Source organism: Nicotiana sylvestris, chromosome 6 (genome assembly GCF_000393655.2).
Source record: "Nicotiana sylvestris chromosome 6, ASM39365v2, whole genome shotgun sequence".
Lineage (NCBI taxonomy): Eukaryota > Viridiplantae > Streptophyta > Magnoliopsida > Solanales > Solanaceae > Nicotiana > Nicotiana sylvestris.
This window is the reverse complement of record NC_091062.1, coordinates 101967398-102039486: the sequence shown is the minus strand read 5'-3', so window position 1 is coordinate 102039486 and position 72089 is coordinate 101967398. Positions and strand designations below refer to the sequence as shown.

The 72089-nt window shown below is 37.4% G+C and overlaps 3 protein-coding genes across 3 annotated transcripts; 1 reads left to right on the top strand and 2 right to left on the bottom strand.

Annotated features, from left to right (window-relative positions):
* Nucleotides 1–8258: 8258 nt before the first annotated feature.
* Nucleotides 8259–8666, bottom strand: LOC138871033 (uncharacterized). Its single transcript, XM_070148884.1, has one exon. It carries the CDS (start codon nucleotides 8664–8666, stop codon nucleotides 8259–8261), a length of 408 nt encoding a protein of 135 aa, XP_070004985.1.
* Nucleotides 8667–36666: 28000 nt separating this feature from the next.
* On the bottom strand, nucleotides 36667–45922 carry LOC104212111 (uncharacterized). Its single transcript, XM_070147472.1, has 5 exons — nucleotides 45119–45922; nucleotides 44852–45031; nucleotides 44418–44751; nucleotides 37834–37956; nucleotides 36667–37159 (listed from the first exon to the last, which is right to left on the bottom strand). Exons 1-5 carry the CDS (start codon nucleotides 45551–45553, stop codon nucleotides 37038–37040), a joined length of 1194 nt encoding a protein of 397 aa, XP_070003573.1. The 5' UTR covers nucleotides 45554–45922; the 3' UTR covers nucleotides 36667–37037.
* Nucleotides 45923–61669: 15747 nt separating this feature from the next.
* Nucleotides 61670–62716, top strand: LOC138871032 (uncharacterized). The gene is made up of 2 exons (XM_070148883.1): nucleotides 61670–61991; nucleotides 62088–62716. Exons 1-2 carry the CDS (start codon nucleotides 61670–61672, stop codon nucleotides 62714–62716), a joined length of 951 nt encoding a protein of 316 aa, XP_070004984.1.
* Nucleotides 62717–72089: the final 9373 nt, after the last annotated feature.

Here is a 72089-nt window from a genome sequence, read left to right as displayed (position 1 = left end):
CCTCATAACGTGGCCTGGATAACACAAGTATAACAAACACCTAACCCCATACGGCACTGCCCGATATGCTCCTTACTACATTGAGTACATCGTGGCAAGAGTGCCCTCATCTGATTTGACTCACCCCTATACTGAGAACCTGAGGCCCTGAAATTCTGACCAGACCCTGAATATATAGAACGATCAAATCTCTTACTGCCAAACTGAGGGGGGCGCTAGTCGAGGGCTGGGATGTATACCTCAAGTTCTACTGCCTCTAACCACCTCGAAACTCACTAGAAGGACCCGAAGACCTCGCTATATTATTCTAGGCCCTATCATGCTCACGATCGGCCCTCTATTTCTGTTTAAGCTCCTCAACACCCTGAGCGTATGACTGAATACGAGAAATATCCATGTCTGGCTGAAGTGAGACCGATATACAATCGTTAAGAAATTGAGGCTCTAATCCCATCACGAACCGGTGAACCTGATCCTCCATCATAAATACAATAGTGGGAGCATACCTAGCCAACAAATCAAACTGAAGACTGTACTCTCGAACACTCATGTTACCCTGTCGAAGGGTCAAGAACTTATCAACTCTGGCCCGTCTAAGCTCTGGTGGAAGATAATGACGAAGAAAAGCTTTTATAAACTCCTGCCATACCGCTAGAGGGGAATCCTCACCTCTGGACAATTCCCAAGACTCGTACCAATTAACTGCAACATCTCGGAGTCTATAGGAAGCTAGCTCAACTAACTCAGTCGCAGTGGCCTTCATTACCTGTAACGTCCTCTGCACTCTATCAATAAATACCTAAGGGTCCTCATTTGGATCTACTCTAGTGAATACTGGAGGGTCTAAATTAATAAAGTCACGAACCCTCGCACTAAAAGACCTATCTGCATGACCAATACCTACTTCTTGACGTCGAGCCTGTGCGACTACTAATCAGGTCAATAACTGAATAGCATCTCTCATCTCCTAACTCGGTGCATCTAGCTGAGGAGCTGGACGTACAGGGGCGGGTGCTGGAGCTGGTTCCCATCGGAGCTCTTCTAGAAAGGGTGGGGTATGTGTGTCACGACCCAACTTTCCCTTTGTTTTGGTATTGTGATGGCACCTAGTCTTAAGAACTAGGTAAGCCTAACAATTGCGGAATAACAACAATACATAAAAACATCTAAAATTCTTTTGAAATAAATCCTTTACACAATGAACATCTTCCCAAAACCCGGTAGTACAAGTCATAAGCTCTAGAGAGTTTTTTCTACAACTTCTAAACACAATTATATGGAAATAGGTATAACAGTGTGAAAATAACATAAGAAGGTGACATTGAAGCCTGCAAACGTAGCAGCAAGTTTACCTTGAGTCTCCTAGGTAAGAATCCGCACAGCTACTAGCGAACAATACCTGGATCCATTCGAATTATCTGAAGAACCCACCAAGAATCGCTCAAAACCGAGGTCTACAAGTCAAAATATGATAAAAATGGTGAAACCCTCGATTTTGGAATATATTCTGTCTGCCCAGACATTTGTGCATTGCGAACACGAAGAGAGGACCATGTTCGCGAAGAAGAAAATTTAAGGCTGCCCAGGTTTCTCATCGGGAACGTGATGATGAGCTCGCTAACGCGGAGAAGAAGGGCAGGAACCTACGCGAACGCGTAGGGAAGGACGCGAATGCGAAGAAGGAAAATGCAGGGCTTCGCTAACGCGAAGTGTTGGATGCGAACAAGAAGAAGGATTTAGAGGTGGTCAGTAACAAGGCATCGCGAACGTGAAAGGTTGTTCATGATCGCGAAGGAGGATACCTGAAGCAAAAAACAGTAGTTCCAAAAATGGGAAAAATGACTAGTGGCCCACCCGGAACACACCCGAGGCCCCCGGGACCCCATCTAAACACATAAACAAGTCACATAACCTAACACGGACTTTCTCAAGGTTACGAATCACATTAAACAATGCCGAAACAATGAATCAAACCATAAATCGAACTTATGAACTTTCAAATCTTCAAATTTCTAAACTAGAGCCGAGACCTATCAAATCAATCCAGAATGAAGCCAAATTTTGCAGACAAGTCCAAAATGACATAACGAAGCTGTTCCAACTCTCAGAATTACATTCCGACCCTGATATCCTAAAAGTCAACTATGGGTCAAACTTCTCCATTTTCCAAACTTTAACTGTTCAACTTTCGCCGAAATGCCTCAATTTACCCTATGGACCTTCAAATCTGAATCCGAATGCGTGCCTAAGTCCAAAATCACCATACAAAGCTATTGGAATTATCAAAAATTCATTCCAGGGCTGTTTACTCCAAAGTCCAATTCCAGTCAAATTCTCACCGCTTAAACTCCCAAAACTAGATTCCTTCTTCCAATTTGACTCTGAATCATCCGTTAACTAAATTCAACCATGCACGCAAGTCGATACTCATATTATGAAGCTGTTCCAGACCTTATGCCATTGTACGGAGCTTAAATTCTCAAAATAACTGGCTGGGTCGTTATATCCCCCCTCTTAAAACCAACGTTTGTCCTCGAATGTGCTAAGTTTCGCCTCGAGGTCCTCAAATCACTGAATGCACACTTCCAACATACACTCGCAGGTGATCCCACGTCACCCCAATCCACATAAACCTGACGACACCATCTCAACTGAAATTTAGCCTTTTCTACTAATACAAATAAGTCGTAGAGCCAAAATTCTCGCCTTCCATTCACTTCCAAGAGACCTGATTTCTAAATCCATATCCGGTACTAGTCTCGACCAGATACATCAACTCGTGCCAACACCCATAGGGTATAACCATACAACATGACACATCACACATAGGCCCACAATAACATTTCTGATAACAATATCGCCCGAAATCAAATTCAGCACCGCCATAAGCCTCATATTCAATAGGAACCCGTTCAAACCTCCATAATACTAGCGATGATACAATAACCACGAAAGCCACATAACTAAACACCCAAATCACCAAATCTTAGCTAATACCAATTAGCACACACCCCACAGGCTAAAACTCAAGAAGCACAGAACAAAAATGACTGAATATGGAAAGGGAAACACATAAGGGAACTATCAAACAAGCCTGATAAGCACAAATTTTTCAATCAATACTAATCTACAAAAATAATCTAACAAGAAAGAATTAAAGCATATAAAAGAATCACAAGGATCTCATACTGATATAACTCTTACCGCGGTACACAGCCCGGTCTCAACACATCGAATCACATGAAATCACGAGGGCCCCGCCCTCCACTCTGAATCACAAGTAGGTTGTACATCAAACCAGCTGAAACCTTTCACTAGATCAGTTCGCCAACAAAAGTACAACACGTACTGGCTCCCACATCGGTAGAGCATTAAAAATCACAATTCATAGCCAAAAATACTCAGAAATCACATCAAACCTACCGAAATAGACAACGGGAATTTACTATTAGTCTCATAACTCCCGAAATGACTAGAAACAGATGATAGACATGGCTATCACTCATAGAACCTCCTAATAGGGTATTACATAAACATAGTGCAAATCATGAAACGCACCCATAAGTGGAGCAACAAATAGGGGAACTCACCCCGATAAGCAAAACTATATGAACTACGAATGGTGCTCCTCTATAACACATCAAAATCATACCTAAATGACATCATCTGGCGCAACGTCCTTAAGACTACTATATGAAACACATCAACGGGCTTGGCCTCTCCCCCTCTTGGGCACCCTCTACTCACCTGAATACCTTGCTATGACACATATGTACGAAATCTGAGGAAATCTCTCACCATGTGGCTAGCAACTCCACACTCAAAGCAACCCTTCTACTGACTTGGCTATGAGAACTATGCGGTATGGGTACTCCGAGACCCATGAACACCTGAATCACTGTGAAGCCTGAAGTGCAAACTGAACTGGCTGACCCACGAAACCTCCACCATATCGCACCCTGCCTCCAGAATAAGGGCCAGCAGATCTCTTCGGTCTATGAGGCCTCCTCGCCTCCTTGTACTCTCTCTCTCCTGATCTCATCTATCCTCTCACCGGTCCCACATGCCCTCTAACCGGTAAACGATCCCTACCACCTGCTGGAAAAAAACATCTAACTCCAATTCTTGAGCCATGCTGAACCAAATATCATGGTTGAGCCCCTCAATGAATCCACGAACTCGCTCTCTAACTGTAGCGACCAAGGCAGGTGCATGTTTGGCTAAATCGCTAAATCTGACAACATAATCTATTACTAACATGGTGCCCTGACGCGGCTGCTCAAACTCTGCGTGCCATGCATCCCGAAGTGAATGAGGTACAAACTCTCTCAAAACATCTCTGGAAGTTGAACCCATGTAAGTGAAGCTGCATCGGCTGGCTATTCAACTCATACGTTTGCCACCACTGATAAGCCGCTCCATCAAGCTAGAACATAGTAAAAGCAAGCCCACTCGTCTCTACAATGCCCATAGTGTTGACAATGCGATGGCACTCCTCTATAAAACCCATTGTGCTCTCTTAAGCCAACCCGCTGAATGTAGGAGGGTCACATTTTCTTGAACCTTGCAAATCTAAGTTGTTCTCCCTTGGATGCTACTGCCCTGAATATGGGCTGAACTGGAACCACAAATTGTGCCGCCATGACACCTGGGACCTGACTAATGGAAGCTCGCTGCTCTAAGTATAGTCTAGTTGTGGCACATACTCCTCATCGGGCTATGCCTCTACCTTTAGCAACACCTGCTCCGGGAGCAGCACTGTCGATAACTGCAGCTCATGTCCTCACCGTCAGTAAGAGAATGGAAAGATAAAAGTTCAAACTCTGGGATCAATAAGCTCGCACGATAGGAATGAAAGAAGTGAGATTGTCCTATTAATTCCATAGCCTCCCGAAGATAAGTACAGACGTGTTCATACCGATCCGAAAGACTTTACTAAACTCGCTTATGACTTGTAGCACCTATGAACCTAGAGCTCTAATACCAACTTGTCACGACCCAACTTTTCCTCCGTTTGGGTATCGTGATGGAACCTAGTCTTAAGAACTAGGTAAGCCTAACAATTGCGGAATAATAACAATACAAAATAACATCTAAAATTATTCTGAAATAATCCTTTATACAATGAACATCTTCCCAAAACCCGGTAGTACAAGTCATAAGCTCTATAGAGTTTTTGTCACGCCCCAAAAACCGAGGGGCGCAACCGGTGCTCGACCGGGTAGCCCCCAGCCAAGCGGACCTGGGTGCCTTTCCTATTCCACGTGATACCTTGTGTTTCCAATACCCATTAACCAAGTGAAATAGCCATTTATAAATTTAAACACATTCTTATGAGATTTACATAATATACATAGTTACTTAGCATGGTTTACAAGTTATACTGCCCAAAATACATAAGTACATAACCCACATTTCCTGTCTACAAAGCCTCTAGAGATACAGAAGAGTGTTACAATACTTGCCGGTAACAAGGCTCTGGTTACACCTTACGCAAATACCAAAATACAATTTTCGGGAGGATAAGCGGCATGAGCCACGCAGGGCCCCGAGAGGAAAGGGGCTCACCAATTCAGCTGACGGGAGGTGAAGGAGTGCTACTGTCGGTGGGCTGGAGTACCTGTTATGGAACCACCTACAATTATAACACGAATGTAGCGCCCCCGGCAAAAGGGACGTCAGTACATTTGAATTGTACTGGTATGTATGAACAAACTTTACCCCAAGTAAAATTAAGAAATACACAGATAAAAAATAGTAATAGAATCAACAATCAAATGCACATGAAAGGAACAACCAAAGCCAAACAAACTCCAAAATCTCTCATTTTCCCCTTTCAACATTATTTCATCACATCAATGATTTCACAACTTTCACATATTTTTATTTCAATAGTGATTTCGATCACTTTTCCACCCTTATTACCTCGGCCACCCTTATCACCACAACCCACACCTTATTACTTCGTATTGCGGTGCGCAACCCGATCCCACCGGACAATCATATTTCACACCACAACAACAACAACAATTCACAAAGAGTGTTCATAAACATCAATACCAATTCTAACATATACAATAACCCGTACACAATTCAAGTCACAACGATAATTGCCCACAACAAGTCACGTATGATATTACCACAGTTGTTTCAATTGTATCAATTACAATTTCTTTCCATCGTTTGTTCCACAGCTCTTACCACGTAACACATTCATACCCACACGCACTTGTGTTATTGCCATTTTACTCAAACCACTATAACGGAAAACTTAACCAACAACGTTCAAGGCACATTAATCACAAGAATTTCACAAATAGTCCATATAAGTAACACATACCAATTACTCGTAAACCAACATGGTGACTTTACAAAGGTTAAAGTTAGCCATACATACCTGGAGTCGAATTCCCTTTTTAACTTCTACTTTCAATTCACCAACAGCCTAGTACCGTCAATCTAGTTCACAAGTTAACACATATAACTTAGAATTGAAGTTCACAAACTCAACCCGAATTTACTTAGGTTATCAACCCCTCTTTTGTAAATCTTTAGTTCTACCCAATTTCTCTTACTAGATTCTAGGTTTTAAAGGACATGCATGTGTATCTCAACTTCCATTTTCAAGAATAAACGCATGAGAATCCCCCTTTTTGTTTTAATCTGAAAACAATGGAAAAGGGTTGGGTATTTTACCTGCAAGTTGGAGATGAAGACAATTACTTGAAATTTTCCGGCCTGGATGACTTTGAAAAATCAAATTGATGGAGATAAGACTTTCTCTCTCAAGAATTCTATCTTCCCTCTCTCTAGTTTTGTTCAGAAAATAGGTTAAAATGAGGGGTTGGGGTGTTTTATTGAAGAAGGGGTCGGGTTTAAAATTTAGAAAAATAGGAGCCCGAGTTAGGTATGCGATCACACTTTTCAAGCGCAGAGTGGAAATGGGGTCCGCAGAATGAACCGCAAAAGTGCTCCCAAAATCTGAACACACTACCTGGGTATGCGGCAGAAATGCGGTCTGCATACCCGTTCTGCGGTCGCATAATGCATCGCAGAACTGCCCCTCTCAAAAATCTCAAGGGAAATATGTGACGACTATGCGGTCCGCATATCGGTTATGCGATCGCATATCGGACCGCATATTTAACCTCAAATTCGACCAACACACTGACTCACTTTGCGGCGATTATGCGGTTCGTATACCTGATATGTGACCGCATTCTCGACCGCAGAATCACATTTTTGGAAAACAATATTTCTTGACTTTTTATAGCATAGATCAGTACAAAAGATCCGAACTGCAGCTCGCTTAATTTTACACATTCCTAACATATATTCGGCACTTGGCACCACGAGCTACCAGGTTTTGAGTACAAGTATTCACGGGGCCTTATATCCTGCCCCACTTAAAATCATTCGTCCTCGAATGAGGATTCTGGAAATCGGTTGGTTTTGAAAACATGATATGCAAACTCCCAATTTTTGAAGAAAATTTTTTTTTGCCAGAGTTCCCTTTGTAATTAGACTTATCTACCTGTCAGAGAGCCCCCAAAACATTATTTCCAAGCACTATTACGCTATCCCTATTATCCCTACAACTGGTATACAATTCATTACCTCAACACCTGCACATAATTTGGCCACTTCAATGAGTCCCATACAGTTCAACCACTTCAATACACTATACGCATTTCAATTAATCATTACCAATCTACACTACCTTTAATCATTCATTTATCACATGAGTTCTTACAAAACTTTCATTTACCGAAAAGGGGCTTGCGCATGACTCAAATAATCACAACACATACAATTCTTGCACAACTTGAGGAGTTACAATAGTAAAGCATTTAGGAAAAATATGGGGTGTCTTTGCACTAGATTGAACACAACATCAGTTTACTTAGAGATAAGAGTTCGCACGATCACTACTAGACTTGTTCAAACAGATGGGGACATTTTTCTCTCATTTCACTTTCCGCTTCCCACGTGGGTTCCTCGACTTGTTGACTTTGCCATAGCACTTTAACTGAAGCAACTTCCTTGTTTCTCAATTTGCGGACTTGCCTATCAAGAATAGCGACCGGAATTTCTTCATATGATAACTCTTCATTGACCTCGATACCCTCGATTGGCACGATGGTGGATGGGTCTCTAACCACTTTCTTTAACATAGGCACATGGAACACCGGGTGCACTAATGACATTTTAGGGGGCAATTCCAGTCTATAGGTCACTTGTCCTATCCCTTGAGTGACCTAATACGGCCCGACATATCTAGGACTCAACTTCCCTTTCTTCCCAAATCGCATGACTCCCTTTGGAGATACCCTCAAGAACACCCAATCATCTACTTGGAATTCCAATTTTCTTCGACGAATGTCCGCATAAGATTTCTGGCGACTCTGAGCAGCTTTCAGCCTTTCCTGAATGATTTTAACTTTTTCCATAGCCTGGTGCATGAGATCTGGCCCTAACAATTCTTCTTCACCCACTTCTAAGCATCCAATCGGAGACCTACATCTCCTCCCGTACAATGCCTCAAATGGGGACATCTGAATGCTAACATGAAAGCTGTTATTGTAAGCAAATTCTATAAGTGGCAAGTGATCATCCCAATTACCTTTGAAATCCAAGACACAAGCCCGTAACATATCTTCAAGCATCTAAATAGTCCACTCCGCTTGACCATCAGTCTGTGGATGGAAAGCCGTGCTGAGATTCACCTGAGTACCTAAACCTTGCTGAAATTTCTTCCAAAAATTAGCTGTGAACTGGGCCCCTCGATCTGAGATAATAGAAAGTGAAGTTCCATGAAGCCTTACTATTTCCTTGATACACAATTGAGCATATTGTTCTGCAGTATCCGTGGACTTGACTGGCAAGAAGTGAGCTGATTTGGTGAGTCGATCCACTATTACCCAAATTGAGTCGAACTTGCGCTGAGTGAGAGGTAACCCTACCACGAAATCCATGTTGATCATCTCCCATTTCCACATTGGTATTTCCATAGGCTAAGTTAACCCATCGGGCCGCTGGTGCTCAGCTTTTACTCGCTGACAATTCGGACATTTAGATACAAAGTCCGCCACACCCCTCTTCATACCGTTCCACCAATAAATTTCCTTGAGATCACGGTACATTTTCGTAGAACTTGGGTGCACAGAATACCTAGAATTATGAGCCTCTGCCATTACCCTCCCCCTAAGATTATCCACATCTGGAACACATAGCCTACCTTGACAACGTAATACACCATCCTCACCACCGAGTGAAAATGTCGAAGTCTTGTTATTCAAAAGTGCCTCCTTCATCTGTGCTAATGCTGGATCAATGAGCTACTTTTCCTTGACTTCCGCTACCAGTGATGATTCTGCTCCATTACGCACCATAACCTTCCCCTCGTCTGAGGTCGAAATACGAACCCCCAGACTGGCCAATTGATAAACCTCACGAGCCAAAGGCCTCTGATCCACTCCAAAATGAGCCAAACTACCCATGGACTTCCGACTGAGAGCGTCGGCCACCACATTAGCCTTCCCTGGATGGTATAAATTATCCATATCATAATCCTTGATCAATTCTAACCACCGCCGCTGCCTTAAATTCAACTCCTTCTGCTTGAACAAATATTGGAGACTCTTGTGGTCCAAGAACACATCCACATGGACCCCATAAAGATAATGTCGCCATATTTTCAAGGCAAATACAATTGCCGCAAGCTCCAAATCATGCGTCGGATAATTCTTCTCGTGATTCTTGAGTTGCCTAGGGGAACAAGTGATCACCTGGCCATGTTCTGTCAATAGTGAACCATCTATATCACACTTCTCTTGCATATGACCTCCTAGTATTTGAGTTCTTCAATAATTTTCTTGATATAGTTACAATCTTATGTGAGTACTTGCAACTTGCTCTTCCAAATTCTCAACATAAGACATTACTGGATGAGTTTTCTTATAGAACCTTCTATGTCAAAGGAATAACATCTTCTAGCCTACGCACATACCTTAATATCATCAACATACACGACATTGCATCAAGTGTAATGTAACATGGTGCTCAGACATTTCCTGGTCAACCTCTTTCCTCCTTGTGTGCCTTATAGAATTTAAGAAACCACTCCACCTTCCTTTGTGAGCATTCTCATGATCTCTCTTTGCTGTTCAACACCACCCAAAATGCATATCAACGCCCTTCGCACATATTCAATTCAGAAAGCGCCACTGGCCCGAACAATATATTGGTATCATCTTTTCATTCTAAATGGAATATTCATTCCCATTCTATTTTGCTCATAGTGCATAATTTGATAGCCTCATTTTGCCACACACTTGTCTACCTCCCGTGAACTTATAATATCATTGTGCCTGGTTTAATGAGTTTATCATATCGCAACTTCACCACCAGTAGTCTCACTTCCCATTATATGTAGGCATGAACTATCTCTAGCTCCTTTAGTTACCATTCAGTGTCACCCAAGTCGATAGCATTACGGTTAGTCCTTTATACCTTCTATTAACACTTGTGCTCCAGGTGAGTCCACCATTCTGATATGAATTGTTTTGCAATAACCATGGACATCTCAATTTATAGATTTTCTCCCCATTTCTTATCACCTCATTCATCCTAGCTAATGAATAGCCATGCACTCCTCAATGTGCTACGCAGTCTTTTCCCTTAGTTATTTCATCATGCTCACCTCTTAACTCTTGTGAGGATATCCGTGGGAAAGTGTGTCCATCCACATATCACTTAACACTTATTCGCTTGTAAGGTTTCCATCAAGCCCAAATACTCTCTTGGGTTATTATAGCATCACATTTATTTTTCCCACTCGTTCCGCCGTTCTTAACGTCTTGGAACTTTGGTTGAATCGCAATTCCATGATTAACCCATTCTAAAAACTCGCAAAACTTTCACCTTTGATCTATAGTACGTACTTGGGATGCATTATCCCTATCCCTCTAACAAGTATAGAACCCCTTTACAAACCTACTCTTAGTTTCTAGGATCGTTGACCCTATCATTCATATTGTCATGTATGAAGAATTTACCTTTCTTAGCCTTCTACCTTTTGGAGGTACTAGTGGTCTATCATTAGCATATCCTTTCAGATAATCACATTATCCATTATCACTTTTCTAGACTACGCATGTCTTCAACAAAATATTCAAACATCAAAGCTACATGGTTTTTCTCTTGTTTCATTATATTTAAGTGGCCTCACTATGGTCCTTCCTCCCCCACTTAAGGCGAATGTCCTGGATTTTGACACAAGTCTTGAATTTAGCAACTTCATGGACATATGTTTCATTTCTCTATCCCTCACATATATGTTCGACTATAAGGGAGATTGAAGTCACAATGGTATTAACCTCATAAGTCCTTTGCTCTAATTCAGCCACACGGGCTTGGGATTCCAATTCCTCATACCAATATCCTTCAGGAGTGTAACAAAACTTCATACACTTATGGGGTTCTTATAACATTCGTAGCATAAGGGTCTTCTCATCATGGGTTCAATTCGACTCTCATTTCATAACTTCTTGTCTCCTAGGAGAGACTTGAACTCTCATCATCAATCTCCTGGTCATGTCTCCTATATATCACGTGTTTATATAACCAGTTTTCTTTCACACCTTAGGATCATTTACATACTTCTCACACTACCCACATGTGCTATTCAAGCTTATATAGCAATTATCAATTCAATGTTCCTTTGGAGGTCACAATCATTTTTAACACTTTCTCGAATAAAGTATGCTTCTGGTACTATGTACGTACCTCATATATTTGTACCATTCGTTCAACATGACACATATGCCATCTCCTTAATATTCAGGCCTCTGCCCATTGGTCATTCCGTATGACAACATTACTTGAAATAGATGAAAGAGCGTTTAAACTTACCTTAAATCTCAATGCACAAGTTAGAAGACAATTTTATAGTAAAGCTTTATCGCACGATCTGGAGTGTTGAAGAAGGGTAACATTCCTAAATATCCATGTAGCCTCCAACTTATAGATGTGGTCGACAACACACCGATAAGTAGGACTCTACTAGACACGGCTCCGAGACATCCTAGGACATTTTAAAACCTTAGGCTCTGATACCAAGTTTGTCACGGCCCAAAAACTGAGGGGCGCGACCGGCGCTCGACCGGGTAGCACCCAGCCAAGCGGACCTGGGTGCCTTTCCTATTCCACGTGATACCCTGCGTTTCCATTACCCATTAACCAAGTGAAATAGCCATTTATAAATTTAAACACATTCTTACGAGATTTACATAATATACATAGTTACTTAGCGTGGTTTACAAGTTATACTACCCAAAATACATAAGTACATAACCCACATTTCCTGTCTACGGAGCCTCTAGAGATACAGAAGAGTGTTACAATACTTGTCGGTAACAAGGCTCCGGCTACACCTTACGCAGATACCAAAATAAAATTTTCGGGAGGATAAGCGGCATAGCCATGCAGGGCCCCGAGAGGAAAGGGGCTCACCAATTCAGCTGACGGGAGGTGAAGGAGTGCTACTGTCGATGAACTGGAGTACCTGTTATGGAACCACCTACAATCATAACACGAATGTAGCACCCCCGGCAAAAGGGACGTCAGTACATTTGAATGGTACTAGTATGTATGAACAAACTTTACCCCAAGTAAAATCAAGAAATACACAGATAACAAACAGTAATAGAATCAACAATTAAATGCACATGAAAGGAACAACCAAAGCCAAACAAACTCCACAATCTCTCCTTTTCCCCTTTCAACATTATTTCATCACATCAATGATTTCACAACTTTCACATATTTTTATTTCAATAGTGATTTCGATCACTTTTCCACCCTTATTACCTCGGCCACCCTTATCACCACAACCCACACCTTATTACTTCGTGTTGCGGCGCGCAACCTGATCCCACCGGACAATCATATTTCACACCACAACAACAACAACAATTCACAAAGAGTGTTCATAAACATCAATACCAATTCCAACATATACAATAACCCGTACACAATTCAAGTCACAATGATAATTGCCCACAACAAATCACGTATGATATTGCCACAGTTGTTTTAATTGTATCAATTACGATTTCTTTCCATCATTTGTTCCACAGCTTTTACCACGTAACACATTCATACCCACATGCACTTGTGTTATTGCCATTTTACTCACACCACTATAACGGAAAACTTAACCAACAACGTTCAAGGCACATTAATCACAAGAATTTCACAAATAGTCCACATAAGTAACACATACCAATTACTCGTACACCAACAAGGTGACTTTACAAAGGTTGAAGTTTGCCATACATACCTGGAGTCAAATTCCCTTTTTAACTTCTACTTTCAATTCACCAACAGCCTAGTACCGTCAATCTAGTTCACAAGTTAACACATATAACTTAGAATTGAAGTTCACAAACTCAGCCCGAACTTACTTAGGTTATCAACCCCTCTTTTGCAAATCTTTAGTTCTACCCAATTCCTTTTACTAGATTCTAGGTTTTAAAGGACATGCATGTGTATCTCAACTTCCATTTTCAAGAATTAACGCATGAGAATCCCCCTTTTTGTTTAAATCTGAAAATAATGGAAAAGGGTTGGGGATTTTACCTGCAAGAACGGAGATGAAGACAATTACTTGAAATTTACCGGCCTGGATGACTTTGAAAAATCAAATTGATGGAGATAAGACTTTCTCTCTCAAGAATTTTCTCTTCCCTCTCTCTAGTTTTGTTCAGAAAATAGGTTAAAATGAGGGGTTGGGGTGTTTTATTGAAGAAGGGGTCGGGTTTAAAATTTAGAAAAATAGGAGCCCGAGTTAGGTATGCAATCGCAGAGTGGAAATGCGGTCCGCAGAATGGACCGCAAAAGTGCTCCCATAATCTGAACACACTGCCTGGGTATGCGGCAGAAATGCGGTCCGCATACCCGTTCTGCGATCGCATAATGCACCGCAGAACTGCCCCTCCCAAAAATCCCAAGGGAAATATGCGACGACTATGCGGTCTGCATATCGGTTATGTGATCGCATATCGGACCGCATATTTAACCTCAAATTCTACCAACACACTGACTCACTTTGCGGCGATTATGCGATCTGCATACCTGATATGCGACCGCATTCTCGACCGCAGAATCACATTTTTGGAAAACAGTATTTCTTGACTTTTTATAGCATAAATCAGTACAAAAGATCCGAACTGCGGCTCGCTTAATTTTACACATTCCTAACATATATACGGGACTTGGCACCACAAGTTACCAGGTTTTGAGTACAAGTTTTCATGGGGCCTTACAGTTTTGCTACAACTTCTAAACACAACCGTTTGGAAATAGGTATAACAGTGTGAAAATAACATAGGAAGATGACTCTGAAGCCTGCGAACACAGCAGCAGGTTTACCTTGAGTCTCCTCGGCAAGAATCCACACAGCTACTAGCGAACAATACCCGGATCCATTCGAATTATCTGAAGAACCCACCAAGAATCACTCAAAAACCGAGGTCTACAAGTCAAAATATGATAAAAATGGTGAAACCCTCAATTTTGGAATATATTATGTCTGCCCAGACATTTGTGCATCGCGAACGTGAAGAGAGGACCGCATTCTCGAAGAAGAAAAGTTAAGGTTCCCAGGTTGCTCATCGCGAACGCGATGATGAGCACGTGAATGCGGAGAAGAAGGGCAGGAACCTATGCAAACGTGTAGGGAAGGACGCGAACGCGAAGAAGGAAAATGCAGGGCTTCGTGAACGCGAAGTGTTGGACGCGAACATGAAGAAGGATTTTGAGGTGGTCAGCAACAAGGCATTGTGAATGCGAAAGGCTGTTCGCGATCGCGAAGGAGGATACCAGAAGCAAAAAACAACAGTTCCAAAAATGGGAAAAATGACCCGTGGCCCACCCGGAACACACCCGAGGCCCCCGGAACCCCGTCTAAACACATAAACAAGTCACATAACCTAACAAGGACTTGCTCAAGGTTACGAATCACATTAAACAATGCCGAAACAATGAATCAAACCATAAATTGAACTTATGAACTTTCAAATGTTCAAATTTCTAAACTTTAGCCGAGACCTATCAAATCAATCTGGAATGATTCCAAATTTTGCAGACAAGTCCAAAATGACATAACGGAGCTGTTCCATTTCTCGTAATCGCATTCCGACCCAAATATCCCAAAATTCAACTATGGGTCAAACTTCTCCATTTTCCAAACTTCAACTTTCGCCGAAATGCCTCAATTTACCCTACGGACCTCCAAATATTAATCCGTATGCGTTCCTAAGTCCAAAATCACCATACAAAGCTGTTGGAATCATCAAAAATTTATTCCGGGTCCGTTTACTCCAAAGTCCAATTCTGGTCAAATTTCACCGCTTAAACTCCCAAAACTAGATTCCTTCTTCCAATTTGACTCTGAATCATTCGTTAACTGAATTCAACCATGCACACAAGTCGATATTCATATTATGAAGCTATTCCAGACCTTACGCCATTGTACGGTCCTTAAATTCTTAAAACAACCAATCGGGTCATTACAATGTGAAGTCTGCGATGGAACCTCACCATGAGACTCTCCCCGAGCCCTGGTAACTCGTGGCGCTCAACTAGTAGTCTCACCAGCCACGGACTTTCCCTTTTGGGCGGCCGTACTCTTTGGAGGCTCAATGAAAATATAACATATCATTAGGAAAATGAATTCTTGTAGCGCACGATCTGAGATAAAAGAGAGGATAACATCCTATATGTCCTGTAGCCTCATGTTTATAAGTGTGGTGCACAACACACCCATAAACAAGACTCTACTAGACATGGTCTATAGACAACCTTAGGACAGAACTGCTCTGATACCACTTTTGTCATGACCCAAACCGATGGGCCGCGACGGGTGCCTGAGTCCTACCTGTCAAACACCCCTAAGCACATGTCTAAGATATGAATCTGAATAACGTCTGCTGAATTACAAAAATAACATATATGAAGGAAACCTGCCAACAAGGCATATGTACGTATACATGTAGGATACAGTGGGTGAGCCAGCAAGGCTGGTATAGACAACTATACATTAAAAATTGAAGGCCGACAAGGCCACATACAGCCCAACTAGACATACTGTCCACGGACCTCTAATAGAAACATAACTGTACAAAGATGGGACTAAGCCAAGTCATACCTATATATATATATATATATATATATATATATATATATATATATATATATATATATATATACAAACGTATCGTACCAAAATTAAAAGCATCTCTGGATCAAGTGGAGCATGCCAACTCTCGCTGATCAGGGATCATAAGAAAGGGGACCGTCAGCTTGCCTACCTGCACCTGCGGGCATGAAACGCAGGCCCCATAAAATAGGGAGTCAGTACAAAATTGTACTGAGTATGTAAGGCATGAAAATTAGTACATAAAAGACATAGATGAAACATGAAATAAGGAAGCACATCTTTAAATCTGAATAACTTTGTAAATTCTGAAACGTTTATAATGTCATGCGCATGCGTATAAACCTCGTTCCATGCATAGGTATGGGTGTACATAATATCATCAAGCCACTGAGTGCATCCCATCATATCATCTCGGCCACTGTGGGCAACATCATCAACATATACCAGCTGATCAGATGGTGGTGCGTATATAATGTCGTAACCTTTTCCCATATCCCATATACATATATTTACATATATACGCGTATATAACGACATCTAGTCATAGGTCAATGCACATGTATAAATGAGTGAAATGCATGAAAAAAACGTAATAATCTCAATATTCCTTCCGGATAAACTTTTTCAACTGTATATTATTCTGAGACCCATGAAAATAAGATAATAATATTTTTCATGGGGAATCAAGAATATAGACACCCCTACTATTTCTATGAATAGAGTAATTTATGAAAACTGTGTGTTTGCTCATTTCTTCAGTATAATTTGGACCATGCCAAAAGAAAGAAGGGAGGGCCTTAACATACATGTTTCTGGAATTATTTGAACGGAATGAAGCTTCTGCTTCTGTGAAATATGTTGAACGAAATTCTGCTTGAATCTCTTGAAATTTTGAAACAAAATTGTAGTTGCTCTTTGAAATTTCAATCGAAATTTTGGCAAGAATTTGTACGAAATGATTTCAGTTTCAAAGTTCTTGGTTTTAAGCTAAAGACATGAATTGAAGCTAAAGACAGATTGTCTTTATGGATAAGATTTTACAAGTCTTACCTAGACTTAACTTTAAGTCATGATTATGTTATTCATAGGTAGCCACCTAGGATGTTTAATAGCTTAGTCACTTCTTGTGGTAGATAGTACTGCCACATGTCTTATAATTAATTAAGTTTTATCCACTTATTAGTTAATGGGGTAATGTCCCGTTACCCGGTAATTAATCAATTACCCGCATAATTTAAAAATTACCCCAAATTACTTAAAATTCTATTTATTTTTAATATACTATATATATACTCTATACATTATACTACCGTGGTCATATGATACCTTGCATGGTACTAGTTCATAATTATCGGATATTATTGTGACGACCCAAAGGGTCATCACCGTAGTTCTTCCTTGTTCCGCGCTTCCGAGGTCTTGAAAACCTCGCTTTTAGTTGCCTCGATTTGCGTGCTCAATTCGGGCGCGTAGCCGGAAAGTTTTTATGTTAGAATATGTGAATCATGTGAAATATTTGATGGATTTTGATATTAACATGCATAATATTGACTTCGGTCAACATTTTGGGTAAACGGACCCGGACCAGTGATTCGACGGTCCCAGAGGGTCCGTAGAAAAATATGGGACTTGGGCGTGTGCCCGGAATTAAATTCCGAGGTCCCAAGCCCGAGAAATAAAATTTTGTGTGAAATTGTTTTCTAAAATTTATTAAGGAAAATAAAGAAGGAAATTGATCAGAAAACTGTGGTATCGGGCTCGTATTTTGGTTCCGACGCCCGGTACGAGTCTTAAATATGTTTTAAGCACTATTTGTAAAGTTTGGCTAAAAACGGACGTCATATGACGTGTTTCGGACTTAAAATGGGGAATTGGAGTTTTATGAAAGTTGAAAGAAAATCATGTGTTTTGAGGCTTGATTCTATGTATATGATGTTATTTTGGCGATTTGGTCACACAAATGAGACCGTAAGATGTTTTTAAGATCATATGTATGTTTGGTTTGGAGCCCCGAGGGCTCGGGTGAGTTTTGAGTGGGGCCCGAGAGGTCTTAGACTTAAAAAAAATGCAGGTTCAGGTGTTGCAGGCCCAGCGCGGCCGCGGCCGTTTCCGCGCAGTCCGCGATAGTAGCCACGCGGCGCAGTGCTTTTCTGTGCGGTCTGCGTGGTGGGGGTTCAGAGGGTCGGTAGCCAGGTCGACCAGCGCGGCCGCACACCAAATTAGTGTGGTCCGCGTTGGGTGGGTTTAGAGAGCCCACTTCTTCCCTCCCTCGGTGCGGCCGCGGTGCATTTCCGCGCGGTCCGCGCTGGCAGCCACGCTGCCGCAGTGCATTTCTGCGCGGTCCGCGCCAGCCCCCAGCATATATATAAATTCGGGATTTTCAATCATTTTACCCACTTTTCAAAACCCAAAACCTAAGAGGCGATTTTTCAAACAACTTTTCTTCTCCAAAACGATTGGTAAGTGATTTCTAACTTAATTTCTTTATTCGTTGACATCTTTTAACATGATTTCAAATTCAAATCAAAGATTTTCATGGGGAAAATTGGGTGTTTTGGGTAGAACCTAGGTTTTCTACAAATTAAGAAGTTGCACCTCAATTTGAGGTCCGATTTCAAAACAAATCATATATTTGGATTCGGGGGAGAATAGGTAACCGAGTTTTGGTCCGAACCTCGAGTTTCTACCATGTGGGTCCGGGGGGTGTTTTTGACCATTTTGGAAAAAACCTTGTAAAATTTATTTTTCATGCTTGGGGAGTGATTCATTTAGTAATTATTAATGTGATTAAGTAACTTATGACTAGATTCGAGCGGATTGGTGGTGGAACCAAGAGGTAAAGCTATACTAGAAGCGTGAGTTGAGTTTGGAGCATTCGAGGTAAGTGTTTGTTCTAACTTTGGCTTGAGGGAATAGGATTAGGATGTTATCTGCTACTTGCTAATGTGGAGTACGGTGTATAGGCATGGTGACGGTTATCTATGCACCAGAGTCTAGCATGACCGTGAGTCTTAATTGCTTTTAATTTGAATAACGTGACACAATCTCCTTGTTTATTTGATGAGTTTCATATAATGTGAACGGTTGGGGTAAAATTGTGATTGGTGTACTTTTGGAGCGTTAGCTCGAACATGAATGTGTTAGTTGAGGAAGAAGGTATTTAAAAAAAGAATGTGTTGTGATTACTCCCTTTGTCGGGATGTGTAGACCGATATATATACTCTCCCTTGTCGGGATATGTTAGGCTGTTAGTTGTAATCTTGCCGGGTTAGAGTGATATGTTGTTGATTTCCCCTAATAGGACTCTCCTTACAAAATCAGATGTTTCGAATTATATTATGGGATCATGTGGCATGTCGTCCACTTATATATGATATTATGGGATCGTGTGGCACGCCGTCCACTTATATATGATATTATGGGATCGTGTGGCACGCCGTCCACTATATAGTTTTACTTTGTATTATCTTATTATTGTTTTCTTGCACTTGTATATATACCTGTACAGGTTAATGGTGGTAGGTCCTGTTTATCCTTGTCACTATTTCGCCGGGGTTAGGCCAGTCTTCAGACCTGCCGGGCATGCCGCCCGATAGGGATATTGATTTTTGTATTGATCTAGCTCCGGGAACTCAGCCCATTTCCATTCCGCCGTATCGTATGGCGCTGCCAGAATTGAAAGAGTTAAAGGGTCAGCTTCAGGATTTGCTTGAGAAGGGTTTTATTAGACCCAGTGTTTCGCCTTGGGGCGCACCGGTGCTATTTGTGAAGAAAAGGGATGGTTCGATGAGGATGTGCATTGATTACTGGCAATTGAACAAGGTGACGATTAAGAACAAGTACCCACTGCCGAGGATCGACGATTTATTCGACCAGCTTCAGGGTGCGAGTGTGTTTTCAAAGATAGATTTGAGATCTGGCTACCACCAGCTGAGGATTAGGGCATCTGATGTCCCTAAGATGGCTTTTCGCACTCGGTATGGGCACTATGAGTTTTTGGTCATGTCATTTGGATTGACTAATGCCCCAGCAGCATTCATGGAGTCGATGAACCGAGTGTTCAGACCTTATTTGGACTTGTTCGTGATAGTCTTCATTGACGATATTCTTATATACTCCCGCAGTTAGGAGGAGCATGAGCAGCACCTCAAAGCAGTTCTTCAGACCCTGAAAGGTAGTCAGTTGTATGCTAAGTTCTCGAAGTGCGAGTTTTGGCTGAGTTCGGTCGCATTCCTGGGTCATGTCGTATCAGCAACAGGTATTCAGGTAGACCCGAAGAAGATAGAGGCAGTCAAGAACTGGCCTCGACCAGCTTCAGCTACGGAGATTCGGAGTTTCCTGGGGTTAGCAGGTTACTACTGTCGATTCGTGGAGGGGTTTTCATCCATTGCAGCCCCTATGACTAGATTAACCCAAAAAGGTTCCCTGTTCAGATGGTCAGACGAGTGTGAGGCGAGCTTTTAGAGGCTCAAGGCAGCTCTGACCACGGCACCGGTGTTGGTTTTGCCCACAGGTTCAGGACCCTATACAGTCTATTGTGATGCATCTCGTATTGAACTTGGTGCAGTGTTGATGTAGGATGACAAGGTCATTGCCTATGCTTCGAGGCAGTTGAAGGTTCATGAGAAGAACTATCCAGTGCATGATTTGGAGTTGGCAGCCATTGTTCACGCATTGAAGATTTGGAGGCACTATCTGTATGGTGTGGCGTGTGAGGTGTTCACGGATCATAAGAGTCTTCAGTATTTGTTCAAGCAAAAGGAGTTGAATTTGAGGCAGAGGAGGTGGTTGGAATTGTTGAAAGATTATGACATCACTATCTTATATCACCCGGGAAAGGCCAATGTGGTGGCCGATGCCTTGAGTAGGAAGTCAGCCAGTATGGGCAGTCTTGCTTAAATTCCGGTCGGTGAGAGACCGCTTGCCTTGGACGTTTAGGCTTTGGCCAATCAGTTTGTGAGGTTGGACACTTCTGAGCCTAGTCGAGTATTAGCTTGCATGGTCGCTCATTATTCGTTATTGGAGCGTATCCGTGATCGGCAATTCGATGATCCCCATTTGTGTATCTTGAGAGACACGGTGCAGCGTGGAGGTGCCAAGAAAGTAACCTTAGATGATGATGGCTTATTAAGATTGCAGGGGCGAGTTTGTGTGCCCAATGTTGATGGGATTCGAGAGTTGATCTTAGCGGAGGCCCACAGTTCTCGGTATTCTATTCACCCGGGTGCCGCAAAGATGTATCAGGATCTGAGGCAGTACTATTGGTGGCGCAAGATGAAGAAAGACATCGTTGTGCACGTGGTCGGTGTTTGAATTGTCAGAAGGTTAAGTACGAGCATCAAAGACCTGGTGGTCTATTTCAAAGGATTGCACTTCCCGAGTGGAAGTGGGAGAGGATTACGATGGATTTCGTTACTGGGCTTCTGATGGCTCGGAAGAAGTTTGATGTAGTTTGTGTCATTATTGATAGGCTGACCAAGTCAGCGCATTTTGTTCCTGTTGCAGCCACCTATTCGTCTGAAAGTTTAGCCGAGATTTATATCAGGGAGATTGTTCGCCTTCATGGGGTGCCGCTATCTATCATTTTGGATCGGGGTACGCAGTTTACCTCGCATTTCTGGAGAGCGGTTCAGCGAGAGTTGGGCACCCAGGTTGAGTTGAGTACAGCATTTTATCCCCAGACGGACGGTCAGCCCGAGAGGACTATTTAGATTCTTGAGGACATGCCCCGAGCCTGTGTCATTGATTTTGGAGGCTCGTGGGACCAGTTTTTGCCTTTAGCAGAGTTTGCCTACAACAACAGCTACCAGTCCAGCATTCAGATGGCTCCGTATGAGGCGTTGTATGGTAGGCAATGTCGGTCTCCGGTTGGATGGTTTGAGTCGGGAGAGGCTTGATTATTGGGTACAGATCTGGTTCAGGAGGCCTTGGACAAGGTCAGAATTATTCAGGATAGACTTCGTACAGCTCAGTCCAGACAAAAGAGTTATGCAGACCGCAAGGTCAGAGATGTTGCTTTCATGGTTGGGGAGCGGGTATTTCTCTGTGTATCGCCTATGAAGGGCGTGATGAGATTTGGGAAGAAGGGCAAGCTCAACCCTTGGTTCATCGGTCCATTTGAGATTCTTGATCGTGTGGGAGAGGTGGCTTATAGACTTGCCTTGCCACCTAGCTTGTCAGTTGTGCATCCCGTGTTTCATATATCTATGCTCCGGAAGTATCGCGGAGATCCATCGCACGTGTTAGATTTCAGCACTGTCCAATTGGACAAGGATCTGTCATATGAGGAGGAGTCGGTGGCTATTCTAGACCGGCAGGTTCGACAGTTGAGGTCGAAGAGTTTTCCTTCGGTGCGTGTTCAGTGGAGAGGTCAACCTCCTGAGGCATCGACCTGGGAGTCCGAGTCCGATATGCGGGGCCGTTATCCTGATCTATTTCCCGACTCAGGTACTTCTTTCTTTTGTCCGTTCGAGGACGAACGGTTGTTTTAGAGGTGGAGAATGTGACGACCCAAAAGGTCATCACCGTAGTTCTTCCTTGTTCCGCGCTTCCGAGGCCTTGAAAACCTCGCTTTTAGTTGCCTCGATTTGCGTGCGTAGTTCGGGCGCGTAGCCGGAAAGTTTTTATGTTAGAATATGTGAATCATGTGAAAAATTTGATGGATTTTGATATTAACATGCATAATATTGACTTCGGTCAACATTTTGGGTAAACGGACCCGGAAGAAAAATATGGGACTTGGGCGTGTGCCCGGAATTAAATTCCGAGGTCCCAAGCCCGAGAAATGAAATTTTGTGTGAAATTATTTTCTGAAATTTATTAAGGAAAATTAAGAAGGAAATTGATCAGAAAACTGTGGTATCGGGCTCGTATTTTGGTTCCGATGCCCGGTACGAGTCTTAAATATGTTTTAAGCACTATCTGTAAAGTTTGGCTAAAAACGGACGTCATATGACGTGTTTCGGACTTAAAATGGGGAATTGGAGTTTTATGAAAGTTGAAAGAAAATCATGTGTTTTGAAGGCTTGATTCTATGTATATGATGTTATTTTGGCGATTTGATCGCACAAATGAGACCGTAAGATGTTTTTAAGATCATATGTATGTTTGGTTTGGAGCCCCGAGGGCTCGGGTGAGTTTTGAGTGGGGCCCGAGAGGTCTTAGACTTAAAAAATGCAGGTTCAGGTGTTACAGGCCCAGCGCGGCCGCGGCCGTTTCCGCGCAGTCCGCGCTGGCAGCCACGCGGCCGCAGTGCTTTTCTGTGCGGTCCACGTGGTGGGGGTTCAGAGGGTCGGTAGCCAGGTCGACCAGCGCGGCCGCGCACCAAATCAGTGCGGTCCGTGCTGGGTGGGTTCAGAGAGCCCACTTCTTCCCTCCCTCGGCGCAGCTGCGGTGCATTTCTGCGCGGTCCGCGCCAGCCCCCAACATATATATAAATTCGGGATTTTCAGTCATTTTACCCACTTTTCAAAACCCAAAACCTAAGAGGCGATTTTCCAAACAACTTTTCTTCTCCAAAACGATTGGTAAGTGATTTCTAACTTAATTTCTTTATTCGTTGACATCTTTTAACATGATTTCAAATTCAAATCAAAGATTTTCATGGAGGAAATTGGGTGTTTTGGGTAGAACCTAGGTTTTCTACAAATTGAGAAGTTGGACCTCAATTTGAGGTCCGATTTCAAAACAAATCATATATTTGGATTCGGGGGAGAATAGGTAACCGGGTTTTGGTCCGAACCTCGAGTTTCGACCACGTGGGTCCGGGGGTCTGTTTTTGACCATTTTGGGAAAAACCTTGTAAAATTTATTTTTCATGCATGGGGAGTGATTCATTTAGTAATTATTAATGTGATTAAGTAAATTATGACTAGATTCGAGCGGATTGGTGGTGGAACCAAGAGGTAAAGCTATACTAGAAGCGTGAGTTGAGTTTGGAGCATTCGAGGTAAGTGTTTGTTCTAACTTTGGCTTGAGGGAATAGGATTAGGATGTTATCTGCTACTTGCTAATGTGGAGTACGGTGTATAGGCATGGTGACGGTTATCTATGCACCGGAGTCTAGCATGACCGTGAGTCTTAATTGCTTTTAATTCGAATAACGTGACACAATCTCCTTGTTTATTTGATGAGTTTCATATAATGTGAACGGTTGGGGTAAAATTGTGATTGGTGTACTTTTGGAGCATTAGCTCGAACATGAATGTGTTAGTTGAGGAATAAGGGATTTAAAAAGAGAATGTGTTGTGATTACTCCCTTGTCGGGATGTGTAGACCGATATATATACTCTCCCTTTTCGGGATATGTTGGGCTGTTAGTTGTAATCTTGCCGGGTTAGAGTGATATGTTGTTGATTTCCCCTAATGGGACTCTCCTTACAAAATCAGATGTATTATGAACTATATTATGGGATCATGTGGCACGCCGTCCACTTATATATGATATTATGGGATCGTGTGGCACGCCGTCCACTTATATATGATATTATGGGATCGTGTGGCACGCCATCCACTATATATATATATATATATCATGGGAACCGGAGTTTCTTCTGTTTATTTCCGATATTTCATTTTTATCTTTTACTCCCCGAGAGCATGTCCCCTCCTAGCTTTACTTTGTATTATCTTGTTATTGTTTTCTTGCACTTGTTTATATACCTGTACAGGTTAATGGTGGTAGGTCCTGTTTAGCCTCATCACTACTTCGCCGGGGTTAGGCCAGGCACTTACCATCACATGGGGTCGTTGTGCTGATGATACACTCTGTGCATTTTTGTGCACAGATCAGGGAGCAGCTTACGGACCACAGCAGTAGGACTTCTGGGAGCTATCTTCAGTCCAGGGACTCTCGAGGTAGCCTAGCTGGCGTTCGCAGGCCAAAGTCCCTTTCCATGTTTTTCGTTTGTTCATCTTATATCAAACAAACATGATGTATTTCCTTTCAGACATTGTTTGTAGTATTCTGTAGTAGTCCGTGAGCTAGTGATACCAGACCTTGGGTAGTGATGTGTATTAAACTTCCGCACTTTTGGTTTTCAGTTGCTTTAGATTTGAAGTCTTCCGCTTAAATTTTGTCTCGTTCATTATATTGTTTGAAAGAAAGCAGGAAAGGTGTTTTAAACATTTGGCTTGCCTAGCTCCGATAGTGGGCGCCATCACGACACCCGATGGTGGGAAATCTGGGTCGTGACAAGTTGGTATCAGAGCTCTGGGTTACTTAGGTCTCACAACTCACGGACAGCTCGGTAGAGTCTGAGGGATCGGTACGGAGACGTCTGTATTTATCCCGCAGAGGCTACTGAGTTAGGAAAGACTTCACCTTGTTCATTCTTGTCGTGCGATTCTGTTTCTCAAGTACTGATTGTCTTTCCACTCTGTTCTTTCGCAGATGGCGAGGAAACGTGCTTCCTCTTCTATCGCGCAGTAGCCCGAGCCCCCAGCAACAGCTCCTATCAGGGACAGGGGGCGAGGCCGAGGCCGTGCCAGAGGCCGAGGCCGGGACAGAGCTCAGCCCCGAGCGGCAGTCCCAGAGGTGGAGCCTCATGTTGACTACGACGAAGGGGTCCCAGCTCCAGCAGCTCCGGTGGGCCCAGCTCAGGTCCCAGAGGATTTCATAGCCTCTCCAGTGCTTCAGGACGCTTTGGTCCGACAAAACTATTGAATGCAGGAAAAAAACTTCAGCATATTTTAGTACTGAAGTCTTAGCAAATAAACTAAAAAACTTCATCTTGTTTATACTGAAGTTTTCGAACAAAAGCTCATGAAAAAAGGTATTTAATGCAGGATAAAACATAAGCACGTTTTGGTATTAACTTTCAGCAAATGAACTAAATTTAACTTCAGCATGCATTAAATAAAATTCACTAGAAAATTACATAGTGAAAGGAGGAAAACTTCAGCACATTTGTCCTGAAGTTTTTACAAATGAACTAAACAACTTCAGTATTTTCTGCTGAAGTTTCGAAAAAAGCTCATGACAAAATGATTGAATGCAGGACATAACTTCAGCATATTTTAGTATTGAAGTCTTACCAAATGAACTAAAAAACTTCAGCTTGTTTAGACTGCAAGACAAATACTTCAGCAATTTTGGTGTGAAGTTTTAGCAAATTATGTAAAAACTCAGCTTGTTTAGCAAATAAACCAAAAATTTCAGTATGTTATGCAGGACAAAACTTTAGCATATTTGAATTTTTAATTTTGACGTTAAATTAGGTTTAACGTGAAGAATCTTCTGCTTGACTTTAGAATTCAACGTGAAACAACTGTAGAATGCAACTTCATCCGTTTCATCCGTCAATTACGAAAATAATCACAGAAACATATATCATGAAGATCAATAAGTTTCAAAAAATAATTTGAATTCTGAAGATGAATTGCAATACTTAGAATGTATTTAGTAATTTTGAATTTAGAATTTGAATGTGGTTCAAATTTCTGGCTTGCGAGAGGAGATCTGAGTAGAGACGGAGTGATGAAGGATAACCATAAAGTGATTTATGCATGATGCGTCTTTTATATATTTTGTCAGGGGTATAATGGTCATATTATTACGGATTTTTTGTCAGCTAGCTACCAAATCAATAATTTTAAAAATAGGGCACAGGTTAAAAGGTGGCACAAATATAGGGTATGGCTGCAAATAGCTCGTGATTTGTTAAATTTCATGGGGCAACCTATCTGGTCGTCCCTTTTTAAGTTATACCCGTTTTGTTTTTCCGTTTGCAACGGTACACATTTTTTTGTTAAAAGCATTTTAAAAATATGATTTTTCCCTTCAGGACTATTTGATAAAACTGTAGACTGCAGGACAAAACTTCAGCATGTTTTGGTATGAAATTTTAGCAAATGAACTAAATAACATCAGCATGCATTAAAAAAACTCATTAGAAAATTACATACTGCAAAACAAAAATTTAAGCATGTTTAGTCTGAAGTTTTAACAAATGAACTAAAAAACTTCAGCTTGTTTAGACTGAAGTTTCGGATAAAACTCATGACAAAACTGTAGACTACAGGACAAAACTTCAGGATGTTTTTGTATGAAGTTTTAGCAAATGAACTACATAACTTCAGCATACATTAGCAAAAACTCATTAGAAAATTACACACTGCAAGACAAAAACTTAAGCATGTTTAGTATGAAGTTTTAGCAAATGAACTAAAAAACTTCAACATGCATTAGAAAAAACTCATTAGAAAATTACATACTGCAAGACAAAAGGTTAAGCATGTTTAGTCTGAAGTTTTAGTAAATGAACTAAAAATCTTCAGCTTGTTTAGACTGAAGTTTCGGATAAAACTCATGAGAAAACTGTAGACTGCAGGACAAAACTTCAGCATGTTTTGGTGTGAAGTTTTAGCAAATAAACTAAATAGTTTCAGCATACATTAGCAAAAACTCATTAGAAAATTATATACTGCAAGACAAAAACTTAAGCATATTTAGTCTGAAGTTTTAGCAAATGAACTAAAAAACTTAAGCATGTTTAGTCTGAATTTTTAGCAAATGAACTAAAAACTTAAGCACGTTTAATCTGAAGTTTTAGCAAATGAACTAAATAGCTTAAGCATGTTTTGTCTGAAGTTTTAGCAAATGAACTAAATACTTAAGCATGTTTAGTCTAAAGTTTCAGCAAATGAACTAATAACTTCAGCATGCATTAGCAAAAACTCAATAGAAAATTACATACCGCAAGACAAAAACTTAAGCATGTTTAGTCTGAAGTTTTAGCAAATGAACTAAAAAGTTGAAGCATGTATAGTCTGAATTTTCTCAAGAACTTCAGCATGTTTAAACTGAAGTTTTAGCAAATGAATTAAATAACTTCAGCATGTATAGACTGAAGTTTCAGATATAACTCATGACATAATTGTAGACTGCAGGATAAATAACTTCAGCATGTATTAGCATGAACTTTTAGCTTTAATGTTAAACAACTTCATGCTACATTAGCATTAAGTTTTAACTTCAAGGTGAAATAACTTCATGCAAGTGTGATTGAAGATGAATCTGGACAAATTTTAGGTTTTTGATAAAGCTGCTGAGAGGAGAGGAGGGGATCTTTTTTCACGAATGAGGTTGCAAATCACGCAATTAATCTTTCGTCAGGGGTGTAATTGTCATATTATTATGGATTTTTTGTTAGTTGGCTACCAAATCAGTAATTTTTAAAAATAGGGTACAAGTTAAAAAGTGGCACAAATATAGGGTACGACTTCAAATGCTCCTATTTTTCTTTTCAAAAGGTTCATGTGATTTGTTCAGAGATTTGCACAAATAGGATCATCTTTCACACCAAAGCAATTTACTTGGCTAATTATTTCATGTAAGGAGCGTTTGCAGACACGAGCTTGAGGTATTTATAAGCCAGTACAAAATGTGTCTGATTGATATATTTTGTACTTAGTATAAGTGTTTAATCAGAATAAAACCTACTTAGGAGTCATTTGGTATGAGGTATAAGTAGATATATTGTTGGTATAAAAATTTAATACCACTTTAATACTTTGTTTGGTTAGCAAACTTGGTATAAGTTATTCAGGGATTAAAATTAGTACCGGAATAATTTATACCTTGTAGGGGATGGGGTAATTAGTGCCGGGATAACTTATACCACTACTAGAATTCCGGAAAAAAACGACCAAAGACCAAAGTTGGTCGCAAAATTGGCGAAAATAATAAAATAATTATTTGATATACATTAGCGACCAAGGTTGGTCGCTACTTGGTCGCTAATTTTGTCAAAATATTGATCGGACTGGTCAGACTTGCTTGGTCAAAGGTATACTGAGATTAGCGACCAACGTTGGTCGCTACAGGGGGACCCACTTATATAATTATAATAATTATAATATTATTTTAAAAAAATTATAAAATATAAATAAATATAACTTAAATTAGCGACCAAAGTTGGTCACTAATTAAGGGGTAAGCAGATAGCGACCAACTTTGGTCGCTAAAATGAGACCCAATTATAAAATTTTAATAATTATATTTTTATTTAAAAAAAATTATAAAATATAAAAATATATAATTCAAATTTAGCGACCAAAGTTGGTCGCTTACGAAAATAGAGACCAACTTTGGTCGCTAATCTGGGACCGAGTTCTAACGTTTAACAATTATATTATTATTTTAAATATTATATAAAATATAAATAAATTTGATTTAAATTTAGCGACCAACTTTGGTCGCTAATTTAAATTTATGTATATTTAGCGACCAAAGTTGGTCTCTTTTCAGGTCAACAATGGTCAAAATTAAAAATCACTTTTGTATTTACTATCTAAATAATATAAATGTAACCCGCTAACACTTTTGTAATACAAAGGATGAATAGACTAAAATATACTCCAACATGCTATATATGCAGTTAAGCAGTACTACGAAGCGTGCGTGTGTGTCTATATATATATATATATATATATAAGAACATGAAACGCTCGGAACACAGGGACAGGTTCTTTTAGGTATTGATACACTTGTAATTTGATTCATCGACTTATAACCTATATATATTAACAATAAATTAAAATGTCTCGACTTATATCAATATATATATGTATGTATGTGTATATATATATATATAAGCTATATACGATATAATATTAGTTAATGCACTAATACTTAGTGCATAATATAGTATAGTATAGTATAGTATAGTATAGTATAGTATAGTATAGTATATATACTAAGTGTATTATATATCAAGGTATATTCGATATATATAGTATAATATAGTATATAGTATATAAGCTATATATATATATATACACACACACATATATTAATTGATACAAGTCGAGATGTTTTAATTTATTATTATATATATATATATATATATATATATATATATAAGCTATATTCGATATAATATTAACTAATGCACTAATACTTAGTGCATAGTATAGTATAGTATAGTATAATATAGTATATATATATATATATATATATATATATATACACACACACACACACACACTATATACTCCAATATATACAGGGACGGGTTCTTTTAGGTATTAAAACGTTTCGACTTATATCAATTAATATATATATATATATATATATATATATATATATATATATATATATATATATATATATAAGCTATATTCGATATAATATTAGCTAATGCACTAATACTTAGTGCATAGTATAGTATAGTATATATATACTAAGTGTATTATATATACTAAGTGTATTATATATACTAAGTGTATAGTATAGTGTATTATATAATACACTATACTATATATATAGTATAGTGTATATATATATATATATATATATATATATATATATATATATATATATATATAAGCTATATTCGATATAATATTAGCTAATGCACTAATACTTAGTGCATAGTATAGTATAGTATAGTATAGTATATATACTAAGTGTATTATATATCAAGGTATATTCGATATATATAGTATAATATAGTATATAGTGTGTGTGTGTATATATATATATATATATATATATAAGAACATGAAGCGCTCGGAACACAGGGACGGGTTCTTTTAGGTATTGATACACTTGTAAATTGATTCATCGACTTATAACCTACTCATATGCATGTATATATATTAACAATAAATTAAAACGTCTTGACTTATATCAATTAATATATATATATATATATATATATATATATATAATAATATTTTTTAAAATATTATATATTTATTTATATATGTATATATATATATATATATAGCTTAAATTAAATTAAAATCCTAAATTTATACTACATATGTACATAATTTTAAATTGAATTAAAAGTAATTTATTTATTTATAGAAATAGCGACCAACTTTGGTCGCTATTTTGGTCAAAAAGTCAAAACTTATTTTGCTACCAAATTTCAGTGTCAAAATCGGGTTTCCCCTCCCATTCTTTCAAAAAAATTCCCCAAAATCTCTCTTTTCTCTCCACACTCAACCCCCCCCCTCCGACTCCCAGCAGCAGCGGCGCCACCCACGCCACCGACGACCACCGACGGTAGCAGCTCCACCGCCGGCGACCTACATTCCCAAGGTAGGTTTCTTTCTCCTTTCTTTGTTTTTTTTCGAAATACATTGATTTTGTTTAATTTATCCATGTTAGGGTTCAAAGTTATATATTATTTGTTCAACCATGTTAGGGTTCAAAGTTAATTTCTCCATATTAGGGTTTAATTTCTCCATGTTAGGGTTCAAAGTTAGCTCAACCATATTAGGGTTCAAAGTTATATATTATTTGCATTTTTTAGGGTTCTTATTAATACATTTAGTCCAAAATATTTAGTTTTACCTACTAATTTGGGGAAGAAATTGTTTGAAGAGAAGAAACCCTAAGAGTTGCACCTTTAGGATTATGTATTGGAATTTTAGTTTATAAATTAAAATTTTAGGATATGACTTGAACTTTTGTGGATATGAGTTGAACCTTTAGGATATGAATTGAACCTTTAGGATATGAGTTGGACTTTTAGTTTATGTATTGAAATTTTAGTTTATAAATTGAAATTTTAGGATATGACTTGAACTTTTGTGGATATGAGTTGAACCTTTAGGATATGAATTGAACATTTAGGATATGAATTGGACTTTTAGTTTATGTATTGGAATTTTAGTTTATAAATTGAAATTTTAGGATATGACTTGAACTTTTGTGGATATGAGTTGAACCTTTAGGATATGAATTGAACCTTTAGGATATTAGTTTATGTATTGGAATTTTAGTTTATAAATTAAAATTTTAGGATATGACTTGAACTTTTGTGGATATGAGTTGAACCTTTAGGATATAAATTGAATATTTAGGATATGAATTGGACTTTTAGTTTATGTATTGGAATTTTAGTTTATAAATTGAAATTTTAGGATATGACTTGAACTTTTGTGGATATGAGTTGAACCTTTAGGATATGAATTGAACCTTTAGGATATGAATTGGACTTTTAGTTTATATATTGAAATTTTAGTTTATAAATTGAAATTTTAGGATATGACTTGAACTTTTGTGGATATGAGTTGAACCTTTAGGATATGAATTGAACCTTTAGGATATTAGTTTATGTATTGGAATTTTAGTTTATAAATTGAAATTTTAGGATATGACTTGAACTTTTGTGGATATGAGTTGAACCTTTAGGATATGAATTGAACATTTAGGATATGAATTGGACTTTTAGTTTATGTATTGGAATTTTAGTTTATAAATTAAAATTTTAGGATATGACTTGAACTTTTATGGATATGAGTTGAACCTTTAGGATATGAATTGAATCTTTAGGATATGAATTGGACTTTTAATTTATGTATTGGAATTTTAGTTTATAAATTGAAATTTTAGGATATGACTTGAACTTTTGTGGATATGAGTTGAACCTTTAGGATATGAATTGAACATTTAGGATATTAGTTTATGTATTGGAATTTTAGTTTATAAATTGAAATTTTAGGATATGACTTGAACTTTTGTGGATATGCGTTGAACCTTTAGGATATGAATTGAAATTTTTGGTTTATGTATTGGAATTTTAGTTTATAAATTGAAATTTTAGGATATGACTTGAACTTTTGTGGATATGAGTTGAACCTTTAGGATATGAATTGAAATTTTTGTGTATGAATTGAACTTTTAGGATATGAATTGAAATTTTTGTGTATGAATTGCACTTTTAGGATATGAATTGAGCCTTTAGGATATGAATTGAACTTTTGTGGATATGAATTGAAATTTAGGATTGCGGGAGGATTTTGTAGAAGGGGTTGATGACTTTATTAGACATGCAATGCAACCTCCACCAAGAATAACTTAGACACAGTACCTGGCATAGTGTGCCTTTAATTGTTGTTCTCATTAGCGACAATGATGATGAGAAGGCAATGACATGTGTTTCAAACAGTGATGGTGTAGGTAGGAATTTAACATTTCCTAAATTGATAAAAGAAAAAGGTTATAGAGGAATTCTCTACTTCATTTTCCAAGAGGAAGTAGAGAATTCCTCTATAACCTCTTCTTTTATCTGCTTAGGAAATGTTAAATTCTTACCTACACCATCACTGTTTGAAACACATGTCATTGCCTTCTCATCATCATTGTCGCTAATGAGAACAACAATTGATCAAAGACACACCCTGTCGGGTACTGTATCCAAGTTACTCTCTGTATCTAAGTTCATCCCGAGTAATAGTACCACGAGGATAATCACCAAAGCCACCAGACAACTTTATGATGCCAATGAAGTAAGATGAGTTATTCAATGAGACTCGTATTGTAAAGAAGAAGAAAGAGACTAATCCAGTAAGGTGGGTCGAGGGTCGAGCCTTGACTATACATGTAAGTTTTTTACTTTTTATTAAGTATTTTGATTTACTTTATATAAATTTTGAAATACTAATTCAATATAATTTTTCTTATAGGTTCGCTTCACAGCTGATGTGGGGGAATTCATACGCAGTCAGCCACCTAATGAGTCGGGCGAGGCAATCCAACTTTCGGATGAGGATGCTGAAAGAACACTCCTTGAGTACTTTATATACTTTGAACTAGACAATAGAACCAGTTTTCGAATGAGCTTGTAATAAGCGTTAACTTAGTTTTGTTAGCTTAATGTGTTAGTTCTATTGAACTTTATACTTTGTTGCTTTTTATTGTTGTTGTTGTTGTTATTTATTGTTGTTGGCATAAAATACATGTTTAGGATTTTTGGTAAGTTGGCAGGTGGTGTAGCTGCCAAAACAGGTATTTTCTGGCAAAAATATACCAAGAAAAGCGACCAACTTTGGTCGCTAATTGGTCGCTTTTCCCTTAAAAAAACAATTTCCTGGGCAATAGCGACCAACCTTGGTCGCTATTTAACCCAGATTTCTCAAAAGCGACCAACTTTGGTCGCTATTCTATTTAAAAAAATAATTTCTGGAAATATAGCGACCAAAGTTGGTCACTTATAATTAAAAAAAAATTATTTCTTGAAGTTAACGGCCAACTATGGTCGCTTATTTTTTAAAAAAAAAAATTAATAAAAAAGCGACCAATCTTGGTCTCTATTTTCCAGATTTTAAAATATAATATTTGGATTAGAGACCAAAGTTGGTCGCTTTTTTATGATTAATAATAAATAAATAAATAACGTATTTTACATTTAGAGACCAACTTTGGTCGCCAAAATTATATTATTAAAATAATAAAGCGACCAAAGTTGGTCGCTATAGTTTTTACCCGGAATATTTGGTCCTTTTACCTTAGAGACCAAAGTTGGTCGCTAATTAGCGACCAACTTTGGTCCCTAAAATAAAGGGACCAGTAATATTGCGACCAGGCATGTTTGGTCGCTTTTTGGTCGCTTTTAGGCCTATAAGCGACCAAAGTACCGGATTTCTAGTAGTGATACCTTCTTCTTAGAAATTATGTAATTATCATTTTTAATACAATATACCAAACAGTGGATAAAAATAATATCAGGATAATTAATCCCAGCATAAATCGTATTCAAACCAAACGATCCCTTGAGTTGTATGTCTAACTGTAATTTTAGGTGTCTCTGTATATATTCAACTTTTTTTTTAAATAGCTCATAATATCCTCAATCTTATAACTACTTTAAATGGTTCTGGCTGCCAGAATGTTGGCGTAATTGCAAATCAATAATGTCCAATCTCTCTAAAATAATAGTAGAATTATAGCGAGAGAAAAGGCTATTCTAGAAGGAATTAAGTTGGAAATATACTTCCAAACGAGTTCTGGTAACAAATACTCCCTCTATTTTATTTATGTGAACATGTATGATTTGACAGAATTTAGAAATAATTTTTTCTTTTTGAGAATGATGATCTTAAATATACCAGGCTATAAACTCAGTTTTAGAATGAAAATTTTAAAATCAAAATTAAATTTTTAACCGACATATTTTAAAGAAGTTAAATAAAGGTTATAAATGTCTGTCTTTACCTTGAAAACAGGAGATACAACACAACTAGATCCATTTAACACTGTCTTCTCGATATTTCAATTCACAGTGTGTTCTTGTGGAAATTCAATTGTTGCTGAACTTGAATTTCACTTTGGATTGTAAAACCCTCATGAAGAGATTCTGTCTCAAAGCCAGCATCAATATAGAAAATGCTTAGTCTATTGGCTGATTTGCGAGTGACTACTTTTAGTATGTATACAAAAAAAAAAAAAAAGGGGGGGGGGGGGGGGGGAAGAGTCGATGCAAAAGCTCTTTGCCACAACCTTTAATATTCAGCCAACCTCTAGATAAGCTCCAGTTAACTATTTATTACTCGAATAGGGTCGTTATTTAGAGCCACCCTTGTTTATAGCACTTTAAATTGAAAATTATACTAGTTTTATACTATAAGATTGAACTATATATTCCTAGTCTATTGATCGAGCTTATCAAATTTAATTAGTTAAAATGGATATATATAGATTTAAGGTCTATATACATATACAAGAAAAACAAAAGTGTAAACATGAAATCTAGAGAGCCTACCAAGTGGACGGGAGAGAAAGCAACATGGATATTACTATCATTTAACGGAACAATCAAGATCAGAACGACAAAGACCACGTAGATTAATAAATAAAAGGTAGAAAAAGACAAGCTAATTTTATAAAAAAAATATTAAGTGTATTTTATAGAAGCATGCAGTTCATTCTTCTAATGTAAATCTTCTGTAGTATGGATGCATCATACTGCAAGTCCTTTAGCAATTTCAATTCCATAAAACGTATATTACAATCGTTTTCTTTCTCTTGTTTTTATTCCATTTCAAAAAGAGTTCCAGATTTCAAGTATGCTGGTAAAGATATTTAATTTTCTGTCTGAAATTGAATATCAATTTCTTTTGTTTTATGAAATAAATTTTATATATATATATATATATTTATATTCAAAATTATTGGACAAACAGCTCGGAGGAGCAATTAAGGTGCACATAAACTAACTTGACACTATAGATATAAAAAAAAAATATTACATATTATAGTTTGTTATAAGATTTAGAAAGTGTTTGAGAATTAATTACTTGAGTTGTTATATGATATATTATCATGTAAAACGAAAACAGTAGTAACATGCATATTGTATCGTCTAATTTATGTAGTAAACTTGAGATCTGAATCTGTGAGAGAAAGAGGCAATCGGTGGGGTCTCGGAAATCAAGGTATGGTATCCCAAAGATTAACTATACAATAGCACAAAGCTGTCATCACATTTGTCGAGTTCAAGAGCTGGCATTTGTCGAGTAATTGATTAGCCTGTCTGCAATTACGATAGGAGTAGGATATGTTCAATCTCAATTTATCACTTAATCATAGTAAGTTAGTAATATGGATTGATATTATACATCAGTTCTAATAAGTTCTTTCTATCGCGTATATCTATATAAAAGCTTTTACACTATAGCAACGAAAACTAGATTAAATGCCCACGATATATAGGAAGAACAATTTTATTTGCACTTAGCTTTTTTACATTCTTGAATTGGATACATCACACCTCCAATCCTTTTTATTACGAGACATCATAAATAAGACATCCCTCCCATCAGTACAAATAATCTAATGAACAAGCCATATCACTATGGTACAAGTACAACCTAAGACTTGTTATTCGTCATCCATCTTGACTCCTGCTAGGTGAAATTGAAAGCCCACATCACTTTCAATGTCACTACTTATTACTCTTTTCCAACCCCTTTTCTACACCAATATTATTTGACGATAGAATATTCATTCGTCTCATTCAACTTCTGTCCTTATTTAGTTGCTTCCCAATTAAATGATGTAATTGCTACCCATCAATATTCAATAAGTCCATTCTTGAGGTAGTTGCATCTCTTGGTCGTTTACTACACTTGCCCTCCTTGTTTGGTCCTCTGAATGTTGATTTTCTTTCCAAACAAATCCCTCAGTTTCATTCTCTGCATCTGCAAACAGATCACATAATGATTTTTTGCTTCATTGACTATATTTAATGATCCAAATCACTTAATCAATCTTTTTGTTGACTAGTTTGTACTAATTCACTTCAAATCCTGAATACATGCAGCAACTATTTAATGATTCAAGAACAACAGATCCTCCACTCTTTTTGTTATCAAATCTCGAATCTATCAATCATTTATTGATCCAAACGTGCACAACACTACTTGAGTTCCAACAGATTATTCATTCTCTTTATGTTATAATATCAGACTTACCGTGAATAGTAGTTACTACTCCCTCTGTCTCATATTAACAGTTGTGGTTACTAAAAATAGTTGTCTCAAATTATTTGTTATTTTAGAAGTTCAAGACAAAATTGACTATTTTTGTTCTTTTTTACCCTTAGTAATAATTGTTCTTGAAGATGAAGATAACACATAAATAGAATAAATATTCAACGAAGAGAGATTATATTTTAAGACATAAATAAGGTAGAATAGTCCAATCCATTTCCTAATTAATATTTCTTAAAAGGCGTGTAAAAAAAACACGATACATAATATGAGGCGGAGAGGGAGTAATTGTTATAGTTAACTCTACAATGTCACTATACATAAGTTAAACTAGCACAAAATGTAATTTAAGGAATTTGCGATATATTTAATGATAAGCTTACCGTATTTGGGAAGGTGAGTAGGGGAGACAGGACATGTGTTTGATTGAGACAGAACATCCATGTGGTTGAAGTGTTGTTGCAGGGCTTGTAGAACTCTTGCTGGTATAAGAACCGTTGAACCTCCTGTCTCCAAATTGTCATGAAAAAAGCTTAGCTTTTGAATTGTTTAACTAATTTCTCAAAAACAATAAACCTACCTGGCACTAACATCTATATTTTACATCATTCGTATACCACACTTTCAACTATATATTAATTACATGCTATACTTAATAGTAGTTGGAGTTTTTTGTTATCTGTTAGGAGTATCTACCGATTAGATTTATCTTCAAGGTACTTAACAAAAGATACAATTATTGGACATCTCTTTTTGGCTTGAGTTGGGATGTTTTCTCTAAAATAAAACAACAACATACTCAATATGATCCTATAAGTAGAATCTAGGAAAGTAGGGTACACACAGATCTTACCCCTACTTTATATAGGTAAAAAGACTATTTTCGATAGACCCTCGACATCTTCACTGAAATAGTTTTAGTAGAGAAGTTTACTGAAGACTGTAACAAGGTACAATTGTTGTTTCTTCTATAAAAAAGTTGTGTTTTGTTTTCGAAAAGCTTTTTTTTTTTACAGAACAGAACTAGAAACCATATTTACAAAAATCACCAAACATTTAAAAAGCCACTTCTAAATACCCCTAACATTCTACAAATCTTTTAATCTGATTATCTTCTCACAAGAATACAAGGTAGGTGTGACAAATAATTATTCGTACTATTTGGACCCCCGCTCCTACCCCATCTTATTGATAGCTTAACCGAAGCTAAATTTTACAAAGTTTTTTCCTGTAATTAAATGTTTTTACCACGGCAGTCTGTCTTTAAACAGTAATCGTATTTTAATTTTCTTTTAACTTCAACTCAAGTAGATGACAAAATACCTTAAACCACCTCTAAACTTCACTTAGATTATTAGTACCCTCCTCGTATTATGCTCGGTCTTAATTACCTCCCTCAACTTGGTCTTTTGAGAGACATTACCCCCCTAGACGCTGATGTGGCAAAAAGTGTGGGTGTACTTGCTTGTCACGTGGATTTTTCTGTATATGTGGCCTTTTTTTGAAAAATAAAATATATTTTTACAGTTTTAAGAATATTACTTTTTTAGATAAAAAAAATTTCGAATACAACTTATAATAAAACTTGGATAGAACCAAATTATTTACGCTAACAACAACAACCCAGTATAATCCCACTTAGTGGGATCTGGGGAGGGTAATGTGTACGCAGTCTTACCCCTACCCTGAGGTAGAGAGGCTGTTTCCAAATAGCGCGACATCCTTCCCTCCAAGAACTTCCCACCTTGCTCTTGGGGAGACTCGAACCACATTATTTACTCTAAATATTTTTATTTGGCCAAAATTAATAAAGTTTTAGTTAGTCTTTTTTTGTTTTGACCTGAAAATAAAGATTTATACAATTGAAATAAATAGTCAAGGCATCTAAAAAGTTATAAAAATAAATAGTTATTGCATCAATACATTCTTTTTATTTCTTCTTTTGATGCCATGACTATTTATTTCAACTGTGTATTTTTACCTTTTTAGGTAAAGTCTGTAATATATATATATATATATATATTTTAGAGCACCGTAATTTAGAGCTATATAAAAATTATAGCCAAAATAATTAATTTCAAATTATGTATTTTTTATAACTTTTTAGATGTCTTGACTATTTATTTCAATTGTATAAATCTTTATTTTTAGGTCAAATGCAAAAAAAGATTAACTAAAATTTTATTATTTTTGGCCAAATAAAAATATTTAACCTAAATAATGTAGTTCTATCCAAGTTTTATTATAAACTGTATTCGAAAAAAATTATCTAAAAAGTAATATTCTTAAAACAGTAAAAATATATTTTATTTTTCAAAAGAATATCACATATACATAAAAATTCACGTGGCAGGCGAGTGCACCCACACTTTTTGCCACATCAGCGTCTAGGGGGGTAATGTCTCTCAAAAGGCCAAGTTGAGAGGGGTAATTAAGACCGAACATAGTTCAGGGTGGATACTAATAATCTGAGTCAAGTTTATGGGTGTTTTAAGGTATTTTGCCCAAGTAGATATACAATGAAAGGTGGTAAACCGATAAACGGTTAGTGCATGACAAAGAATATATGGAAAATTAAACAGTGAATTATCTCAATCATTGTATATGACAAAAAAAGGAGTTATGATAAACATTACGAGCACTATGTTGATAAGAAATAAGAAATAGAAAGGGTTATCATCTGATTACGTACTTATGAAAATGTGTCTATCCTAATATTTTTTTTTTTTTAATAAACAAAACAAAAATGGACAATCGTGGTGGGGGAGAGAGATGTATATATGACTGAAAAGCCAGTTGTCTGCGTGGATCCCTCGAACTTTAACAACTAAAGTGGATCCCACCATCCATTAGATTCCCATGTACTAAGATTGGTGTATTCAGATTCAAATCCAGATACCTTCGATAAGAAAATTCACCTTATAATTTACAGAAGAATCAATTCATTTTTCTTATACATCTCATCTAAAGTCGTTTTCACCTATTCATTAATGTCGTTTGATTTGAATTTGAATTATATGCTATAAGATAAAATGATAAGAACATGTTATGAACTAGTCCCAATCCAATATTGGGTTGAGAAGAGCTATTGGGCCAAGAAGAAGCCAAAGGGCCAGAAGGCCTTCAAAAAGGTTAATTTGGGATCCAGGCCCACAAAGTACAATTAGGAGCTGTTAAAAAGGACTAGTTGCTAGCAAGAAAAGGTTATGCGAATTGTTATCTGGAAAACTCCCCTCTCATGGTCTCTCTCTTCCTCGTCTATTCCTCTCTGTGGCTCTGTCTCCTCATCTCCTTTCTTTCTATTGCTATTTCTTTTGCATTTCTATTGTAATCAGTTTATTTGGAAGTTTAATCAAGGTATCGTTCTGTTGAGTTCACAACATTGGTGCTTTCATTGATTTGGACTTCAATCCTCCATGGCTCTCTACTCTTCTGCTATTATCAATTATCATCTCGACGCCATCCAGGGACTGATGATGGCGATGATGGATAATAACACTCGTATGCTCAACCTGCTCGACAACATAGATAACAAGTTGTCTGCCTCTTCCAAGACAATCCCTGAAGCTCCCGAGCATATAGATATGGTTGTGTGTTTGGACGATAAGAGCGAATCAGAGGAGTTCTCAGGAGCAGAGATTGATTCTGATTTGGATAAAGGACGGTCCAGCCCTGCGGATAATTTTGAATTTCTTATTGAGATGGTGGAAACTGAAAGTGATGATGGGGGAAATTCAAAAGGCTATGACTGCAAGGTATTCGCTGAAATGCCCAACAAGAAAACTGACGTAAAAGTCGAAGATTCATTGAAGACTTATTCAGTAAAGCCTGAAACCCAAGTGTTCGACGAAATGTTTCAAATAACTTCCCCAGTTAAGTGTTATTTCCGCGACCTTGTCATGTTTGATAATCCACTAGCACTGCCTTGTATGCTTTCAGTTTGCGGTCACAATCTACTTATCAGCAGAGGTACATTTGATTACTTAAGTGGCCTTGGTCGTGTTATACTTATATTATCCTTGCATCGATGTCCACCTAATCAATTTGAATTATACTTTCCATTTGATCCTGGTTCTAGTTTGTTTATTACATTCCTTGGAACTACAAGAAAGGATATATGTTGCGGTGCTTTGAGTAATTTGACCCATGCTAAGTTTATGACATTAACCATGTGTAATTTTTTTCATTGCACCCTTGGGACTTCAGTTCAAGAGTACAAACAGAGTGCGCAAATATGTTCTCTTAGCACTCAGTCCAGTTAGTCTAGTGCGGCATATGTGGATGGGGCGATCGAACGTGCCACTTGAAGAAATTGATCTAGAACATGCTTATACTTTTGAGCTTGAGACAGCTAGACAATGGAAGGTCCTTAAGATTGTCCTTGTTGAGGGAGAGGATCATGGACTTGGTATGATCTTCTATAGGCCTATGGTGATTGTTGCAGCAAACAGTGAGCTGTTCATTCTTATGAGTAACATTATAGCACCTTTTAGGAAGCTCGATACCGCAGCTAAAACTATGCACATGATTGAGGCTACCAACAAGGCCAAATGCACCAATACGATGAGCATGAGAAGTCTTGAAAGAAGGGTGGTGGAGAAAATAATTGCGGATAATTCTGAACCACATTCACCTTCTGATTTGGACTATATTGCCAATGATATTTTTAGAATCCGAAGCTCCTGTGGATTTTATATCCCAAGGACTATTACTGGTAGGGTCAAGATGCCCTTCTCCGGTGAAAAAGTTTTTCTGAAACGTTATGGCTCGGGTGGCTTGCAAAACGGAATTAATATTTTCTTGTCTTGTGCCATATCTGATATGTTTAGCATATGGGGTGCTTCGTTAATTTTTAACAAGATGCCAGGGAAAGTCCCACTACGGTGGAATATAGTTGTTGCTTTTACTCCTTATGTTTGTACTGAAAAGGCTGAATTATTGAAAATAATTTCCATGGCTGCAGTAATTTCTCAATCACTGGTTTATCAGGTTTTTCCTATGCTTAAGTTTCTTGGGTTTCAGCTAGATGATCAGCCCCATATGTCACTGTCCACTGCACCTGGGGCTTTCTTATTACTTGTGGCTTGGTATAACGATGAGTTAGGATTTCACTTCAATCTTTCTACTACTCGATTGCTGTCATCATTGGCTAGTTGGGCTCAACAGTCTTCAGGTGAAATTAACAGGGTGCTTAATGGTTGGCAAAGCTTTAAAAGAAATGCAGAGAGTCAGAACACTTCATCTTCAAGCAGTAAAAACAGCAGTAGCCTTCTTTCCTCTTCAATGTTGCATTACTTGAACCTTGAGGACAAGGTTCTTATTGAGGACGGGAGTATTATTATGAACCAATCCCAATCCAATATTGGGCTGAGAAGAGCTATTGGGCCAAGAAGAAGCCAAAGGGCCAGAAGGCCTTCAAAAAGGTTAATTTGGGATCCAGGCCCACAAAGTACAATTAGGAGCTGTTAAAAAGGACTAGTTGCTAGCAAGAAAGAGTTATGCGAATTGTTATCTGGCCCTTTGCATTTCTATTGTAATCAGTTTATTTGGAAGTTTAATCAAGGTATCGTTTTGTTGAGTTCATAACAGAATATATAGTTATATGTATTAAATTCAGAATGCGTGTCACAAAATGTAATAGTACCTCACCTATATTGACTTATATATTCCAGATTTCAGTTCTGCACACCGACCTAGAAGATTACCCATTTTTCTCATACCTATTCTATTTGTAACTTATTATAGAGTTTTAATTTGGTTATTTTCGACCTAAACTATGCATTTAACTTAGAAACTAAAATTTACTCACAAACTATACAAGCTCAGTACAAGTTTGGCAGGACATATTAGGAAAAATAATAAATGTATTAGCTTTGATATTATTTAATATCTAGTTTGGTAGTGTTTTAGACCTATGTACAACTAATAGCTATACATAGCAAGTCATGTCATTAGCAACACCATAGGTTTAATACATGAATAAGCATGCATGTATAAAGACAAAACTGCTCTTTAAAACTTTTTTAAAAATATTTATTTTTGTAAACAAATAATTGTTTTAAAAAATTATGCAATACATGTTACTTTTAATACACCAAATCAAACAGTCGTCGACTGTGTTCAGCATAAATAATCCTAGCATTACTAATACAGCATATTCATAATTATTTTTATATATCCTACCAAACGACCTCTAATATATTAAAAAAATTATACAATCACTTCGTAATTATAAATAAGTTTCTACGATACGCATTAATAGGTAACCTAATAAAAAATAATACCTTACCTGTTATTATTTTAAAATATATTACTCCCTCCGATCCACAATAAGTGATCAATTTGCCTTTTTATCTTGGTCCAAAATAAGTGTTCATTTATATAATCAAAAAAAATTAAATTTGTTTTTACAAAATTACCCTTATGTACATATTCCTAAAAAGTCTTACTCCTCATATTAAATTATACTGCAACATTTAATTAAGGGTAATTTAGTAATACTAACTATTTTTGTCTAGAATTTAGTATTTCTTAATGGATGTGCCCAAGACAAATTGGTCATAGACCGGAAGGAGTAATAATATAAAAATCTTTAGGAAGTTGAAATAAGACGAAAGGAGGGAATAAATCTTGCCTGCATTTTCAGAATTCTTAAAAATTGATAGCTCCAACAATACAAAGGAGCCACCAAACGATGATACTGGAATCTAACCAGCAAATGAAGAAAACTTATGTGGGCATCCTGAAATATTCATTACTGATAGTGACAGGTTTCTTAATCCAGTAAAATTGTAGGCGGACAAAGTCTGAACGCAACGCTATTGATTGAACCCCAAATGGGGTCCGTTTTACTCCATTTTGGTGGAAGGTCTTATCACAATTTTAATAAATTAACAATTAAAGAAAAGCAACAAAAAGTTTTCAGATATTGGTTCAAGAAAATTACTGTAGTAAGAAGTGGACGTACCAGATTTGTTTTTTGTTTCATTTGCAGTTGGGTTAATTCTGCGAGGCAAGAAGACTCCAGTTCCAGATGACCCGTTTATCGACCCGGATCCTCCGAGAAAGATAGCCCTCATACCCGCTCCAGTACTCTGCATTGTATGATGATGATGATGAATCTTATCACCATGCCCACCAAGTGTTTGTTTATTGGTAAAAGTATTCAGCATATTGTTCTGGTTTCTGTTTTTTTCAGTCTTGAGTTTCTGAACTGACTCAGTAGTAGTTGTCCCCTTGACTCTTTTTCCTTTAGAAGGCCTCTTTTTTAGTGTAGTTGGTTGGTCTTTTAAGTGGTACACCTACAAAACAAGTACCAAACCAGAAAAGCAAAAGTCAGTTAGATACTAGTAAAGACTTATCAACTAACAACCTAAAGCTGGTTTAATTTTAATTTCTTACTTGAATTGGTCTCTTCAAACCATCACTTGAGTAAAGTACAGTATTAAAATTCTTTACTAAATCTGGAGAGTACTCTGTCGTAGGCTTAACATATGCGCTTAAAGATTCTTTGTTATAGTAGCATATTTCGCTGGAATTGTAATTGGACCAGTTTCCAGCCAGCCCACTTGGATTTGATGACTGGAAAAAAAAAAACAATTTCAGTAAAAATAATTGGCACCAAAAGAAAAGGTACAAAGTTGCAATCTTGAGAATATATAAATATACCTGAGCGATATTGGGAGGGTAGTTTAGGACCCTATTTTCATCAGAATCATTACTATCAACAACAACATCTCCTTCTTCTTCTTCATCGTCGTCGTCTTTAAGCATATAATCAGCCATTTGGCGAGTAAACTGAGCAATGAAATCGTCATCCTCCTCGCTTTCAGTTTCATCAGTTTCTGTTGAGCCAAGTTCAGACCCAAAAGGGCTGCTTAAACCAGAGGAAGACGAATGTTCTGACCACCCATATGAGCCAAACATGGAATCATTCCCCCAATTAGCTTTCTTCGCCCCAGCAGTGCTCTGTTCTTCGGAAACAGATGACGTGCTAAGAGCCTTAAAAGTTAAACCCATCAAGTTTAAATCTTTAATCTGCTGCTTTTGGTGTTGTGGTTCCTCCATGGCAAAACCATGACTTGGAAACAAAGAAGAACCCATGTTTGAAGCTTAGTTACACTATGTAATTCTTGGAATATTTGCCGTTTGAGAGGAAGGACAATAAAGATGCAACTATGGGAAAGGACGAGATTGGGGGGATGTCAGGTTGAACTTGCTCTAAATATAAGGCTAAAGGGGCGCGCGAGAGTTAGGGTTTAGTGGTTGGCCCGTACATTTGTATAGCCACGTTATTCAACTGCCACTTGTTGGGAACTGGTAACATGTAATTTAAAGATAAATATAGAATGGCAGTACCCTTGTGAGCCTTAATAAACAGCTAAAATGTCGTAAAAGGGCTTCTTTTTATGGTTATGTTGTTGTTGTAGTTTGTTTCCCTAACACATTGGGTAGTAGAGAATTGCAAATGGTTATGGTTAGAGTTGTTTGTAGTGTCACACCTACATGGTTGACTGATTGAGTTGGTAACCAATTCCCACCCTGCTAATGTTTTAAACCTCAAAGGTCAAAAAAAAGGGGGAAAAAGGAGAGAGAAAGAGAGAGAGCTCTTCTTTTCTTTTTTTTTCTTCTTTTAGGTTTTCTTTTTGGGCATAGGGTATAGGGAATGGGATCTGGTCCAGTAGTTAATGGTCCATTAAATTAAACCTCAATCGTATATTGGATAAAAGCCATCTGGCTGCTTAGAATTTTAATGGTTCGGATGCAATTGATTTTTCTTTTGTTTCCTTATACATTCAAAGTTAACGTTGGGTTCTTCCACACACACACAAAAAAAAAAAAAAAGGAAGAAGAAAAAACTTCGCAAGACTAGTGGAGTATATTTTCTCGTAATATGTTACTGAATTTTTGCTTGATTTTTTTTTAAAAAAAACATTTGCACTCAGAAACTAAAGTATTGGTATTAATTTTTTTGGTTGTTTAGTCTTTTGATGGTTCATTGAAAATGCACATTTTTTTTATTGGAAACAATGTTAATGTATAAGTGGGCGTTTGGACATAAGAATTATAAAATTCCGAAAAAAAAGTGAAAAAGAATTTCAAGTGAAAATGGTATTTAAAATTTAGAGTTGTGTTAGACATGAATATAATTTTGGGCTGTTTTGAATTTTTGTCGGTGATTTAAAGTGAAAATTTTGAAAAACAGTTTTTTGGAGTTTTTCAAATTTTCGAAAAACTCCGAAATTCATCCTCTTAAGTGAAAATTGAAAATTTTATAGTCAAACACTAATTTCCAAAAAAGTGAATTTTAAGAAAATGAAAATTTTTGTATGGCCAAACAGCTCCTAAGTCTGCTTGTTTATTTTTGTGAGAAAACACAAAGAAAAGATCAAATGCATCCAAACCCTTAAAATTCTAAGCATTCAGGTGGCTTTTATCCAAGATACCATTTAAATTTACCGATCATTACTGAACCATTAGGCAGTGAAGGGGAGGTGTGTCCTATAGACAGATCTATGTTTCATCCAATAGATAACAACACCTAGTGTTACTTTTGACCAAGACCATGTGTAATGAGAGAGAACAAGTTAATAACACATGTTTTGCAGTTAGTTTAAAGTGTTATGTGTCGACAATATAAATTAAGTCATATAATCGAGTCATTTAAAAATAGTTAGAGGTAAGTACTCTCAAAGTATATTAATTAGAGGGTGTTTGGTTAAGCTTATAAGTTGGTCAAACTGGTTTATAAGCACTTTTTGGCTTATCTACGCGTTTGGTAAAATTAAAAGTGCTTATAAGCCAAAAATAAGTCAAAAGTCATAAGTTGGTCTTCCCCAACTTATCAAATTTCAGCTTATAAGCACTTTAAGTTTGACCAAAATATTTACTATTCTATTCCTAAAATACTTTTTTTAAAACAAAACTCTTCGTATACCCAGTTCTTCAGGTGCATATTATTAATTTCAGCACTTTTATCCAAACACATAACTGCTTATTTTTTAAATCAGTTTCAGCACTTAAAAGTGTTTTTCAGCACCTAATGTTTATCAGCTACTCTAAATCAGGTAAGCCAAACGGGCTCTTAGTAATCTGAAGAAAAAAAGTTACCTGCTATGATATGTCAGACTGTAGCAATCCTATTTTAATTTTAAATTTTAAATTTCAAGTTCGTGATTAATGATTTCGGGATCTACTATCTTAGTAGTCTAATAATATTCCTACGTTTATGTATATTTTTTACCTACCTATACTATAATAGAAATCTATTTACTACCTTTATTTAGGTTTCTTGTTAATTACTTTATATACCTATATTTACTAATTTTATACAAAACCATAAAAAAAGAGGAAATGCAACATATCTTAAATATAGCGTATCAGTTACACATAATCTCATACATTTAAGATTATCTTCCTTTTCCAAAGGATTACAAAAACATCTTCCAATTTTACTTACCCACCGTAGGAATTCTCCCTTACCTACTAATGCCCAAAATTTTTCTAACCTAAAAATCTCGCTTACTCACTCCTCTTCCAAAGCTTTTGATATCCGATTTCCCTCTTTCAATCATCCACTGTTATCCCCCCAAAATTGCAAATTCTTTCTTCTTCCGAAGCTTTTGATATCCGGATTCTCTCTTTCAAGCATCCAAAATCTCAATACAGAAGAAATTCGAAATTTTGCTCTGCAATTAAGTTGTGGGTAAGCTGTGGATCCAATACTAATACAATTATAATACTGTTATATTAAATTTTTAGTGTAGAGTTGTGATTAAAACTTGAGGAAAATAAAAATCATAATTGTATCACAATTTTCAGAAATGTATCGTGATTGTATTATAATTGTATATGTATCATAATTGTTGCAGAAATTGTATTACAAATGTATGATAATTGTATATTCATTGTATATTGTTACGAGCAGTTGTGAATTCGTGACAAGGATCATTGGATCCTGAGCAACCCACCGACAAATGTATGATAGCTTGGCCCTGTTGTCATAGTATATTCATTGTATATTGTTACAAGTTAGATATAATTGTGATACAAGTATGATACATTTATGTTTTAGGCATTGATGTATCTGATACAATTTAACTACAATTATGATGCAGTTATCATACAATTTCTGAATATTTTTTTAATAATATAAAGTTGTAGGCAATGGTGAAGAGAGAAGATAGAGATTCTGGACGTAAATTAAGGGATTTTGATTTTTTAAAAAAAGAAAGAGAAGATGAGAATGGGAAAAAAGGAAATGATGTAATTGGATTCCTTAATTGAATGCACTAATAATGGGGTGTGGGCCTTTTAAGAAGTATTGTATACAAGTTGTAAGAAAAACTTAGATACTTATTAAAAACTGTAAAACATAAAAAACATAGGCAAATAAATTTCTAATATATTATTAAAAATCCCTTTTCAAATTAGGCATCACCCCAAGATTTCTCCCCCCCCCCCCCTCTTTATCCGCTTTTGCAGCTATTACAATGTATCTACGGCACTTTGGAAGAAGTATATTGACAAAAGTTAATGGTGGAAATCACAAACTGAAAAGCTAAATCCACTAGCATTTGGTGGCGTGGCTTATCACCAGCTGTTGTACTGTCCACAAAGGATTAGTTCAAATCTTTTTTTAAGTAAAAGGATTAGTTCAATAATCAAAACTAACCCCTAAAACTAGGGGATTTAAAATTCAATTCTCGTCCTACCCACAAAAGAAGTTAAAATGTTACTAGTGAAATTAAATTAATTAAAGCAAATTTGTTTAGACATATTTTAGGAATAACATGCTCATAGATCTAACACAAAAAAAATAAAAGGATTTGTCTCGGGGATGATAGAGAACAGGGCCAAGCTAAAAGCAGAGGATCATTGGGTCCTGAGCAACCCACCGACAAAAGAAACTTGCCGACGTTTCATTTTTGCTTGAGGCTTAATCCAACTGAAATTGTGAGGGGCGGAGTTTTTGAGTTAAACTAAATTCATTTGCTTTCGACTTAAATTATATATACACATTTAGAAGGAAAAAAAAATGTGTAACATTCAATAAGATCGGGAAAAACTAAAGTAGGGCTAGTAAACTATTTGAACAGTAATTTGCATTAGATTTGAATTAATGTCATGAAAGATGTCATAAATTCTAGTTTTACGTGTGTGTTCGCTGTTCCGCTCAAAGGAAAAATAATTATACATTGGAGAATAATTTCAAGTAGAGCTCCTTGATAATGATTCTTCGGTCGATTACTCGTTCTGCAAATAAGATACGTAGGATACTCAATTGTACAGCCTCAGCGAAATAGACTAGTCCTTGTCAATAAATCTGCATTTAACTATTATCTTTGGTGTTAGTAAACAAATTAAATTTCTAAACCTATCTTAACGTCAACTTACTTTTACATGTCAAATTCATGTTTAATAATGGCTTGCACAAAGTATTACACCATTTGTGACAACGATCTTTTATATAATATTTCCAAATGAACGTTCATGCCATCATCACAACCAGTGTTTTAAAAGGCTTTTTTGGGACTCGCCTCGGGGTATGCCCGAGGGGCGGAACACTATCAAAACGCCTTGAGACTCATGTGTGGGGTTTAATTCTGTGAAGCTTACGCTCCCAAACACCTGACTGTGCGCCCTAAACACACATATCGCTCAACACTGGGACTCGCACAATAGTTCCTATACAAATCATGCGTTGAATTCTTTAATTTGCACCATTGACTCTTAAAATTCGTTAACAAATAAATAATTAAAGTTCTTTTTATCTATAGGAATATAAAAATTGTGAATAACTCAAATAACGAACCATAGTATTGCATATTTACTAATTAAAAACATCTTAAGGGTGAATATCATTTGAATATTTCTTCAAAAAATAGATGATCAAAATTTATATCTTTACTTGATAGATCTTCACGTCTTAGTTCTATGTCTCTCAAAATTATCATACATCTTTTATTTTACTATTTAAAATAATTTTATATTTACTCATGAAGGAGTAAATATTTTAAATTAGAGTGTTGATAAAATTTATTGAGTATTTACTTTTAAAGAGATGAAATATGCAGTTTGATAATATTTTTTAAGAAATTATAATTTTTAATTGTTTGAAAGTTAAGGGGTTATAGTTAATCTATATTTCATAGTAACTTTAATAATATCGTATTATTTATACTTGTAAAATATGCTAAATATTTTATTTTATATGAGTTTCTTTAATTATTTTTAGTTTATTAAACTTTTAATGTTTCTTTTATATTTTTATTGTGTTATAATGCTATATTATTAATTCATAAATTTAAAAATTAAAGATCTGTGGGGCTTACGTCCTGTGTCTCAAGGCTTTTCCCTCGCCCCAGATTAAGTAAAATGCCCCGACTCACGCCCCTGCCTTTTAAAACACTGATCACAACACATAGTTCCATGACCCAAATCATATCCTCTCTATGTTCCTGTTTGATAACAGATTAGATATATATGAAGTTTAAAACATAATTAGTAGCATATTAGTGAGAGCGAAAGAAAAATAATATAGTAATAGTTGAAAAGCAAATTTATAGAAAACAAACCACATAAAATAAAAGCCGAATAGTTTAATGTATTTAAATCCTTAAAGGTTATATAAGTTGTGTAAAAGAGGAATAGTGTAAAACATTCTGAAATGTCTTAGATTAAAAATATTATCATATAAATTTGAATTATAGAAAAATCGGATTAGTAGTTATCGTAAAAAGAAGAAGACAGTATTCTCTTTAATGTTCATTTACTTAAATTGCTCTAAATTTTGTTTCTTGTCTCAATGCTAGAATAACGTGCAAGGCAACACGGGAATATATATACTAGAAACGTAATCTCACAATATGACAGTTGTACTAATCAAACATGTCATTGAATTTGTCCTGATGACAGAATAAAAGGCTAATTTTATTTGTAAAATTGATATCCAAATTTGAATGTGTTGCGTAGTATGTATATAACTGGCAGTACTGGGTTGAGATTTTTTTCTTCTATTTCGCTAGGGAAAGTGAAGCCCTGTTTGCCAAGACAGAGATTGAAGGAGAGAAGAAATAAAGGAAGGAAATTAGAGATGGTAGCAAGTGTAGTGGCACATAGGGCCGGATGTAGCATACAGTTTAACATATTCAACTAAATCTAACATTTTCGACATGAAGTGTATATATATATATATATATATATATATATATATGGCGGAATACCTAAAAAACCCGTAAAGTTGGCACGGATTATTAGTTACAGCCCTAAATTATTTGTAGTCTTAATTACCTCCTGAACTTGGCCTTTTGAGAGTCATTACCCCCTGGACGTTGATGTGACAAAGAGTGTGGGTGCACTCTCTTTTAAGAGCGTGGGAGTGAAGAAAAATTAAAAAATTAGCTTCCAAATAAGTTATTTTTTAACTTTTAATTGTCATATAGTCATATATAATGATTTATTTGTTACAACTATGATTCTTCTTGCTTCATCTTAACATACAATGTGGACTTTACACTAACTTTTATTCTTTTTAATTTCTTCTAAGATATGATGTCTATTTGTTCCAAGCGTTTTTTTTTTTTGCCAAATTTGTAAAACATCTGGTAGGAACTCTATCATTATAGCCAAATAAAAAACTTTTAGCAAACATAATAGAGTATCAGTTGTGTATATTTCCTTTTTTTCTTTATATATAATGTCTATTTATTTTAATTGTGTAATTTTATTTTCGAGTCAAATCAATAAAAAATTTAGCTACATATCCATTATTTTTTACCAAATAAAAGTAGTATAGCCAAAATAATGAACTTGCAATCGTACACTCTTTTAATTTTTTCTTTTGATGCAATGACTATTTATTTCAACTGTGTATTTTACTTTTTCTGGTAAAATCTGTAAAAACAAAAAAAATAGAGCACCATAGTTTAGAGTTATATAAAAAAGTATAGCTAAAATAATAAAGTTCAAACTATGTATTTTATAACTTTTTAGATGCCTTGACTATTCATTTCAATTGTATAAATCTTTTTTTTCCAGGTCAAATTCAAAAAAGAATAATTAAAACTTTATTATTTTTAGCCAAAATAAAATTAGCCAAACTAATATAAATTCTATCCATGTTTTATTATAAATTTTATTCGAAAAAAAATTATTTTAAAAAATAACATATTTAGAAAGGTAAAAAAATGCCACATAGAAAGAAAAATTCACATGACACGTGAGTGCATGCCACTTTCCTAGGATGAGATCGTCCAAGGGGTAACAACTATAGAATAACCAAGTATATGTCACGACCCAAAATTTCCAACGTCCTGACCATGATGGCGCATAACATTTCACTTGCTAGGGAAGCCAACGTTAGAACAATTTAAATTTAAATAAAGAAGAAGAACTAATTTAACTGCAATAATCCAAATATAAATGCGGAAGCTAAAATCGTAAAGCATCTGCTATAAATCTCTGAACCAGGTATCACAAGTGCATGAGCTTCTAGAGCAATACATACAAGGGTCTGAAATAAATAAAAAACTGTTTGAATGAGAGTACACAGCTAAATAGAAAGAGGAAGGGGACTCCAGGAGCCGCGAGCACTGAACAGCCATACCTCAAGTCTCCGCAACTGTCCAATCCGAGCACATTAATAATCATTGTTGGGACCGACTCCAAAATATGCACAGTGTGCATAGTGTAGTATCAATACAACCGGCCCCATGTACTGATAAGTGTCGAGCCTAACCTCGACGAAGTAGTGACGAGGCTAAGGCAGGTCAACTACACTACAACATGTACGCAATATATATAATAATGACAGAAAAATAGAAATATTGAACAGGATTTAAACAGTCATATGAAAATAATGACCACAACCTCAAGAATAAATCAGTATCGTCCAGAATTACCAATCTTTAACAGTTCAAACAAAATATCGGAAACCAACACAGCTCAAATAATGGAAATATATAGATTTGTTGCGGCGCGCAACCCGATCCTACCAGACAACAAAAGATTCTCCCTTATTTCATAGTATCAATATCAACAACAGTAAATAATATATGTATGTTACGTCGCGCAATCCAATCCCACCATAGATCAATATTAGTATCATAAATCACCATTATTTCACCATATCAATCCACCCTTATTACACCTGTTGCAGCGTGCAATCCGATCCCACCGTAGAGAACATATTTACCCTTACAAGCTGTATATCAATTCACCCTTATTACACATGCTGCGGCGTGTAGCCCGATCCCACCATATCAGTACCAAATACTCAAAGCACAACCAAATCAACAGTTCAACTACAAAGCCCGTACGATCAATGAATAACAAAATGGACCAAAAGGGAACTTGTACGATAAAGAAATCTACACGAGTAATACTACACAGTGAGACCAATCCAGCAATTGACAATTAGAAGGTGCAAACAAGTCAATTTAAGCAAATAGCATGGAATCATGAAATTATGGAAGGATTAACATCGTTATCAGGAAAGATATTGATTAACAAGTAGCAGTTAAGCATGAAAAGCATTTAGAGCATATAACAGTTAAGATAAGAAAGGAAATAATTAAGAAAAAATGGTAAATCAGAAAAAACAGATAATTCAGCGGCGTATAAGCACTCCTCACCTTGCATATACACCACTCACATGGAATTCACATAACACATAGTCTGAGGGTTCCTAATTCCCTCAAGTCAAGGTTAGACACAATACTTACCTCACTCCGCAGTCAATTCAAAGCTCTACCGGGGCCTTTCCCTTAGAGTTCGCCTCCAAACCACTCGTATCTAGCCACAATTAACTCAATAACATCAAATATTGCTAAAGGAATAAACTACAATGCATAAATTTAGATTTCCCAAACTTTCTCCCAAAAAGTCAAAAATTGACCTCGGGCCCGCTTGGTCAAAATCTGAGGTTCGGACCAAAATCCATTTACCCATTCACCCCCGAGCCTGATTATGTATTTTTTTTTTTGAAATGCGACCCCAATTCCAGGTCTAAATTCTAATTATATAAAAATCCCTAATTCTACCCAAGCCCCCAATTTCCACAATGAAAATTCTAGATTTTAGGTTGAAAACTCATGAAATGTAATGGGTAATTAAAAGAAAGTAGGTTAGAATCACTTACTAACAAATTGGGAAAGAAAATATCTTGGAAAAATCGCCTCTAGGTCTTCTAGTTATGAAATTTTGAAAGAATGGCCAAAAATCCCGTAATGGAACTGTTTTAATAACTGGGCGCTAGTGTTCACCGCGTTCGCATGAACACTGACGCGTTCGCGAGGAGCTGCGCCTTAATGGCTTACACAATCGCGAGTTGTTCTACGTGTTCGAGTAGGCTTATCCCCCCATAGCCTCCGCGTTCGCGATACATGCATCGCGTTCTCATAGAACAACGGTCAAGTCCCAGCCCACCTCCAATGACTCTACAAGTTCGCGTATAGAAAACCCCCCAATGCTCCGCGTTTGCGACCACGGTCTCCCGTTTGCGTAGTGTACAATTCTCCCCCAACCAGATCCTGTTGGCCTAAGTGAAGGTTAGTTATGAAGATTGACCAAGGAAGCTTAGGCATGAACCAGGTCCATCCCTTGTGGTGTATAGAAACGAGCAGATTCGAGCATGTGGGATGCACGTGAAGGAGATAAGCTTAACTTGGTGTATTTAATATCTCCTGATCTAAAAGGTTACATAATTGATAAGGAGAAGGACTCCTTACTCAAAGAGAATACTGACCAAGATAGGAAGGAGTTAAAAGTTGAGATCAACTAGAACTCTTCCACCAAGGAAGAGTAGCATTAGAACTCTAGTTATATCTTCATCTACTAACTTATATATTGCAGGATGTTCTCATTTACAAGTAATGCACAAACACAGAAGTTAAACAAGAATTGAGAGCAAGATAGCAAGCTTTTTGCAAGCAGTTCGTGTGTGATTCAAGTGTGGAAATCTGAAGCTATATGAACCAAATAGAAGAACTAGTTCCAAGTGTCTGTCTTTTATTCTAGTTCAATTGTAGTAGCTATTTTCATATTGTACCTTTTATCTTTATCTAGAGGCAATTGTAATAGGTACTCAGAGTATTCAAGTTAGAGTTAACTTGAGATTGTCGCAACAGTTAGAGGTTGTTTGCTACAACAGGATTAGAGTTAATCCTAGGTTTACAAAAGTATTTTGTAAATGCAGTTTTTGGCTTAGTGATTTAGTGAAGAGTTTGGGAAAATCCTACTGGGAAGTAGGTCGTAGTTTTTTCACCTTTTGAGCCAGGTGTTTTCCATGTAAAATACTTGTGTTCTTTACTTTTCGCATTTACTATTTCTGCAATAATAGGTTAAGGAATACTTAGAAGAACCAGATCTTTCCATAATTAGTTTAAGCAAAATATTGGATACCACACAAATCACCCCCCCTCCCTCTTGTGTGGTATTGAAGTTAAAACATCAATTGGTATCAGAGCGGGTTATCCTTGAAGATGCTAACACCTTAGGAACAAATCAAGATGAGCGCACCATCTAGAAACTGGGAAGGGCAATCCACTGCTAGGCCTCCACTCTTTAATGGAAAGTACTATTCTTGGTGGAAAAATAAGATGAGAGATCACATCATCGAAGAAGACTATGAGCTATGAGACATTGTCACTGATAGTTCCCTGGCTACCATGAAGAAGAACGCTGAAGGAGTGGATGTGCAAAAAATGATAGCTAACTGCATTGCCGAGGATTTAAGGAAATGGGAGAAGAATGCTAAGGCCAAGAAATGGCTTGTGTGTGGACTTGGTCCAGACGAGTACAGTAGAATTCAAAGTTGTACCACTACTAAGGAAATCTAGGACACTTTACAAGTGGCTTATGAAGGAATATCTCAGGTGAAAAGGTCCAGAGGAACACTGCTGTATTCTTAATATGAGAATTTCACCATGAAGGAAGGTGAAATCATCTAATAGATGTATACAAGGTTCACCACACTAACAAATGAACTTAAGCCTCTTGGAAGGGTTATTCTTGAAGAAGACAAAGTTGAGAAGATTTTGACAAGAGTTCTGTCAGTCTCTTGGGAAAGAAAAATTACTGTTATTCAGGAATCAAAGAACATTGCCACTTTTAAGTTGGATGAGCTAATTGGAAATCTGACTGCCTATGAACTTATAAGGCAAACCATGAAAATGGATGTATCCAAGAAGGAAAAGAGACTAGCACTCAGAATCACTGAAGGTGCTGATTTAGAGGAGGATGAAATGGCCATAATCACAAAGGACTTCAAGAAGTACCTAATGAGAGGAAAGGGTCCTTCCAGAAGTAGAAACTACAACAAACTAAGGGTTCCTGAAAAGTAAACCAATGAGGGATGTTACAAGTGTGGGAAGACTGATCACCACATCAAAAACTTCCCTCAATAGGAAATCGAATGGAAGAAGGAAAGAGCTAAACGTAGAAACAGAAAGAAAGAACAAGTTTATCCCAAGAAGAACAAAGAATATGGTTGCTGCCTGGGGAGAAATCTCAGATGAGGACTCAGAGGATGAAGATGGTGATGAATAAGCACTTGTGGCCATTGTAGAATCTGATGAGGAATCTGAGGTAAGTGTAATTTATCTAAAAGACAAGATTAAATTTTTGTCTAAAGAAAGGCTATATGAGTTACTCCTGGGTTTCATTAATGAATATGAAGATCTAAACAATGAAAAGGAACAGTTGTCTAAGGAGTGTGTGATTTTGAAAGCTAAGTGCAAAAATCTGAAACTTAGGGCTAGTGAAAGTGCTAGTAAAAATGCTGAGTTAAAGAATCAGGTTCTTGAACTTGACACCACTGTCCTAGAGCTTAAATCTGAAAATCTAAATCTGAAATTAGGAACAGGTAAAAAGAAAGTTGATCACACACAACTCACTTTAGAACAAAACCTAGGAAAAATGAAAAATGAATTGTACAAAAGAGATGAGCAGATAAGAGTCCTAAAGGAGGATCTAAGCAAGGTCAAGCATGAGCTAGACAGAACCTATAGATGGAATAGGTCCTTTGATGCACTTTCACGGCTACAAGAATACCATAGTAGCAATAAGAGGGGACTTGGCTATGGGACCCCTGCACCTAAGTGGGATCCCAAAAGCAAGTACATCACACTTCCTGAGAACAAAATCCACATACAATGTGGTAAGACTGGTCACTACAAAAGTGAATGTACTATAAAAGAAAAGGCTAGTCAAAAGAATAGAATATTTGTTCAAGGGAAAAATAGGCTGCCAGGATGGGCCAAAAAGAATCTAATTCACCCTTTTGCCTATAGAAAGGGACCCAAACTAGTTTGGATTCCTAAGACTAACTCCTGATTTCCTTTTGCAGGTCCAAGTGAAGGGAAGCAGCCAAATATGGTACATGGATAGTGGCTGCTCAAAGCACATGAATGGAAGCAAGAACCAGCTCCTTTCACTTGAGGACCTCAAAGGAGGAAATGTCTCCTTTGGAAATGGAAAGAAAGGTGAGATCATTGGGGTTGGAAAGGTAGTTAAGACAGACTCTCACTCTATTGAGAATATCTACTTGATAAAGGGCTTAAAATACACTCTAATCAGTGTATCACAACTATGTGACAGAGGTAACTTGGTAGCATTCACCTCTACCAAATGTTTTGTGATAAATCTTACCACTGACAAGATTGTTTTGCAGGGAAAAAGAGTAAATAATATTTACATTGTAGATCTATCCACACTCTCAGAAAATGAACTTACTAGCTTAAGTGTGTTGGACAATGATCCCTTCCTGTGGCACAAGAGACTTGGACATGCAAGTCCGAGTCAACTTAACAAATTAGTCTCCAAGGACCTGGTGATGGGACTGCCTAACATCAAGTTTAAGGAAGACAAAGTTTGTGAGGCTTGTGCAAGGGAGAAATAGGCAAGATCCTCTTTTTAAATGCAAGAAAGTGGTAAGCACCACCAGAAACATGGAACTGGTCCATATGGACCTCTGTGGTCCAATGAGAACATTAAGCAGATGTGGTAAAAGATATGTGATGGTGCTTGTTGATGATTACTATAGGTTTACCTGGACATTGTTTTTAACATCTAAAGATGAAGTATTTGACATGTTTACTTCTTTTGTTAGAAAAAATCAGAAATAATTAGGTAATCAGTTTGCATCAATTAAGTTTGATCATGGAACTGAATTTGAAAATGCTAAGTTTGCTGAATTTTGTGATGTGCATAGCATAGATCATAATTTTTCTGCTCCTAGGACTCCACAAAAAATGGAGTAGTTGAAAGAAAGAATAGGACACTTGAAGATATAGCTAGGACTATGCTTCTTTCTAGTAAACTGCCCCATAGTTTCTAGGCAGAAGCTGTGAATACTGCATGCTACATCATTAATAAGTGCATGACAAGACCTCTTGTAGAGAAGACTCCCTATGAGTTACTTAAAGGGAGAAAACCAAATATATCCCATCTTAGGGCATTTGAATGTAAGTGGTTTGTGCACAACAATGGTAAAGACTCCTTAGGTAAGTTTGATCCCAGAAGTGGTGAGGGAGTATTCTTGGGATATTCTTCACATAGTAAAGCTTATAAGGTATACAACAAAAGAAATATGTGTGTAGAAGAAAGTGTACATGTGGTTTTTGATGAAACTAACATTATTTCTGAGAGGAAGGAATATGAAGATGAAGCAATTGGGCTGGTAAGAAGTTTAAATGAAATCACAGCCCAGGCTGAACCTGCACCAGAAGAAGGAACATGTGATGGAACAGGTTCTTCTATTCAGGGCAACCTGAAAGGGGGAACTGAACAAAGAGGAACTGAATCTCATACCTCGGTGAAACCTGTCCATGAACCTATTCCTCAACAACAAAACATTGGAGAAACATCAAGAGGAAATCAATTGGTTGTGAAACCTTATAAGTACCAAAGTTCTCATCCCATTAAGAACATAATTATTGATCCAACATCTGGAATTAAAACCAGATCTTCATTAAAGAATCTTTGTGCTTTTGATGCTTTCTTATCTCTTATTGAACTTAAAAATGTTGTTGAGGCTTTGTAGGATGCAGACTGGGTAAATACAATACAAGATGAACTCAACCAGTTTGAAAGGAGTCAAGTTTGGCATCTGGTTCCAAGACCCAAGGACAGATCAGTAACTGGCACAAAATGGGCCTTCAGAAACAAACTTAATGAAGATGGAACTGTTACAAGGAACAATGAGATATTAGTGGTTCAATGATATAGCCAAGAGGAGAGCATAGACTATGATGAGACCTTTTCTCCAGTTGCAAGGCTGGAAGCAATAAGACTCCTCATAGCCTTTGCTACTTATATGGAATTTACTCTTCACCAGATGGACGTCAAGAGTATCTTCCTCAATGGCTATTTAATGAAAGAAGTGTTTGTCTAGCAACCTCTAGGGTTTGAAAGCAAGGAGTGCCCAGATTATGTGTACAAACTTGATAAAACACTCTATGGGCTCAAGCAAGCTCCTAGAGTATGGTATGAAAGATTATCAAAATTCCTGCTTGAGCATGGCTACAAGAGAGGTAAAATTGATAACACTTTAGTCTTGAAGGTAAAAGGTAAAGACCTTCTAGTAGTACAAATATATGTTGATGACATAATCTTTAGAGAAACTACTGATAAATTAAGTAAGGAATTTGCTAAACTAATGGGGAGTGAATTTGAAATGAGTATGATGGATGAGCTTAATTTCTTTTTTTGGCTTACAAATTAAATGGAACTATGATCCATCAGCAGAAATATGTAAAAGAGTTGCTTAAAAGGTTTAAAATGAAAGAATCAAAAGAAATCGATACTCCTATAGCCATAGCCACAAAATTGGATATAGATGAACCTAGTTCATCTGTTGATTAGAAGCTATATAGGGAAATGATTGGTTCTCTTTTGTATCTTACTGCTAGCAGACCTAACATTGTTTTCAGTGTAAGTCTTTGTGCTCGATTTCAAGCAAATCCAAAGGAGTCCCACTTGACTGCTGTCAAGAGAATATTGAGATACTTGAAAGGCACCACTGACCTTTGCCTTTGGTATCCAAAAGGTAGTAATTTTAACCTAGTGGGATATGTTGATGCTGATTATGCAGGTTTCCTTGTGGATAGGAAGAGCACCTCAGGTATGGCACACTTCTTTGGTTCATGTCTTGTGGCATGGGCTACCAAAAAATAAAATTCAATGGCCTTATCTACTGCTGAAGCAGAGTATGTTGTTGCTGCTTCATGTTGTGCTCAATTGTTATGGATCAAACAACAATTATTGGACTTTGGGATTGATGTTGGTTGCATCCCTATTTTTTGTGATAACACTAGTGCCATTAGTATGACAAAGAACCCGGTTCATCATAAGAGAACTAAGCACATAGATGTTAGGCATCATTTTTTGAGGGACAACTATGAGAAAGGCTTGATCACTGTGGAGTTTTGTGCTACCGATAAGCAAATTGCTGATATCTTCACAAAAGCCTTAAGCAGAGATCACTTTGAGAGGAACATGTTGGAATTAGGGATGATTAAGATTACCTAAAAGGACCAGTTCAATGTTAAACGGAAAAAACTAAAAAAAATTTGGTTAGAAAATCTGTAAAATGTATATATAATTAGACTAATATTTGCTCAGTCTCATACTTTCAATAGTATACTCTTGTGCCATGTTTTAAGATGATTCATTAATCTCTAATGTTATTTTATCTATTTTAGACTTACACAAGAGACTTATCAATGAAGAACTTGGTTCATCAGGATAACTAGGTATGTTTTCTACACTCTGCATAATTTGAAATAATAATATTTGAATCCTGAGCAGAGTCCTACCTAAGGCCAAAACTCCCTTAAACCTATCTAATAAATTTGAACCAGTTCCATTTAAAAGAGTCCTAACCAAATTAAATCACCTAGATCCTAGGGAAGACTCCACCGTCTATTCAAACTAAAATTTTAGTTCGATTAGACTTCTAAATGACTGATGAAGCTTGCCGTTACCCATTAATTATCTACTCCTTTTAAATTGATAATCATTATTATTACTGCCTTCTCTTCGTTATTCTCAAACCATCGAAATTTCTCTCCATCTTCTCTCATCTTCCAAAATCCAATCTACCTTTCTTCTTTCTTCCAAGAACCAAGTACAAAATGACTAACCACTCTGATAACCCTGGTATTCCTCTACAAAACTCCTCACCTTCAATCACTCCTCAGCCTAAAAAAAACAGTTAAGATGTTTGCTCGCAAAAAAGTTGCTGGAAAGGAATTATCAAAGAAATTGGACGCACAATTAAAAGCTAGCCAAGCCCAAGAACCCCAGAACTCTGACGATTCCTTCAAGTCTGCTACTGAGGGGGAAGAAATTGGGTCTTCTGATAATGAACAGGTAAATTCTGGAACACATACTACTAATGAGGTTATTTCTGTGGTAGTTGAAAATCTGGATAATAAGTTTACTTTGGTTGGATTTGTGATGGATGTAGAAACTTCGGAGTCTAGAAAGAGAGGTGATAAAAATAAAGAAGAAAAAGAAAAAGAGAGCGAGGGTGTTCGAAGTGAAAAAAAGGGAATGGGAAAAAGAGTGGTTGATTCTTCACCCACTTCTGATAAAGGTGAAATGGCTATTTGTGGAGCATAATCAAATAAAATAGAGGAAAGTGTCAAGAAAACAAGGGGAAGTGACGATGAAGGGCTGGTTAACCTTGAGCAAAAGGAAGATGAACCTGGTTCATCAGTTGAAGAAACCCTTGCAGACCTATTGAAGAAAGTAGGTGACAACTACAACCCCAAGAAGAATAGAACTTCCATAACTAAGACCCCTGGCACTGCTAGGGCTAACAAGAAAAGGAAGGCTACTCCTTATGACACTATTGAAATTCCTCCCATAAGAGGAAGAGCCACAAGAAGTCAACTAAAGCAGAATGAGGAAGTGATGCAGAAAGCATTAGAAGAAAGCAAAAAGAAACGGATGGACAAAGGGAAGAAGAAAGTGGGAGAGCTTGTTGAGGCTGTTGATGTGGATGAGATGGACCTGGTTTATCAAGATGAAAATGAAAATGCTGAAGTGGAGGTTCAGACTCCCAAGCCCAAGAAATCCAAGACTTCCACTAAGAAGTCTACTCCTATGTCAATGTGTGCTAAACCATCCACCCGAGAAAAAAAGACCAGGTCTGCAGTGAAACCCAAACAAGTAAAAAATTTTGAAGAAAAGGAATGGAGTGGAAAAGAGGAAGATGAATCAGACAGTGAAAAGGACAAGATGGCCAAGTTTGGCAAATGAACTATTATGAAGGGTAGACTCCTTAAGGATTTGGAGGAGGAAGGGATGGTGCTACCGTTGGAAAAATTAGAAGTGCAAGGCTGGAAGGACATGGTCCTTCTGATGGATGGCAGGTTGGCTAGGGATGAAATAGTTGAGTTTATGGCAAATGTTGTTGTACAAGATGGAAGGGTTACCAGCTTGGTGAAAGTGGTGCAAATCTCTTTTGATATGAAGAAATTGAGTGAAATTCTAGGTATACCTGCTGAGGGGTACAATGACTACACAAAGCTTAAGTGGCCAAGCCTAGAAAACCTTCCTACTGCCCTTTCCATTACCAGAAAGTTCAGTAATAATGAGGAGGAACTAGAGCTCAAGGCTATGTACAAGAGTGAGATGAAGTCATCCTACAAAGTGCTGTTCGAATTTTTCATCAAATGCATTCTGCCAGGTAGGAAAGGAGGCACATTGCAAACTTTATGGATTTGGTTCTCATGGAGTGTTTAGATAGTGAGAGGCAGATAAATTGGCCTGGGTTTATAATCCAGATTCTTGATAGGGTTATCAATGGCACCAAGTCTCATGTCATTCCCTATGGCTTCATTCTTACAGTTGTGCTTGCACATTTTAAGCTGCCTTTGATAAAGTGGGAGGTGGTTACAAGCAAAGATCACTTTGGGGCAAAAACTCTGATTGCTTGTGACTATGAGGTACTTGCCACTCCTAATGAACCTGCTTCATCCAAGAAGGCACCAGTCAATAGCAAGGTCAGATCCTTGGTGTAGGAAAGTAAGGCAAAGGAGGCTGAGATAGCAAGGGTGAAGACAAGGTTGGCTGAGGTAGAATCTGAGTGAGATGCTCTTAGAACTGAACTTGCAAGGGAAAAGGAGAAGAATGATGGAATTCTTCAAGACATGCTGAAAATTCTCCAAGCCAATAATCCTGTACCTAGTTCTTCCAAGCCTTAACTTCCTAACCTATTGTAATTCCTTTAGTGACCCAGTTTGGGATGTTTTCCTGTTTGCTCATATTTTCAGTATTTTTATTTCCTTTTATGCTTTGTGGAAGATCATATCACCTAGCAATGAAATTAATGAAATCTGCTGGTTTTTGCTCTAACTATTTGTTTATATTTCTTTAATGATTGAAATTTTTAGTTTGATCGATGATGATTAATCCATGATTGCATTTGGGATAGCCCCAGTGGCCATGAGCAAGTTTTAAAATCTGGGCATTGCACATTTTTTATGCAACTTTTCGATGATGCCAAAAAGGGAGAAAAAGGTTATGCTTTAAACAAGTGATATTTAGCTTTGAAAAGTGATGTTTATAACCTAATAAACCTGGTCCTTGATGATAAGTGATAAAAAGAAAAAATATTTCTAACATTGTGTTGATGTTGAGCTAAGTTGAAACAGGGCCTAAGCTTATGAAAAGCCCTAATGCTCCGCATTCGCGACCATGGTCTCGCGTTAGCGTAGTGTAAAATTCTCTCCCAACCTAGATCCTGTTGGCCTAAGTGAAGGTTAGTTATGAAGATTGACAAAGGAAGCTCAGGCATGAACCAGGTCCATCCCTTGTGGTGCATAGAAACGGGCAGATTAGAGCATGTGGGATGCACGTGAAGGAGATAAGCTTAACTTGGTGTATTTTATATCTCCTGATCGAAAAGGTTGCATAATTGATAAAGATAAGGACTCCTTACTCAAAGAGAACACTGTCCAAGATAGGGAAGGAGTTAGAAGTTGAGATCAACTAGAACTCTTCCACCACAGAAGAGTAGCATTAGAACTCTAGTTATTTCTTCATCTACTAACTCTATATATAGCAGGATGTTCTCATTTATAGGTAATACACAAACGTAGAAGTTAAACAGAAATTGAGAGCAAAGTAGCAAAAGATGAGTTGGCATATCTCTTTGGCCAGCAATATTGTTTATCTTTTTTTCCTTTTTTGGATTTTATCTCATTTTTCTAGTCAGTAATTATATAATATTTACACATTAATGAAATTAATTTGATATCAGTCCCAATAATGATTGATGCGATACTTTGTTTTCCAACAATTGTTATGGTTCCAAAAATGCCAAGAGATTAATAGTTGTAACAGTTTCAATCTTTCATATTTCTTATTTATTGAGGAAGATAACTAGTCACTACACTTGCCAAACACCATGTCCTATGGGAAAATACATGAAATACTACATGAAAAATTATGTATCCGAGTTTTTATTCTTTTTTTTGTAATAAGTGGTGGATGCAGTGAACTTCATGAAAAGGTTTGGCCGTGAAGGATTTCTAACGAGATATTCATGTTTACTATTGTCTGGCTCCTATTTTATTCTGCCTAACTTATAAAATATTTGGGAGAAGTCAATGTGTTTAAAAATGATGAAGAATTTAAAGGAGTAGAGCAGGGCCCCTGCTGCTGGGGTTAGTAAGGGCTCTTTGTTGAATTACTAAAAAACTAATAATGAAGTAATTTTCTTTTTCCCGAAAAATACAACATGAGTCAAAAGAAGAAATTGGATGCTAGCGCATCTGTCAAGTTTGGCTAATGGGTAATTTTGGTACATTGTGTGTTGCTACTATCAACCCTTTTTTACCCGTCATATTAAATAATTTATCGCCTATAGATGAATACGGAGTATAAGGTTTTTTTGTAACCTAACCTTTTCTATTTCTTCATGTTAAAAAAGTATTCTGAGATTTTTTTTATTGTCCCTCTAATCAAGATTTTCATTTATTTCTATTTACTTTTTTATAACTGCGCAAATAAATGATTGAGCTTGCCACATTGTAACGACCCGACCGGTCGTTTTGAGCTTTTGCATTTTGCTCGCTAGTTCTTGGGCATAACTAGCCTCGTGTGATGTATTATGACTTATGTATATCGTCAGTTTTGGTTTTCAGGGTAATCAGAATGAATTTGGAAGAACAGTTCTCAGTTTGAAGCTTAAAATTTGAAAGGTTTGATCAAGTTTTAACTTTTTAGTATTCGATCTCAGATTTGGATTTTTATGATTTGATTAGCTCTGTTAAGTGATTTTGGACTTAGGAGCATGATCGGAATGTGTTTTGGAGATCCGGAGTAGATTTAGGCTTGAATTGGCGAAATTGGAATTTTGGTATTTTCCAGTTGATAGGGGAGATTTTGATATAGAGGTCGGAATAGAATTCTGAAAGTCGGAGTAGGTCTGTTGTGTCATTTGTGACATGTGTGCAAAATATCAGGTCATTCGGACGAGGTTTGATAGATTTTTTGATTGAAATCTGAATTGGGAAGTTTTTGGAATTCTTAGACTTGAATCTGTGGTTGATTTGATGTTTTGATATTGTTTTGAGTGTTTCTAAGTTTGGAATAAGTTTGAATGATGATCTGGGATATGTTGTCATGTTTGGTTTGGGTCCCGAGGGCCTCGAGTGAGTTTCAAGTGGTTAAACAGATCAAATCTTGTTTGAAAAAGTTATAGATTTTCTAGTTTCAGTTACATGCATTTCTGTTCTTCGCGATCGCGTATGAGTGTCGCGATCACGTAGGCTCAGTTGGGCAGGGGTAAAAATTGTTCTACGCGATCACAGAGGTTAGGGCGCGATTGCAGTAGGCTGTAAAATTGTTGTTCGCGAACACGTGAACAGGGTGGCGTTCGCGTACAAGGGAATGAGCTGGTGAGAGGAGTATAGGAAGTGCTCCGTGAGATGGGGGAGGCCCCGATCGCGGAAGGTAGCCAAGGAAGTGCTCCGTGATCGAGTAGGGTTAAAATGAGGGCAGTCAGATTTGTGCTTCGCGATCTAGAGGCATTTTCCGCGATCGCGATTAAGGAATTTAAATCACTGGGCAGAATGTTTAGAAGGCCATTTTCGCGATTTTTGGCCATAGTTCACCATTTTTAGTCGGTTTTGGAGCTTCTTGGGGGAGATTGAAGGGGAAAATCAAGAGAACTTCTTTGAGGTAAGATTATTGAACCTAAAACTCGATCCTATATTAATTCTTACTTGTTTAAACATAAAATTAGTTGGATTTGAAGTCTAAAAATTGGAGAGTTAGAGCTTGAAATTGGAGACTTTGATTGAGGATTTGAGGGGCCGTTTGTGGTCGAATTTTGATGTATTTGATATGTATGAACTCGTGAGAGTGTAAGGATTCTATTGATGTAATTTTTATCGGATCTCGAGACGTGGGCCCGGGGGTTGGATTTGGCCAATTTTGGGATTCTCGGTGTAAAATTATTATTTTCGAGTTGGCATTGTTCCATTAGTATATTTTGATGGTATGAATCTGTTTTTGGTTAGATTTGGAGCATTCGGAGGCCGAGTTGAGAGGTAAAGGCATCGCGGGCTAGAGTTTGAACCGGATTGAGGTAAGTAATGATTGTAAATGTTGTCCTGAGGGTATGAAACCCCAGATTTCACATCGTTGTGCTACTTTGAGGTGACGCACATGCTAGATGACAAGTATGGGTCATGTACCATTGGGAATTGTGACTTAGTCCGTCCTGTATGACTGTTAAGTCACCTATTTGATTGAAAACTGTTTGATATCATTATGTTATGGAAAGTATATCGTGTTTTGGGTTGAATGCCATATTTGGGCCTCGTGCCAATTGTTTTGGACACTTAGGAGATTTTTACTACTATTCCTCACTGTTTTAACTTCATATTTGTACTCAGTCATGCTGTATTCTACAGTTTTCATAACTCAGCCATATTTACTCAGTTTTGATATTTTAAATGATATTTTGGGCTGAGCATCATGTTTTACTATTGTCCTAGTGGCTTGAGAGATTTCTGACTGAGTGAGGTCGAGGGCCTGTGTTGTGAGGATATTATGGGATCGGGCTGTGCGTCGCAGTAGTGCTGTACTGATTCATGATTATGAGGCTAAGGTCCTGATTTGTTATGCCACAAGGTGGCTTGTTATGAGGCCAAGGGCCAGTTTGATTATGCCACGAGATGGCTTGTTATAGCGCTTGGGATGTAGGAGCCCCTCCAGAGTCTGTACACCCCCAGTGAGCGTGGGTACCCAGTGTGAGTGATGTGATGTTACCCGAGGGGTTGTTATTGTTTCATATTGTTGCTCGAGGGGCTGTTCTTGATCCATGTGTTGCCACGGGGTGGTTCTTGATTCATGTTGTGCCCAAGGGACTGATTACGAGTTATTGTAAGGTAGCCTGAAGGGCTGGTTCTGTTGGTATTATTCCCGAGGGGCGATTTTTTGTACATGTTTTTCCCGATGGATTGTTTATGTTTCTATCATTTTTACTCACTGTTTCATCACTCGTTTGAAACTATTGAAAGTTGTTTTAAAACGGTTTTACTGAAGCTGAGCTTGATTTATGAATTAAATGATTTCTGTATTTTGGAAATGTATTGCATTTGTTGTAGCGTTATGACGTGGTTTACGTGTTTTCTTACTACTAAGTTTTCATTTACTTTTATTACTTACTGAGTTGGCCTACTCACATCACTCCCTACACCTTGTGTGCAGATTCAGGTATTTCTAAACCCGGTAGCGGGTGTTGATTGCTCAGTGGCAGAGTCATCGGAGTTAGCAAGGTAGTTGCCCGACGTTCGCAGCACTACTCTTCTCCCTCTTATCTTCATTAGATTGTTTTTAGTATATTTTCAAACTCTTCGTTTTATTCAAACCTTAGTGGATGCTCGTGAATTGTGACACCCTCATGTAGGGTTTGTGTATTTATTCTGCACTGTTCATTTAGACTTACATGATGAGATATTTGATTAATTAAAGGCTTAAAATGACTTTTATTGAATAATGGTTAATTCGAGAATTGTGTCGGCTGGCCTAGTTTCACGATAGGCACCATCACGATCGGGTTGGTTTTAGGGCCGTGACAAGCTGGTATCAAAGCCTAGATTACATAGGTCTCATGAGTGATGAGCAGGTTTAGTAGAGTCTCGCGAATCGGTACGGAGACGTCTGTACTTATCCTCGGGAGGCTGCAGAACCTTTAGGAAAAACTTCACATTCTTGAATTCTTATCGTGCGTCCTTGATTCAGCTTGAAATGTTACTCTTTGAATTCCTTCCACACGTTCGTATGCGCGCATGAGCGCTCGGTATCAGCTGTGCATCGCCGGCTTGTCATTCCCTGATCGAGGGGCGAGATGTGATTTCTGTGTGTTGATGTAGGGCCAATTTGGAGGACTTGAGGTCGGGCCTTGCCTGTAGCTTGCGCCCTGAGTTGTTGATTGTGTGAGCGCCTGTTTTTGATTTATATGTTCAATAGTGTCCCTATTAGGGGAAGTGATGGATGGATAGCTATGTGATGAGTATGATGTGACTGCGAGATGTGTTCATATGATTTGGAGGAGAGGAAAAGGGTCTGCTTGGGGGTAGTAAGAACTATCCGGTGTTTGATTTCTATCGTGATTTGATGTATAGCCTGAGCTGTGGGCGTGTTGAAGGATATTTTCATGTTGTCTAGTTGGGAAGTGAAGTAGATTTCATGTTGTGATATGAGTTCAGACTCAAGAAGATTAAGTGATTGTGTAATAGTTATGATTATGGAAGAGTATAGAGAGATACCAGTTTGAGGCTAAGTAGGTGGATTATCTCTTGCGGGGTGTTCTGAAGTTTGTGTGATCCTTATGTAGTTGGTTGGGAGTCCTCTTTTACCAATGAAATATATGTGTTGCAATTTGAGTTTGGATCGCTTATGAGAGTGGGCTTGCTTGTTACGAGGGTGAATGCGAGATTTGCAGAAAATTTGAAGTAGTAGATGGCTTGTGTTGCACGAGCTTATTAAGGATTGAGTTTAATCTCACTATGGTATTATGGCGGTATTTGAGTATAGGCTTCGTGAGTTATTGTGTGTTTTGACCTATGACTTTGAGCCAAGTAGGGGAGTTTGCTATTGATTAGTTGATTGCACGGTTATGTGCTATGTTTGTTCCAGTTTGAGGTGTATTGGTGGATCAGTTATGGCTTACGGAGGTTGAGACTGAGGATGTCTCGAGTAAAGGAAATTTCAATAAAGGTTATGTTATGCTTTATGGGTGTGTGAGAATCACAGAATGGCTTGAGTTGTTATTGGTAAAGGATGTACGGAGCATAGACCGAGAAGTTTCTTGGTTGCATTAAGGTGAGGTTACATTCTGCGATGTCGGAGTGCTAATGGAGCACAGGTCATCCGGTCCATTTGATCGATCTAATTTCGGTTTGAGTAGAGTGGATGACTCTCGAGAATGGTTCTAATGGGTTCAAGATTTTACATGTAATAATTGGAGATTTTCAGGTTGTATATTTGGCTAGACACTGAGGTTTGCATTGGAAGGTGTCACGACTCGAAGTATTTCTATATCATTATGGATTCTACACATCAGTATCAGGAAGGTGAAGGTAATGGCTTTAGATTCGCAGGAAGTTTCTTCGGGGAAAGTACTTTGAATGTGGTGCTTTTGGGGATATTTGAGAGAGTAGTCAGCGGCTTATGGACCATAGGACGGTGTGGCTTTATGCTTGGGTCTCGTCTAGCAAGATTGGATCGAGGATTATAGTGTTATAGTGAGAAGAAGTATCAAGTTGAAGGTAAATCAAAAGGAACTTGGATAGATGAGATAGCTTGGTAGTAGGCCAGATCAGCATGGTAAGGATATGATTAGTTCTTTGGGTGCTTATGAGGTAATGAGTTTCTACAGGTGTTTCGTGGAAATGCTCTTAGGTTTCGATGGCTTGCTTCTACCATAGTTTGAAGGTGTATATTTTCTACGAGCGTGAGGTGCATGGGATGTATAGTGATTTTCTTCTAGATGGGATTAATGGAAAGTCTTGGCTAGTTGAGTACGTAGTTGCTTGTGGCTCTGAATGGATATGAAGTTCTCATGTTTATCCTAGGATGGTATGGTATATGCAATATTGAATGGATATGCTTGTGTAGGATTGAGATTTGCATGTGTAAGGTCACGGTTCAGTTTTGAAAGGAAGGTCACAAATTCTTAGGTAGCATGGACAGTTTCAGATGACTAGATAAATGAGATCACTAATTGGTGTGGCTTGATGAGGGTATAAATTTTAGAAAGGGCGATGTGTTTGAGTTGAGGATACTTCATTAGTATTGCAACACTCTCTTATTAGATCGGCTGCTGATATTCAAGTTTGCTTGGTGCCACAGAAGAATTATAGGAGTACCTCTCGTGGGATGATTGGGTATTAGAGGTGTGTTGTATATTCAGACGGTGGAGTTGGGGTCGGATAAGGTGATTCGTGTGCTGTATGGATTTGGAGACTGGGAGTTCTCATAAACAGGTTAGGTCGTGGTTGTGGACCGTGTATATCGGTCTTGTGTGGTAACTATTGGTGGTTTAGAGACCCGAGTGGATCCTTGTTGCTTAGTATGCTAGATTTTGGAGTGATATCGGGTATGGACTGGTTGTCTCCATGCCGTGTTATTCTGGGTTGTTGTGCTAGGACGGCGATGTTGGCTATGCTGGTAATGCCACGGATTGAATGGCGAGGTTCGACAGATTTGTAAATGCCTAATTTTCGCCTTATATATATAATATATGTATGTGTGTGTGTGTGTGTTTGTTCTTATTTGTGTATGTATAGGTTTTAAGAGTTGAGTAATAGTTTGATAAATGGGGTAGGGTTTGGGCTAGTGTAATTTAATTAAAATTGTGCCAAAATTGGCCCAAAAATTGAGCCCAAAGAGCCCAAACCCGGTCCAAAAGGGGGCTGTCAAGAAGAGCTTAAAACGACATAGTTTTGTCGTGAAACTACGTCGTTTTGGTTAAGTGACAAGATTCAATCTCATCCACCCATCTTGATTTAATCCAACAGTCCTAGTTTGATCTTCATCCTAGGTATTTAAAGCCTAAAATCCCTAAAAATTTGCCCCATTTCCCCATTATTTCCTCTCTCTTCTTTCCCTCTCATCACTCTCTCTTCTCTTTCCCTCAAAGCCACTGCCGCCGCCCCATCGCCGCCGGCGGACCACCTCCAAACACCTCCAAATTCACACAATGTAATCTCCACAACTTCCTCTTTCCATATCTCCAAACCAAATCCTTCAAAAATCCCTCAAACTCCTTGAATCTTAGATCTAGGAAACTTTCCCGTCACTTTTTTGCCCAAATTATTGAAGCTCCAACCACTACCACCCCACAATACCTACATCAATGGATAGAGCTCCTCAAGACCTAGCTATTGATGCCAATTTCACCCTGAAAATCCGGCGACCAAAATCTGGCCAAATTCCGGCGACTTCCCCGAACACCCTCTTTTGGCATACCACCATTTTTTCGGCCACTTGAATTGTAAAATGGTAAAATCCTATTCTTTTTCATGGCTGATTTTTTATTTTTATTTTTATTTTTCAGATTTTATTTTTTATTATTAATTATTTTAGCATTAGTTTTTGAAGTTTTGGAATG

Bases quoted from the DNA above. Each gene is read 5' to 3' on its own strand.
- LOC138871033 (XM_070148884.1), bottom strand. From the start codon at position 8,666: ATGCTTGAAGATATGTTACGGGCTTGTGTCTTGGATTTCAAAGGTAAT.
- LOC104212111 (XM_070147472.1), bottom strand. From the start codon at position 45,553: ATGGGTTCTTCTTTGTTTCCAAGTCATGGTTTTGCCATGGAGGAACCA. The intron at 45,032-45,118 runs GTATATTTATAT...TTTTTTTTCCAG, and splicing joins ACCCTCCCAATATCGCTCAG to TCATCAAATCCAAGTGGGCT. The intron at 37,160-37,833 runs GTAAGCTTATCA...ATCTGTTTGCAG, and splicing joins TACTCACCTTCCCAAATACG to ATGCAGAGAATGAAACTGAG.
- LOC138871032 (XM_070148883.1), top strand. From the start codon at position 61,670: ATGTTTGCTCGCAAAAAAGTTGCTGGAAAGGAATTATCAAAGAAATTG. The intron at 61,992-62,087 runs GTGAAAAAAAGG...CAAATAAAATAG, and splicing joins AGAGAGCGAGGGTGTTCGAA to AGGAAAGTGTCAAGAAAACA.